This window comes from Gorilla gorilla, chromosome 2 (assembly GCF_029281585.2).
Source record: "Gorilla gorilla gorilla isolate KB3781 chromosome 2, NHGRI_mGorGor1-v2.1_pri, whole genome shotgun sequence".
Classification (NCBI taxonomy): domain Eukaryota; kingdom Metazoa; phylum Chordata; class Mammalia; order Primates; family Hominidae; genus Gorilla; species Gorilla gorilla.
In genome coordinates, this window is record NC_086017.1 from 80660706 (window position 1) to 80732794 (window position 72089).

The window sequence follows — 72089 nt, forward strand, 5'->3', positions numbered from 1 at the left end:
AACAGTATGATCAAAATTAATTTAGAATAATAAATAAACCTACCTTAAAAAAAGAAGTCCATACGGCCTTGTTGATCCATATTCTGATGCAAATATTGTATACAATCCATTAAATATCATCAATGTGAATTTATGAATTCTGAATTATAGGATATCTTTAGAAGAAATACTCTTTAGATACTCTATCTAAGGGCTTACACCATGGAATTAAACTAAGATATCTACCAGATGTTCTTCAGAATGCTACTTTGTTAGTTGGGATGGTTATAGATCACTAACTCTTATTGTCTCTGACAATGAGTCATCTGTCTTAGTAAATGGTGGAATTCTGTCTTAGGACCTCCAGTTACAGATTTCTGTGTCAAAAATTCAAGAGCCAGGAGCTAGAATGTCAAATGTGTAAGAGGCCTTGCTTTAGACAGAAACACCTGGTTGTAAGTTCCTGAATAAACTTTGCATAGAAGCCACAGGAAAGGATCTCTTATTTCTTCTAATAATCTACAGGTAAATAATTCTGTTTACCTAAGGTAAACTTCTGATTTGAAAACATGTCCATTCCTACCTTTGACTATTCATTAGGTGAATTCTTGCTTTTCCATCTTCATATCCAGTTGTTTTCTGGGACCCATCCTTGCAAAATGAATGCAAACACTAAGGTAATTTGTAATCAGGTTACTGAATTGTCAGCACGAAAATATATCCTACTTACTGGGCATAGTGGCTCATGCCTGTAATCCCACACTTTGGGAGGCCGAGGAAGGAAGATCGCTTGAGCCCAGGAGCTTGACACCAACCTAGGCAACATAGTGAGACCTCACCTCTACAAAAAATTTAAAAATTACCTGGGCGTGGTAGCATGCCTATAGTCCTAGCTACTCAGAGGAGGCTGAGGCAGGAGGATCACTTGAGCCTTTGAGGTTGAGGCTGTGGTGAACCATGATAACACTATCGCACTCCAGCCTGGGCAAGAGAGTGAGACCCTGTCTCAAAAATAAAAATATATCATACTCAAATGCTTTTACACAGATATTGGCAAAGTTTTTTGTAAAGGGCCAAGTAGTAAATATTTAGGCTTTGTAGAACAATCTCTGTCACAATTATTCAACTGCTGCTATAGTGCAAAAGTAGCCACAGACAATATATCAATGAAGGGACATCGTAGTGGTCCAATAAAACTTTATGTATGAACACTAAAATTTGAATTTCATGTAATTTTCACGTATCAGGAAATATTATTCTTTTGATTTTTGTCAACGATTTATCAATGTAAAGGCCATTCTTTAGCTTGTGTACTGTTTAACAACACAGCAGGCTAGATTCAGACTATAGGCAGTAGTTTGTCCACCACTGCTTTGAACATTTTCCTTGAGCAATTTAAGGATCTTTCTTGAAATTTCTCTTACCACATCATTAATTACTCTTGGAAATATTCTTAAGTAGAAAAAGAATAACAACTTAATGACCCCAATTGTCTCAAGTTGGGTAGAAGAGCCAGATTGAAGCATCTTACCATAGACTGATATGCCCGGGAGGGCATGTGTTATTTCTGTGTGGCACAAACTATCCTCACCAGTCTTCTTTCTTCTTCCTGGGAACATACTTTCAAGCCTCCTTTGTAGTTAGTTTAGAGCTGCTTGACTAGTTTTGGCTGGTAGGATGTGGTCCGGAATTCCGTACGCTACTTCTGCGTCCTGTGAGATTTCTGAGCCTCATCTCTTGTCAACTTGTAAAATGGCTGGATGCCAGAGATCCCATGGAATCCTTAATGGGGTCAGAGCCAACAGATGAAATAAGCCTGGATAACCGTATCAGCTCAGGGAGGGCTGCCCACAATATACCCAACTGGGCTGTGACACAAGCAAGAGAGAACTTTATTTTGTTAAGTCACTGAAATGTGGAGATTTGTTACCACAGCACAGCTTAGCCTCACCCGACTAATGCCATCTGTTTTGTCCATCTGAATGCTTAGTAGAGTGTGTAGCACATAATAGGTGCTGATTAGGCATTTGTTGATTGCTGATAAATAACTTTCCTAATAATTATACATTTCATAATGTCATGTTTTACATTATTAAAATCTGTATGTGATATGTGACCAGGCTTCACTAATTTTATACATGAATTAAAAAAAAAAAGAGATGAGACAGAAATCCTTCTCTAGTGTGATTAATGATCCGAACAGTCTACAGCATTGTGATTATTATGGTACAACGGCAAACATTTGCTGAGCTGCTACTATGTGCCAGAAACCAAGCCTGGGGATACAAATATAAGTCATTTGTGGCAAGTTTAAGGACAGTTTTCTGGGCCTCATAGTTCAACGTGAAGATGGGCAAACTAGAACTTACCCAAGGAAGAGAAATCAGAGTCACAAGGCTAGGGAAGGAAATTAAAAGCATGTTTAAAAAAAGAAGAAAAAGAAAATTTATTTTGTGCAGAAATCAATGTGAGTGATGAGAATACTGTAAGTCCTCACTTAATGTCATAGAGAGGTTCTTGGAAACTGTGTCTATTGTCATGCATTCATGTAATTATCATATACTTTACAAATTTTTATTTAACAATAATTCGTATTCCTTTGTTTTTCAACCCAGTTATTCCAGCTCAGGGTTGCTGGTGACTGGAGCCCATCCCAGCAGCTCAAGATATAAAGTGGGAACCAACCCTGGACATGGCATCCTCCCATCACATGGAACATTCACACACACACACACACTTACTCTGATTGGGACAGTTTAGCACACACACTTACTCTGATTGGGACAGTTTAGACATGCCAATTCACCTGAAGTTCACAGCTTTGGGATGTGGGAGGAAACCAGAGTACCTGGAGAAAACCCTCACAGACATAGAACATGCAAGCTCCACACAGACAGGAGACTCAGCCAGGGATCAATTTTATTATCATGAACTTTATAACAAGACATCATTGGACAAAAGGATGTTATTAGAGGACCTGCTGTACTCAAACAAATCAACCACTTTCCCACTCTTCAGGAGTTACAGTATATTGAGGCAGATGGACAAGGGGCAGAGTGCTCTGCCAGAGACATCTGCCCTAAAGCTCTGTGAGGACAGGGAAAAGAGGAAATCCCTCTTTCTGATGGGATCACAGAAGGCTCCAAAGAAGTGGCGTTTGAACTGAGTCTTGAAAAAATGATGTCACTTGGCAGATAAGGGGAAAGCAAGTGTTCCATGTACCTAGGGGGAAGGATATGGGGCAAGGTGTCTGATGTAATAGGCTGAGCTCATGGCCACAAAGAAATATCAGCAGGAGAAAAATAATCAGATAGGCCAGGTCATGGAGGTCTGAGATAATACTCCAAATGGCTTGGGCTTTTCCTACTGATAGCATGGAACCATTAACAATGTCGGAAAGGAGAATGTGACTGGGACATTTGTATTTTTTGAAAAAATAAATGAACAAGAAAATTTCAGATGTTGAAAATGCTAGAAAGACAACAAAATCATTGTCTATTTTTACAATGCCTTATTGTATATTACTGAAATATGGGTGTGATATGTGACCTGGGGCATGAATGGGGAATAAATGTGTTTAGATGATGACCAGAGCAAGCCTTGTTGAGGAGATGAGGTTGAGCTGCAACATGGAAGAAGTGGATCCAGTAAGGCTGCAAAGAGGAACAAGTGCATGAACCCTAATCTGGGACAGAGTTGGGCACACTGTGCGGTCAGAAAGATGGCCAGTGGGATTGGAGTACAGCGAGAGAAGTAGGAGTGGGAAAGTGTTGGTCAGAGTTCACTCTGGGCCATTAACATCTTTTACATCAGGGTAAGAAATATGGATTATTTTTTTCCTAAATGCAGTGGGAAGCCTTTTTTGAGGTTTTTAAAAAATATCACTCCAGCAACTGAAAGGAAAGGGGATTGCAAATAGGCTGGAGAGACAGCGGGGCTGTCTTGAGGAAACTTAATCAGCCTTGAGATGAGAAGTGTTTGCCGAGGAGTTGGGAAGAACTAGATTCCACCGGGATGTATTTGGAGGAAGAGCCCAGACAACTCGTGAATGGTTGGTTGTGAGGGCCGAGGCATAGGGAGGAGTCAAGTATTACTCCTCAGTTTTTACTTTATCAAGTAGAAGGAAGGTCCCAATTACTGAAATGGGAACAAGCAGGGTAGGAAGAAGTTCACAAAAGAACAGAGAGTCCTAATTACCCATGCTAAGTTTGAGTTTCCTGTCAACTGTCCAAAAAGAGATGTCAAGTAGACAGCTGAATATGAGAGTTTAGAGATGTCAGGGCTACAGATGTAAATTTGAGATATAAATTAATTACAATTAATGCCTTGGAACTTTATGTGATCATCTAGAAGGGAGTGAAGATAGAATAGAGTTGAACTCTAGGACTGAGCCATGGGGCATTTCAACAATCAGAGGATGAATAAACTGAAGGGGGGAACAAATGAAAGAATCTGACAAGAAGTCAGTACAGTGTATGGAAAATCAGGTGAATGCAGCTTTAAAAAAATAAAAAAGGAAGCACCCTTTCAAATGCTGCTTGAGAAGCCAAGTAAGAAGAGCACAGATCACTGACCATTGGATTTTTCCATGCAGAGGTCATGGTCACCTTGGCAAGAGCCCATTGTGAATATTTTTTTAAAAACAGAGTAAGAGAAAGGGTAACAAGTAATTCCTAAGAAGTTTTCCTTGAAGGAATCATAACAATAGAGTTGTACATGAAGGGAAATTTGGGGACAAGGACTGTGGATTAAGAAGATTAACAATGGAACAGGTTTGTTTGTTGGTGGGAAAGCATCAAAACCAAAAAGATGGAACAAATTAATGGTGTAGGAAAGAGCATAATTGCAGGACCAGCATCACTGAGAGGATGTGGGATCCACAGAACAAATAAACGGAGGAGTTTATCTTTTTTTAGACTGTACGCCCTAGAGTAGTTTCATCCAGAAAGGGTGTAAAGAGTGAGGTTACAGGTGCAAGTAAGTTGATTTAAGTAGGGCAGCTCAGTTTATATCCATTTTGTATATTGTTTTAAGATTGGGTGAGAACAATGAGATACCATCTCACACCAGTTAGAATGGCAATCATTAAAAAGTTAGGAAACAACAGGTGCTGGAGAGGATGTGGAGAAACAGGAACACTTTTACACTGTTGGTGGGACTGTAAACTAGTTCCACCATTGTGGAAGTCAGGGTGGCGATTCCTCAGGGATCTAGAACTAGAAATACCATTTGACCCAGCCATCCCATTACTGGGTATATACCCAAAGGACTATAAATCATGCTGCTATAAAGACACATACACACGTATGTTTATTGCGGCACTATTCACAATAGCAAAGACTTGGAACCAACTCAAATGTCCAACAATGATAGACTGGATTAAGAAAATGTGGCACATATACACCATGGAATATTATGCAGCCATAAAAAATGATGAGTTCATGTCCTTTGTAGGGACATGGATGAAATTGGAAATCATCATTCTCAGTAAACTATCACAAGGACAAAAAACCAAACACCGCATGTTCTCACTCATAGGTAGGAATTGAACAATGAGAAAACATGGACACAGGAAGGGGAACATCACACTCTGGGGACTGTTGTGGGGTGGGGGGAGGGGGGAGGGATAGCATTAGGAGATATACCTAATGCTAAATGACGAGTTAACGGGTTCAGCACCCCAGCATGGCACATGTATACATATGTAACTAACCTGCACATTGTGCACATGTACCCTAAAACTTAAAGTATAATAGAAAAAAATTGGGTGAGAAAACACTTAAAAACTATATTCTTAAATAGTAACAATTATTGGAAAGTTATCTTTTCCTTGCTTGAAATCAAAATTCACCTTCAACTTGCCGTTAACCTAAATTTGAACATACATCATAAAGCGTGCTCTGGATAGCAAGAGACTATTACATCCTTCAGTGTGGACAGTAATTCTATTAATTCAACCCAAGAGACCTTTAAATATATGTGAATTCACAACAAATTATTTGGGGCTTGTTTAATATGGGCCAGATAAAATTTCGGATTTTTTATATGAGCAAGTATCAATTTAAATGCCTTTATTTTGGGCTTAATTTATTGTGGGAGAAGATTATCTAAAGAAATTTACTTTTGTATCTGTTAATTTTTAGCTTGTAAATCTATTTTATCTCAATGGTTTTTTTCTAGCAGTAATGTAAAATTTTGTCTCATTTGTCCAAAATACTTTTAATTTTTTAATTTTTTAATTTGTGTCCTTTTAATTTTGTGTCACCCACAAATTGGATGACATCTGTCTTCTCAATCAGTGATCTCCAATCTATTAAGTCTCAAAAGAGGAAATGTTTGACTTATTTTTTTCTCTTAAGATATCTTTTATGGAACAATCCATTCAAAATTTTACTAATGATTAACATTGACTTTATTCTACACCTTCTTAAGCCTACTCATTATATTATTTCTAAATACTAGGACAGGTCTGCCCCTCTGTCCCTTGTTCCACACCCTTGTTCCACACCCACTCTTCCATATTACTAAAGTATTTTATTTATTGGACATATAGAATTTTTTTTAAAAAAATCTTGACTCCAAAATAAGTTTTCTCCATGGTAACACTGATTTGTTTAAATATCTCCCTCCTCTTTCAGTTTAATGTTTATGGAATCAGATTTACTTCTGAGGAGACACTCAGAAATCTTCAAGCATAGTCTCTTAGACTATGTCCAAAGGATCACGTTTGGTATGGTTTAGATCTGCGTCCCCACCCAAATCTCAGATTCAACTGTAATCCTCAGTGTTGGAGGTGGGGCCTAGTGGGAGATGATTGGATCATGGGGCTAGTTTCTAAAGGTTTAGCACCATCCTCTTCATGCTGTTCTTTGATGGTGAGTGAGTGAGTTATGAGATCTGGTTGTTTAAAAGTGTGTTGCACCTCCCTCCACCTTCTGCTCTGGGCCAGGTGAAGTGCCTGCTTTCCCTTTGCCATCCACCATGATTGTAAGTTTCCTGCAGCCTCCCTAGAAGCAGAAGCCACTCTGCTTCCGATACAGCCTACAGAACTATGAGCCAATTATTTCCTTATAAATTACCCAGTCTCAAGTATTTCTTTATAACAGTGTGAGAATGGACTAATACAACATTTATACTTCCTATTTCCTATACAATATAGTGGTGCATATATGAGATCAAGTATTGACTAGCTGCCTGAATAGCTTATTATTCTCTTATCTCACTATTGCTGATTTCAAAACATGTTGGCTCCTCCTTCTAAAGTTCCAGCTCAGCTTTTCATTCTTCCATGAGATCAGATTTAATTGTTTCTTCCATTATTTTATATCATCTGCTCCTGAGCAATGGAGTATCAGTTCACTTTGCGTTTCAGGGATATCAAGGCAATGCCACATACATTAGGGGTTTGATACTGTAGTACTTATTTGTAGGACTGCTTTCTGTATTGGTCATTTTAATCTAAATTGTGGTATGGCAGCAATTCTTGAAATCTCAGTGGCTTAACACAACAACAGCTTATTTCTTAAGAAAAGTCCACTGTGAGTTCAGCAGCTCTCCAGGGCATCTGTCTCCCATGCAGTAATTCATGAAATCCAACAGCTTCCATCTCATGACACCACCATGTCAACATATGACACCAGGATCACTGCAGAAGGATAGTGGCTGGAAAGTTACACATTAACTCTTAAATGCTCCAGACTGCAAATGATATACATCATTCATTCTCATAGCTTATTGGCCGGAACTACTAGGTATATGGCCCTATATAACGGCAAGGGTGCCTAGAAATGTGGGAGAGCACATGAGTATTTGCTGAGGAATAAATATCTCTACCAACCTTACCCATGAGGGAACCCTTAATCTGTTCTCCATTTCTATAATCTTTGTCATTTCAAGACTGTCATATAAGTAGAATTATACTGTATATGACCTTTCAAGATTGGCTTTTCTTACCCACCATAATTTTCTAAAGATTCATCCAGGTTGTTGCATGCATCAGGAGTTCATCCCTTTCCATTGCTGAGTGGCATTCCATGGTTTGGACGAAACAAAATTTGTTTAACCATTCACTCATTGAAGGATATATGGGTTGTTTCCAGTTTTTGTCTATTATGAATAAAACTGCTTTAAACATCTACATACAGGTTTTTGTGTGAACATATGTCTTTTTCTATAATAAATGCCTAAGAGTGCCATTACTGTGTCATATGGTAGTTAAATATTTCATTTTTAAAGAAATCACCAAGCTTTTTCCAGAGTGACTTTATCATTTTTAATTATTTATTTATTTTATGATTTTATTTATTTTTTTATTGATATAAAATAGATATATATATTTTTAGAGTACAGGAAATAATTTGATACATTCATGTAATCAAATCAGGATACTTGGGATATCCATCCTACTAGCAATGGATGAGTGATCCAGTTTCTTCACATCCTCACCAAGATGTGGTGGTGTCACTGTGCTTTAATTATGCCATTCTGATAGGTGTGTGGTGATATTTCATCATGGTTTTCAATTGCACTTTCCTAATGGCTAATGATGTTGAGCATTTCTTCATGTGCTTATGTGCCATCTACATACTCTTTGGTGAAATGTCTCTTATATCTTTTATCCATTTTCTAATTGGATTGTTTGAGGGTATTTTCTGTTGGGTTTTAAGAGTTTTTGATATACGTTAAGTGTCAGTCCTTTGTCAGATCTGTGATTTGCAAATATTTTCTCCTAGTCTGTAGGTTGTCTTTTCCTTCTCTTAATGGGGTCTTTTTCAGAGTTAATACTTTTTAGTTAGATAAGGTACAATTAATTCATCAAGGTTTTCTTTCTGTAAATCATACTTTTGCTATCAAGTATAACACTTTTTGCCTTGTCCTAGATCCCAAAGATTTTCTGTTTTTTTCTAAACGTTTTATAGTTTTATACTTAAGTCTGTGCTCCATTTTGAGTTAATTTTTTATAGATTGTAAATCTTAGATCGAGGTTTATTTTTTTCACTTATGGAAGTGCCTTTGCTCCAATACCATTTGTTGAAAAGGCTATCTTTCCTTCAGTGGATTGTTTTTGTACCTTTGTCAAAAATCAGTTGGTGGATTACCCAGACTAGAAGCTCCAATACTGTGCTGAACAGAAGTGAGGAGAGCAGATATCCCTGTCTTCTTTCTGGTCATAGGGCAAAGAGGTTAGTCTTTCACTATTATGATGTTAGCTCAAGGTATTTTATAGGTGCTCTTTATCAAGTTAAGATCTACTCTATTTCAGTTTTTTCTGAGGGTTTTTATCAGAAATGGATATTGAATTTTGTCAAATGCTTTTTCTGCATTGATTGATGTGATTATGTGAATTTTCTTCTTTAGCCTGTTAATCTGGTAGATTACATTGATTTTTCAAACATTAAATCAGTCCTGCAGCCCTGGAATAAACCTTAGTTGGTCACAGTATATAATTCTTTGATATATTGCTGAATTATGTTTACTAATATTTTGATTAAAATGTTTGCATTTATATTCATATTATTTTCTAGTTTTTGTTTTCTATTTTTTGAGGGTTGTGTGTGTGCTATCTTTGATTTTATTATCAAAATAATATCAGCTTCGTAAAATGAATAGGAAATTATTCCCTAGTCTTCTACTGTCTAGAAGAGATTGTGTACAACTGGGATTAATTCTTTTTTAAATATTTGTTAAAATTCTTCAGTGAAACCATCTGAAATTGGAGGGCATTTTATGGGGCGGTTTTTCAATTACAAATGCATTTTCCTTAATGATTATAGAGCCATTTTAATTATCTATTTCATATTGGGTAAGTTATAGTAGTTTGTGTTTTTCAAAGAATTGGTCCATTTCTTTTAAGTTGTCAAATTTACGTGTGTGGAGTTGTTTGCAGTATTCTCTTATTGCACTTTTTATATCTACAAGGTCTATATTGATATCCTCTGCTTCATTTTTTGTAAAAAATGAAGTAATTGTTGACATCTCCCTTCTTGTTTGTCTCTGTCTTGCTATAAGTTTGCCAGTGATCATTTCCATTAACCAGCTCATTGTTCTATTAATTTCTTCTGTTGTTCTTCTGTGTCAAAATAATTGATTTCTGCACTTATCTTCATTATTTCCCTCTTTCTCTTTGCCTTCAGTCTATTTTGCTTATCTAGGTTCTTGTAGTGGGAGTTTTGATTATTGATTTGAACTATTTCTCTCTCCTTTGATTTGAACTATTTCTGTCTCCTTTTTTAATGCTTCTTTTCTTAGATTATTGATTTGACATTTTTCCTCTTTTCTAGCATTTAGTGCTAGAAATTCCCCTTTTCTACCTGCTTTAGCTTCTCTGTATGATTTCAATTCTTTACATTTGTTGGGGCTTGTTTTATGGCCCAGGATATTATCCATTTTGGCATATCTTCCATATCCTCAGCCTTTGTTGATGCCAGGGGCACTTAAAAAGGATGTGTATGCTACCGTTGTTTGACTGAGGGCCTTACAAATATCAATAAGAATTTTTTGACAGATGGTATTGAGTTTTTTTTAATATATCCTTACTGTTTTCTCTGTAGTTTTTATCAATTGTTGAGAGTAGGGTATGGAGGTCTCCAGTTATAATTTGGGATTTCTCTATTTCTCCTTCTAGTTCTATCAATCTTTCCTTCACATATATTTTAGCTCTGTTGTTTGGTGCACATACCTTAGTGGACTAAGGCTTTTATCACCATGTAATGTCTCTATCTCTGGTGATATTCTTGGATCTGAGGTCTACTTTATCTGATATTAACATAGCCATTCCTGCTTTCTTTAATTAATGTTTGCATAACACATCTTTTTCTATCTTCTTACTTTCTACCTGCATACATCTTATTTGAAGTAAGTTTTACTTGAAGTAAGTTTATTTTTTAATCTATTTTGTCTTTTAATGTATATATTTAAACCATATACATTTAAATAATTATTGACATGTTAAGACTTATGTCTGTCATTTTAATTTTTGTTTTCTCTCTGCTTTTTATTCCTCTATTTTATTTTTCCTGCCTTCCTGTGGGTTACCTGAACATTTTTTAGATCCCATTTTTGTTCACATATAGTGTTTTTGAGGATATCTCTATGTTTAGCTTTTTACGTTGTTGCTCTAGATAGAGACCTTTACATTCCATTACTGTCCTCATTTATAATGTGGTTGTATTAAATATTTACTCTAATGCATTTAGAACCAAATCCGACAATGTTATGATTTTTACTTCAACTAACAAAAATAGCTTAGAAAATCGAAGAGAAGGAAAGCCTATTGTATTTACTCATATTTTTGCTAATCATGTTCTTTCTTACTCCTTGTTCCAAGTTTCCTTCTTTTATCTGTGTGTGTGTGTGTGTTTATCTGTGTGTGTGTGTGTGTGTGTATGTTTAGAGAACTTCCTTTAGCCATTCTTTTAAATGAGATCTGCTGGAAACAAATTCTTAGTTTTCCTTTATCTAAGATTGTTCTACAGGTCCCTGAGAGATGCTTTCAGATCTTTTCAGTCTATTTTCTCTCTGTTGTTCAGATTGGATAATTTCTATTGTTATTTTTTCACAATACATTGATTATGTTCTCTTTCCTCCATTCTGCTGTTGTGTCCACACACCAATCTTTTTATTTTGATTATCATATTTTTTTAGTTCTAAAATTTCTACCTGGGTCCAGGCCTGGTTGCTTACGCCTGTAATCATAGCACTTTGGGAGGCTGAGGTGGGCAGATTGCTTGAGCTCAGGAGTTTGAGACCAGCCTGGGCAACATGGTGAAACCCCATCTCTACAAAAAAAATACAAAAATCAGCCTGGCATGATGGCTTGTGCCTGCAGTCCCAGCTACTTGAAGGGTGAGGCGGAAAAGATGGTGTGAACCTGGGAGGTTGAGGCTGCAGTGAGCTGAGATCACGCCACTGTACTCCAGCCTGGGTGACACAGTGAGACCCTGGCTCAAAAAATAAAATTTCCACTCAGTTCTGTTTTATATCTCCCATTTCTTCATTGAGACTTCATTGAGATTTTTTTCATTAAGACTTTCTCTTTTTCCTTTGTTTCAAGCAGATTTGTAATTTTTTTATTCAGCATATTTAGCATGGCTGTTTTAAAATCTTCAATAATTCTAATGTCTCTGTCATCTTGGTGCTAGTATCTGTTGATTGTCTTCTTTCAGTCAGACTTAGATCTTACTGGTTCTTAGTATTATAGATGTTTTCAGTTGAAATCTAGACATTTTTGTATTATATTACGAGATTTTATTTAAACCTCTGTTTTAGCTGAATTTTTCTTTTTTTATTTGCAACTAAAGACACTACATTTTATTTCATCATCAGTGAAACTTATTTCATTGATTATGTCATAATTCTATTATAATCAATACCATTATATCATAATCAATGTTTTACTCTACAAGGAATTTATACGGAAAAGTGATAGGAAGTTCTGTTTGTATTTTTGTAATAATTATTTTGCATTGCAATAAAATCAATATCTTAAAAATTCATATAAATTACTTTTTGAACAGTCCTTGTAGAGTATATTTATGTTTAGAATCGTATGATGCTATACAACAGTATTCCACTTAGAGTTTTTTAAATGTGAGAATTGGTGTTGTCTATTTTGAGACTATAAATTAAATGACTATTGCTGACTTTAGAAGTGTTTCTCTCTTTATAGAAAAAAAATCTCTTCAATCATCAAAATATCCCTGATGCTTTTATGATTAATTAATTTGGTAGAGGAGGATAGCAAAGAAACATTAAGCTTAGTGGTCAATGAAGATTAGTGAGAAATTGATACAACACAGAAGAAACATTGACAACAATGGAAGAAAACAGACTTAATTGAACAACTTTATTCTATGCACAACTTTTCAGGAACACATCTATTCTATAAAGAGGAATACACTTGTTGCATAGGTGTTCATGAATGTTATTTTAAGTAAACTCTCAATGACATCACTTTGATTAAAATGTAACCTCCTGACTAAACACCTCACAGCAACATGGTTTCCAATGACAGTCAAGGGTATTTAAATGCTTCCACTTATACTCCACCTTGTCATAAGATGTCTGATATGGTTTGGCTCTGTGTCCCCACCCAAATCTCATCTTGTAGCCTCCCACATATTGTGGGAGGGACCCGGTGGGAGATGATTGAATCATGGGGGTGGGTCTATCCCATGCTGTTCTCGTGATAGTGAAAGAGTCTCACAAGGGCTATTGGTTTTTAAAAATGAGAATTTCTCTACACAAGCTCTTTTTCCCTGCCACCATCCACCTGAGATGTGACTTGCTTCTCCTTGCCTTCCACCATGATCGTGAGGCTTCCACAGCCACGTGAAACTATAAGTTCAATTAAACCTCTTTCTTTTGTAAATTGCCCAGTATCGGGTATGTTTTTATCAACAGCATGAAAATGTACTAATATAATGGCCCTTTCTTGGTTTTGCTTTTCCTTTAATATTGAATTACCTTATCTTCCTTCCTCTCATGCTCTACCCAAGGTGAATCAGTTCATGGGTCCCATCTGTCTTCAGAGGGCGCTTTTTGACTTTTGCAATTTATTTACCTGGTTACCCTGTAACCTAACCTCTCTGATGGGTTCCAGAAAAGTTAGAATTTTGTAGCTTATCCAGCTTTTTCTTTTTTTTTTTTTTATTCTACTTGAAGTTTTAGGGTACATGTGCACAACGTGAAGGTTTGTTACATATGTATACATGTGCCATGCTGGGGTGCTGCACCCCTTAACTCGTCATCTACATTAGGTATATCTCCTAATGCTATCCCTCCCCCCTCCCCCCTCCCCCCACCCCACAACAGGCCCCGGGGTGTGATGTTCCCCTTCCTGTGTCCAAGTGTTCTCATTGTTCAATTCCCACCTATGAGTGAGAACATGCGGTGTTTGGTTTTTTGTCCTTGCGATAGTTTGCTGAGAATGATGGTTTCCAGCTTCATCCATGTCCCTACAAAGGACATGAATTCATCCTTCTTTATGGCTGCATAGTATTCCATGGTGTATATGTGCCACGTTTCCTTAATCCAGTCTATCATTGTCAGACATTTGGGTTGGTTCCAAGTCTTTGCTATTGTGAATAGTGCCATAATAAACATACGTGTGCATGTGTCTTTATAGTAGCATGATTTATAATCCTTTGGGTATATACCCAGTAATGGGATGGCAGGGTCACATGGTATTTCTACTTCTAGATCCCTGAGGAATTGCCACCCTGACTTCCACAATGGTTGAACTAGTTTACAGTCCCACCAACAGTGTAAAACTGTTCCAATTTCTCCACATCCTCTCCAGCACCTGTTGTTTCCTGACTTTTTAATGATTGCCATTCTAACTGGTGTGAGATGGTATCTCATTGTGGTTTTGATTTGCATTTTTCTGATGGCCAGTGATGATGAGCATTTTTTCATGTGTCTTTTGGCTGCATAAATGTCTTCTTTTGAGGAGTGTCTATTCATATCCTTCACCCACTTTTTGATGGGGTTGTGTTTTTCTTGTAAATTTGTTTGAGTTCTTTATAGATTCTCGATATTAGCCCTTTGTCAGATGAGTAGATTGCAAAAGTTTTCTCCCATTCTGTATGTTGCCTGTTCACTCTGAGGGAAATTTCTTTTGCTGTGCAGAAGCTCTTTAGTTTAATTAGATCCCATTTGTCAATTTTGGCTTTTGTTGCCATTGCTTTTGGTGTTTTAGACATGAAGTCGTTGCCCATGCCTATGTCCTGAATGGTATTGCCTAGGTTTTCTTCTAGGGTTTTTATAGTTTTAGGTCTAACGTTTAAGTCTTTAATCCCTCTTGAATTAATTTTTGTATAAGGTGTAAGGAAGGGGTCTAGTTTCAGCTTTCTACATATGGCTAGCCAGTTTTCCCAGCACCATTTATTAAATAGGGAATCCCTTCCCCATATCTTGTTTTTGTCAGGCTTGTCAAAGATCAGATAGTTGTAGATGTGTGGTATTATTTCTGAGGGCTCTGTTCCATTTCACTGGTCTATATCTCTGTTTTGGTACCAGTACCATGCTGTTTTGGTTACTGTAGCCTTGTAGTATAGTTTGAAGTCAGGTATCGTGATGCCTCCAGCTTTGTTCTTTTGGCTTAGGATTGACTTGGCAATGCAGGCACTTTTCAGTTTCCATATGAACTTTAAAGTAGTTTTTTCCAATTCTGTGAAGAAAGTCATTGGTAGCTTGATGGGGATGGCATTGAATCTCTAAATTACCTTGGGCAGTATGGCCATTTTCACGATATTGATTCTTCCTATCCATGAGCATGGAATGTTCTTCCATTTGTTTGTATCCTTTTATTTCATTGAGCAGTGGTTTGTAGTTATCCTTGAAGAGGTCCTTCACATCCCTTGGAAGTTGGATTCCTAGGTATTTTATTCTCTTTGAAGCAATTGTGAATGGGAGTTCACTCATGATTTGTCTCTCTGTTTGTTTTTGGTGTATAAGAATGCTTGTGATTTTTGTACATTGATTTTGTATCCTGAGACTTTGCTGAAGTCACTCATCAGCATAAGGAGATTTTGGGCTGAGACGATGGGGTTTTCTAGATATATAATCATGTCATCTGCAAAAAGGGACAATTTGACTTCCTCTTTTCCTAATTGAATACCCTTTATTTCCTTCTCATGCCTGATTGCCCTGGCCAGAACTTCCAACACTATGTTGATTGGAGTGGTGAGAGAGGGCATCCCTGTCTTGTGCCAGTTTTCAAAGGGAATGCTTCCAGTTTTTGCCCATTCAGTATGATATTGGCTGTGAGTTTGTCATAAATAGCTCTTATTATTCTGAGATACGTCCCATCAATACCTAATTTATTGAGAGTTTTTATCATGAAGGGCTGTTGAATTTTGTCAAAGGCCTTTTCTGCATCTATTGAGATAATCATGTGGTTTTTGTCATTGGTTTTGTTTATATGCTGGATTACATTTATTGATTTGCATATGTTGAACCAGCCTTGCATCCCAGGGATGAAGCCCACTTGATCATGGTGGATAAGCTTTTTGATGTGCTGCTGGATTTAGTTTGCCAGTATTTTATTGAGGATTTTTGCTTCGATGTTCATCAGAGATATTGGTCTAAAATTCTCTTTTTTTGTTGTGTCTCTGCCAGGCTTTGGTATCAGGATGATGCTGGACTCATAAAATGAGTTAGGGAGGATTCCCTTTTTTTGTATTGATTGGAATAGTTTCAAAAGGAATGGTACCAGCTCCTCCTTGTACCTCTGGTAGAATTCGGCTGTGAATCCATCTGGTCCTGGACTTTTTTTGGTTGGTAAGCTATTAATTATTGCCTCAATTTCAGATCCTGTTATTGGTCTATTCAGAGATTCAACTTCTTCCTGGTTTAGTCTTGAGAGGATGTATGTGTCCAGGAATTTATCCATTTCTTCTAGATTTTCTAATTTATTTGCGTAGAGGTGTTTATAGTATTCTCTGATGGTAGTTCATATTTCTGTGGGATCGGTGGTGATATCCCCTTTGTCATTTTTTATTGTGTCTATTTGATTCTTATCTCTTTTCTTCTTTATTAGTCTTGCTAGCAGTCTATCAATTTTGTTGATCTTTTCAAAAAACCAGATCCTGGATTCATTGATTTTTTGAAGGGTTTTTTGTGTCTCTATTTCCTTCAGTTCTGCTCTATTTCCTTCAGTTCTGCTCTGATCTTAGTTATTTCTTGCCTTCTGCTAGCTTTTGAATGTGTAGTTGCTCTTGCTTCTCTAGTTCTTTTAATTGTGATGTTAGGGTGTCAATTTTAGATCTTTCCTGCTTTCTCTTGTGGGCATTTAGTGCTATAAATTTCCCTCTGCACACTGCTTTAAATGTGTTCCAGAGATTCTGGTATCTTGTGTCTTTGTTCTCGTTGGTTTCAAAGAACATCTTCATTTCTGCCTTCATTTCGTTATGTACCCAGTAGTCATTCAGGAGCAGGTTGTTCAGTTTCCATGTAGTTGAGCGGTTTTGAGTGAGTTTCTTAATCCTGAGTTCTAGTTTGATTGCACTGTGGTCTGAGAGACAGTTTGTTATAATTTCTGTTCTTTTACATTTGCTGAGGAGAGCTTTACTTCCAACTATGTGGTCAATTTTGGAATAAGTGCAGTGTGGTGCTGAGAAGAATGTATATTCTGTTGATTTGGGGTGGAGAGTTCTGTAGTTGTCTATTAGGTCTGCTTTGTGCAGAGCTGAGTTCAATTTCTGGATATCCTTGTTAACTTTCTGTCTCGTGGATCTGTCTGATGTTCACAGTGGGGTGTTAAAGTCTCCTCTTATTATTGAGTGGGAGTGTAAGTCTCTTTGTAGGTCTCTAAGGGCTTGCTTTATGAATCTGGGTGTTTCTGTATTGGGTGCACATATATTTAGGATAGTTAGCTCTTCTTGTTGAATTGATCCCTTTACCATTATGTAATGGCCTTCTTTGTCTCTTTTGATCTTTGTTGGTTTCAAGTCTGCTTTATCAGAGACTAGGATTGAAACCCCTGCCTTTTTTTGTTTTTCATTTGCTTGGTAGATCTTCCTCCATCCTTTTATTTTGAGCCTATGTGTGTCACAGCACATGAGATGGCTTCCTGAATACAGCACACTGATGGGTCTTGACTCTTTATCCAATTTGCCAGTCTGTGTCTTTTAATTGGAGCATTTAGCCCATTTACATTTAAGGTTAATATTGTTATGTGTGAATTTGATCCTGTCATTGCGATGTTAGCTGGTTATTTTGCTCGTTACTTGATGCAGTTTCTTCCTAGCCTCGATGGTCTTTACAATTTGGCATGTTTTTGCAGTGGCTGGTATGGGTTTTTCCTTTCCATGTTTAGTGCTTCCTTGAGGAGCTCTTTTAGGGCAGGCCTGGTGGTGACAAAATCTCTCAGCATTTGCTTGTCTGTAAAGGATTTTATTTCTTCCTCACTTATGAAGCTTAGTTTGGCTGGATATGAAATTCTAGGTTGAAAATTCTTTTCTTTAAGAATGTTGAATATTGGCCCCCACTCTCTTCTGGCTTGTAGAGTTTCTGCTGAGAGATCAGCTGTTAGTCTGATGGGCTTCCCTTTGTGGGTAACCCGACCTTTCTCTCTGGCTGCCCTTAACATTTTTTCCTTCGTTTCAACTTTGGTGAATCTGACAATTCTTTGTCTTGGAGTTGCTCTTCTTGAGGAGTATCTTTGTGGTGTTCTCTGTATTTCCTGAATTTGAATGTTGGCCTGCCTTTCTAGATTGGGGAAGTTCTCCTGGAGAATATCCTGCAGAGTGTTTTCCAACTGGGTTCCATTCTCCCCATCACTTTCAGGTACACCAATCAGACGTAGATTTGGTCTTTTCACATAGTCCCATATTTCTTGGACGCTTTATTCGTTCCTTTTTATTCTTTTTTCTCTAAACTTCTCTTCTCACTTCATTTCATTCATTTGATCTTCCATCACTGATACCCTTTCTTCCAGTTGATTGAATCGGCTACTGAGGCTTGTGCATTTGTCACGCAGTTCTTGTGCCATGTTTTTCAGCTCCGTCAGGTACTTTAAGGACTTCTCTGCATTGGTTATTCTAGTTAGTCATTCGTCTAATCTTTTTTCAAAGTTTTTAACTTCTTTGCCATGGGTTCGAACTTCCTCCTTTAGCTCGGAGAAGTTTGATCGTCTGAAGTCTTTTTCTCTCAACTCGTCAAAGTCACTCTCCATCCATCTTTGTTCTGTTGCTGGTGAGGAGTTGGGTTCCTTTGGAGGAGGAGAGGCACTCTGATTTTTAGAATTTTCCCTTTTTCTGCTCTGTTTTTTCCCCATCTTTGTGGTTTTATCCACCTTTGGTCTTTGATGATGGTGACGTACAGATGGGGTTTTGGTGTGGATGTCCTTTCTGTTAGTTTTCCTTCTAACGGCCAGGACCCTCAGCTGCAGGTCTGTTGGAGTTCACCTGAGGTCCACTCCAGACCCTGTTTGCCTGGGAATCAGCAGCGGAGGCTGCAGAACAGCGAATATTGGTGAACAGCAAACGGTGCCTCCTGATCGTTCCTCTGGAAGTTTTGTCTCAGAGGGGTACCCAGCCATGTGATGAGTCAGTGTGCCCCTACTGGGGGATGCCTCCCAGTTAGGCTACTTGGGGGTCAGGGACCCACTTGAGGAGGCAGTCTGTCCATTCTCAGATCTCAAGCTGCATGCTGGGAGAACCACTACTGTCTTCCAATCTTAGTTGGAAATACAGAAATCATCCGTCTTCTGCGTCGCTCACTCTGGGAGCTGTAGACTGGAGCTGTTCCTAATTGGCCATCTTGGAATGGCCCCTTAGCTGAAGTTTTCCATCACCACTTCAGCAGGGAAGGCAGAAGCAATGTTTTGTCACTGCCAAATGAGGTAGCAGTCCATGTTCTTAACTTGGCCTTTGTTGATGCTAGAGGTGATGGTAGGCTCCACATTATTGCTGGGTAGGGATGGAAGTCTCAGCTTCCCATGTAATGTCCAGCAACACAGTGGGGATGAGGGTTGAGGTGTCTCATGACTACTCAGTAAGGATAAAAATCTGGGCTCTCTACTCAGCCTTCTCTGACACTAGCCTAGTGGTAGTGTTGGGGAGCCTCATTACAGTCTCACAAAAGTGGTCATCTAGGCTCCCCACTTTATCTTTGCTGGTGTGGGTCAGGTGAGACCACATTTTTGTAAATGGTGTTTGGCTGGAATAGAATGGTTATTTTCTACAAGTTTTCTGGTAAACTGCCATCTCCTAATCCTTTGACAAGATAGTAGACGTTTGTTTGGGATTGCTTTTCTTTTTCCTGGGCCCATTGGCAGTGCCGGATTGCTGGCTTCTTCAGCTCCAAGTCTGGGATATATGACACAAAAATGAAGCCCTGGAAATTCACTTCCATCTTATTCCTTAAATCCTAAAGTCCCTACCTGGTCTACCTACTTTACTCCACTTTTCAGGGGTCTATGGAATAGAGAAAACCACATCTGCCTGTCTTCCCAGAAGTAAAAGTTCATGGATCTTTAATAGGTAGATGAAGACCTCAGAGAAAGATCCTATTTTTGAGGATCTGGCCCCCTATGTTTTATTTTAGCTAGTAATTAAATAATCCTACTAACAGTACTCAGAACTATCGGTAACTAATAAGTAAATAACTCAAGTCTACTCACACAGGGCACCCATCATAATCTCCTACTTACTTACCCCAGGCCCTCAACAACGGTCTATGTCTTTGACACTGTCCATTTAACTAAGATACCCTTCTCTAATAAAAGAGAACATATCCCTGGTCTATATCCCTGATTAAACCTCCAGTATTCTTGGAGGATATTATTTAGCCCTGGTTATATACATACTGTTAATTTGTTAATCAGACTACAACATCCAATATTTGCCACTTTTATCCAAATGATTCCAAACTCTGCTTCAGAAGTCAATTTGGAGGAAACACTCAGAATAGCTCAATCCACTTTCAAGTCTTTAATTACTATTTACAGAAATCACCCAAATGATGGCTCCAGCTTAGAGTTCTCTTTTGTTTTCCAGCACTATCTATCTACCTGGCCACCTGAACTTGAAGTCTGTTTCTTCAATCTCACTATCGCCCAACCTAACTAATGACACTCTCTTCCCTATCCCTACCCAACAAACCTAGTTATTATCTAATGTTTCCCCTATACGGGAATGAGGAGCACCATTCAGGCAGTTAAGAAGACAGAAACTGGCAGCCATCTTTGGCTATTTCTTTTCTCTTGACCCATATTCTCAGTAGTATACTGTTTAACAACAAGTTATCTTAAAAAATAATAATAGTGTATACATACATATTTAGATTTATCATAGATAGTATTGATATAAAACTGTAGCACACAGTTTATGAATAATAATAAAATATACAATACCCTTTATTGTAAATTTCATATAGCATATTGATTCTCACAGAATACTTTCATTGTTTTTTGCCAAACTCTTAGATCCATAGCCAACTTATTGTTGCAACTAACGGACAAGAGTATTTCTGACACATGTGTTGGTTGATCATTTCCTTTACATTAAAGAGTAAGATAAGGGTGAAACAATAAAAACATAGGCTGAAATTTTACTGTTTTGTCCATAATGTGAAAGACTTCTTTGATGGATCAAATGATTGTTTTTACACACTGGAAGAATATTTTCTCAATTTCATGTGATTTAACAATGAGACATCTACAGACATGACACACTTAAATTTAATCTGAATCATTGACACTTTCTCCATCACTTGCTTAAGTCTAGAAAATCAACAGTACAATAAATCAAGCCCTTAGTTATAGTACTTGACAATTACCAGGAACAAATCCTCCCACCATAGCTGATTTCAAGCTACCAATATGACATAACTGAATGTGAATTGGAAAGATTTGTGCGGTAATACACCAACATATAGCATTTCACCAAAAAACACCACAGATATAAATAATCTCAAGAGTTAGCTAATAGCAAAATGTAGTGAAATAATTAGGAATGAATGGCTTTTGAGTACTTATTACCCTTGTTTTGATATAATTTATTATAAGTTTATATAATTTAATTTTTAATATCTGTGCTTACAACCAACTCACAGAATTTCTGAAAATTTAAAGTCAACTCTTGCAAATCAGTGTGAGCCAGGTTTAGCTGTAAGTATCCAATCTAGAGCCTGATGATTCTATCTAAAAAAAAAAAAAATACCTTAAAACCAGTTTACTTTTCTTCATTTCTGCCATCATCTCCCTAGTCTGTGTTTTCGTTGTTTTTTTATTGGACCCTCAAAATAGCCTCTTGTTTTTCTAAATCTACATTTAACCCTTCCCAACTTGTTCTTCAAGTTTCAGCCAGTGTAATGTTCTTAAAATGCCAATATGATTTTGTTGACCAATGCATTTATTAATTGGTTTATTTAGCAAATGATTATTGAGTTTTATGTCCTAGGCACTGTTTTAGTGGATTAGGATAAATGTGTGAACAAAGTATAACAATTGCTTCCCTCATGTAGAGTACATATGACTTGCAGAGGAGGGCCAGGGTATAGACAATGTGCAAAACATAATAAATAAATTGTACTGAAAATCAGAAGGTAATGAGTGCTATGGGGAGAAAAAATGCAAAGCAAGGTAAAAGTAGATATGGTAGGGAAGTTACAGTATTAAGTCTGGTGCTCAGGATATGCCTGATAGACAAGATGACATTTGAGAAAGGACTTGAATAAGATAAGGATTAGCCATTTGGATTTCAGGGGGAAATAGCCAGTGGGCACAGAGACCAGTGTAGCTAGAGCACCATGAGCAGTGGATAGGGGTGAAAAAAAGTTAAGTTGGAGAGCTATAGAGAAAATAACATGGAGGTTCCTGCAGGTGATTGTAAAGACTTCAGCTTTTACCCTGATTGAAATAGGGAATCATCACAGGGTTTTGAACAGAAGAGTGTCAAACTTTTGAAGCAGATCACTCTTGCTTAAAATCCTTCAGTGTCTTCCCATTGTTCTTTAGGTAAAATCTAGCATTCTTCACATAGCCCTTCAAGCCCAACAGAATGTGGTCTTTGTGTCATCTCACCATACTGATCTCTTGCTTCTCTCTTCCTCCCTCCTGTTTCTTCCAGTCCTTGAATGGGGTGCTACTCTCTACATCAGACAGAGCTTCCATCAGACACTCATAGCTACCTGAACTTGTCCTTCATAATAATACTTTCATACTAAATGGTTGATTGTGATTTCATAATCAGTTGTTAATTGTATATGTTGCCTACCTGCACTGCTCTTCCCTGCTGGAAAGGAAGCTAGATTTAAGCAGCGATATTGTATCTTTTGTTCACTGATGTATCTCAAAGAATTAAACCAGTGCTTGGGACATAGTAGACAAATATCAATTGAATGAATGTCTTATATATTAATATATTCCCAGTGTTTAACCCGGGGTCTATTCCATGATAGACATTCTGTAATTTTTTTGTAGAATGAATAGATAATCAAATGGATGGATGAATGAATAGATGATTGAATGAGTGAAAATAATGAATAAGTGAATGATGTATATTTCTATTATATTCCCAGTACTGAACTCAAAAGTCTGGCTCATGGTAGCACATCTGCATTTTTTTTTTTTCTTTTTTTTTTGCTGTTGAGTAAATAGATAACTGAATAGATGGATGAATAGATGCTTGAATGTGTGAAAACATGGAAGGACTGAATAAACAAATGAATAAATGAATCATTTTTAGTCAAGTCAGAAGAGTTTCCGTCTTCCAAGAAGAATATCTCTTCTGCCCAGAGTGGGTCACTTGATCGGCCCATTAGTTCTCTATTTGGTTTCCTGCCATGGATATATTTTGAAGAACATTTTTATTAGTTTTGGAGTCACTTGCAAGGTACTCTTGAATTCTCTTTTGGCTTGCCTGCATTCTTGTTCACACCTGACCTGCCATAGTTTGTGGATCTCCCTGGTTTCCTTACTTGGGCCACATTTCCAAGTGTCCCTTTGATCTCTGGCACATACTTTTGCTAGGCTTCCAATAAGGTGTTTTTAAACAGTCTCCAGATTTCCTGTGGCTTATTGACTTTTTAAATTATTCCTTTCATTTGTTTTTCCTAACCAGTGCCTACACTTGTTCTTAGGTTCCTTTTATAAAATTGAGTAACCACATGATATATAAATGTTCTCTCCCAGCCCAGAATGGTCACAGTGTTGTGATCACTCAGAGATACTTTTTCTTCCAGGTCCTGCCCACCACTCAAAGCCAAGTCTAAAATATTTTTCTTCCTTAATAATTCTAAAAGGCATTTTTCTAAGAGGAGATCATTTATCTTATCCAATAATATATTTGTAATCTATATGTGAACCCTGAATAAATTAGTCTCCAAGAAAGTACAGAGCATGCTGCGTATATGTGCTGTAGAATAAGTGTGTGTGTGTGTGTGTGTGTGTGTGTGTGTGTGTGTGTGTGTGTGTGTGTGTATACCGCATAAAGTAAAGGTACTTTAAAAACGATCTCATTTCTAAGTTGGAAAGTCTCTAATCATGATAACTCCTTTACAGAAACTAAAATCTATTCAAATAGGAGTCAGAAAACGTTTTTGGTTCCCATCTACACAGATCAAGTGCTAGTTTGTCTCTTTGTTGTCCTATTTTCTCCTACCAAAGCCTATTTGAAGAAAGGAGTTCAGCAACCTAAGAGAAATAGAAATCATTTAACATAACGAAAAATTCGCTTTCACTTTTTTTAACCGAACATTTCATCAGTCAGGATTTTTCCTACCAAAGATGTTTATTTTCAGCCATTTGCTTTATTTGGCTAAAAGGTACGTTCTTTGCTACATTTAATAGGCATGTGTATGCTACTCAAACTGGAGATCACAGAGTTTTCTTCTGCAAATTTTTACCAGACTAAAGTGAACCAAAGAATATGTTAGAAATTTGAGCCTATAGTGCGTATATACTTCTCGCAAATATTTTAGCAGACTGTCTGTTTCTCAAAAATTGTATATGATAAAACACATCATCAGTGTTTACTCAGATTCTAGGTTGTGGTGCAAATGTAATAGATTTTGTCTTAAATAGTGAAAACTGGAAATACACCTTTTTCCACTTCAAACTTTTGAATTCGTCAAGTTATAATGAAGAAGCTTTAAAGATTTGGTGATATGTTTTCCACCCATGATATTGACATATGCACATAATTACCTTTTTTTTTCTTTTTGATACAATTTCATTATTTGTCATGCTGGCTGTGGCGTACCAATAAAGCCAAAATATCATATTAGAATTCATGACAGTTTTCACATTGTATTATCAATATGTGGAAATAATTGTCTGCTCTGAGATTAAATTACATTATTGTGTATCTTTTTCATGCCTAATAAATAATGATGGATGGCTTTTATTTTCATCACCACCTGCAACCATTTAGTCACCCCTTGATTGTTGAAGATAAAATAATAAAAGGCAAGTGTTATGTTGCAAGCAGAAGAATGTAGTCAAAACAGTTGTATGTTCCTTGTTTCCATTTGCATTATTTGAGTCCCTAAAGAGCAATGCATGGTGGTCTATAAAAGATAGCAACCTGGGAGAAACATGGCAAACAGTTCACGTAAATGAGGGGAGAAAGTGGGAAAATATTTTTTTCTAGTAGAACAATAATTATTTCTTGGTGCACGATTCTTAATCTGAAAATGAGTTTTTTGTTCTGCTGTGCAAATCAGTTACGTGCAATTAGAATGCAAAGCAGAGGCACATCTTACTGTTTAGCCTTTTTAAATAGAAATGAAAACAGCCCAGAAATTGTAGCAAAGTTGAAAATGCATGCTAGGTAATTTTGAAATCCAAAGACATAAAACCATGCATAATAAAAAGGCCACTCTAAACTCATTACATTTTTTGAAATTGGCAATTGGAAGGCTTAATTTTAAAATTAGAACTTGCATGTTTGGAAACTTATTAACTGTATTTTGAATGGTCAAGTCCATTGCCAATGTTAAAGTGTGTTTTGTTTACAATTCCACTGCCTCATAATTTGGTTTTATCTATGTCAGACCTGCTCAGATGCTTTTTTTTAATTGTTCAACATTATGCTTAAGCAAAATTGATTCACCTTTTCTGGTGAAACTTTCGAATTAAAATTATAATCAGCAAATGCTGTGAGTCTTAAGGGGAACAGAATTGCCTTGGAGGTTTATGATACTATTATATTTCATCTCGGAAGAATGTCAAGCTTTTTTACAAAATAAATATATGGTGTTTATAATGGAAACTAGTCATTTGATCATTTCAGTTATAACAGTGAGGTAAGAAAGCAAACTGTAGACAAAATCTTTTTTGATATTTGGTTATGAGTCACAGGTTGACTCTTTACAGAACAGTTTCACATGTTTGGCTCTATTATCTTTAAATCAAAAGATGACAATCTCAGGCATAGCAGAGCCTCAGACCAAAATCCAAAGGTAATCCTATCAAATGTCAAGTTACTGCAGAGAAATGGCTTGAAAAATAGGCCAGTGGTCCATTATTTGATGAACCCCAAGTGAATGCATAAGCTTGCGAGTCTGTCTTTCGCCGGGTGTTCTATTAATGTTCTTCCCAATTGTTTTAGAGCATTCATTTAAAAACAGAGGGGCCTTTCCCTTGTTTATGGCTGTTTTGCTATCTGACTACCCGTCTCCCTCTATAATTAAATGCCACGAATAAAATAATAATAAACATAATTTTATTTGTACCATTACTCACTGCAGAAATTACATCTTTACATTTCCTATGAGAATCAAAGCGCAGTCATGCCTCCTTCCTTCACATTTGAGAGAGCTGTGTAGAAGTCGCAGGCTTTTCTAGATTCTCTGAGCCTGGGGGGGGAGTTTTGTGGGTTAGCAACCTTTGAGACAAATTATTTTGCAGTGTATACATATATACCTATCTTCCCTTGATGATCAAGATTTTACCTGGCCCATGTAAACACCTTGGAAGACTAATTCTATAAAACAGACTTGCATAAAAATCACCCACAACTTGAAACTGGGACATCTATCTGTGGGCATAACGCCATACACTCTAAAGAAAGTAAGCTTTAGCACATGCTGCAAAACTCTTCTAATTAGAAGCCCCTGCTAGTCTTTTGTCCCTCAGTGCTCAGTGGAAGTTCCAAGAATCCAAAGCTTTACCCAGATGTACCTTGCCCCAAGCATCCTGATCTCACTCCCTGGTAACAGGAAGTTCCAGAATGACATCCTCATGGAATTGTTTTATTTTTCTCTTGCATTATCTCTCGTCTGTTGTGATTTTCTTCAGCCAAAGTCTCCCTGACATGACCTACCAAAAAAGAAAACATGTTGAATAACTGCACCATAAATACACAAAATGGAAACGCTGAACTAGCTCCATTAAAATAAATCATTCTTAGTACTGTAAACTTTTTTGTTTTAATTTCACACTTTCTATCATCCTAGTGGTTTGCTAGTTCTAATAGTGTTTCTGGAGTCTGTGCTACATATATGAAGACATTCAGGAGTTTTTAACAAACACCAAAATTACTAACTTTCTTGCCTTACATATTTGCAAGAAGGGGATGTATGAACAAAATAACTTATATCCAAGCATGCAGCTGAAATATTGGAACGTGAAAACTCCCCTGCCATTAACAGTTAATAGTTCAGTGCTCTGGGGTAACAGCAGTTGCTCTGCACTTCTCAGAAAAACATTTGGGAAAAAATACTTTGGACTAATAAAATTAATGTTAGAATGACAACAAATTTCAACATCTGTGAAGCTTTTGGGGAACTTTCAACTCTTACAAATAATATATGCAATTTTATAATTTTTAGGCAATGTACCTATTTATAAAGGCAATTTTTAACATCAAAGGAAAAATTGCTTTATCTAAAATATATAGTCAATATTCAAAGCATTACCACAAGATAAGTAATTTTGGACAAAGATTCTTAAAACTACTAACTGAGCAGTAAATATTTGTTCAATTGGACATTCTAAATGTTGAAATGTGTTAGTCATTTTGGTTGAACTAATACAGTACAATGAGATTGCTTTCACTTTTCCAGCAGCCTTATTAAGTCATGTTAGTGTTTAAAAACTAGTCCTGGGCTCCAGAAAACACTGTGTTAGGGAAGGAAAAACAGACTCTTTGGCTAGAGTTATGGAAGGAGGGTGGAACCTTATGAGTTACATGACTACATAAGATGTAGGCAATTTTATTTTGGCAACAAATTCAGGCTTTTGCATTGGGTTTTTTCTTAGACTGTTAATTCAAATACACATGCACGAATCTCCTACGAAAGGAAAGATTCTTACTCATCTGCAGAGCATAGATAACGATTAATTGTTCCATTTCATCTTTCAGGCTACAGTACTATGAGTTTAGGAACTCTGCAAACTGCGAAATGATCTGCCCCAGGGGAAGTGACTAGGATCACAATGTAATTACTCAAAAAAATGGACTCAGATCATATCCCAAATCTACATGAAGAGAGGTATATGCTTGATAAATAGTAAAGATGATGTCAAAGATCAGCTTTCTCCCTTTGGTGGAATGTTCAGCACTCTCAGTTGTCTTCATAATGTTATATATAAAGCACCTAGAACATAGAACCTTATGTGATGATCATTTCTCAGGTGAAATAGTGCACTGGACTATCCAACTATTTCATTGGCTAGATGTTTATTTGGAAACTCAAAACAAAAACACAGAATGACTGGTGACATTTATGATATTTGCCACTGGGCCAGTGGACCTTCCTTCACGATGAAATAGGATCTCAGTCTCTAATCTGCATGTCCAGACCAAAGACAATTTGATGTAACTCCATTATAGCATATTTTAAACTTTTCTTGAAGTTCAGGAATATATCTTTCAGAATCCGTCAGTACTTCAGAAGCGTGGCTCGCCAAACCAATCAATCTAGTACAAAGTTTGTTTTTAGAATTCAAGTTCCTTGTTACTGCTTTGCAAGCAGATGTCTTCAAAGATATAATATGGTGAAGAGATTATGTGATTTTTGGGTGTAGCAATTCTGCCAGTTATAATTAAAAGGGCCAACATCCAAGTTTTGTTTTCTTTATAAACACTGCAGAGTGTGTCAGTGGCCAATCTAAAATTACCCACAGAGGAGTGTGTGCTCTCTTCTTTAGCACAAGATAATGAAGATGGTGTGTGAACGCACTATGGTTATAATAAGCTGATGGACTTGCGGTCCTACGCACAAACTTGTCCAAATGTAATTATAAGAGTTTTGAGAGAATTGTTGCTTCCTAAACTGACTAGTCAAGTGACTCAAAAGTTAATATCATCAAATTAACAGTCTGACTTTGAAGGTCTACAATTGTACCTTAGAAAATAAATACTTGCAATCAGTCATTCTTTCTTAAAGGGAAAAAGATATCTTTGAGAAGTGTCTCAATGCAGGGTAGTCTATTCAGCATTCTCTCTATGTATTGCTTCTGGAGAGGTGAATTGAGTCTAAAAATAAAAAGTAACAAAGGGCTGAGCGTCCAGCTCTTTCCCTCGTATGTGGAGGAGAGAAGGCCAGTCTGAACCTGCACTGGTGTTGATGTGGTTGAGAGGGTGCGTTTGTCAGGCTCTGCAGCCTGGATCACAAGGGTGAGAAATACAATTGGGGCCCAGAGAAGGAAAAGGAATATCTCAAGGTGATTACTGAATCATAAGCCTCCATAGCAGCAGTTCTCATATACAGAGAGAAAGAAAACAAGTCTATATAAAAGATTCAAGATATCAACATCTCATTCTCTTGGGAACTGGAAAACAATCTGCAACAGAGGGACATGGGTGTCAGAAATCTGGGTAGATCAGAGAGGGAAGCCAAGCAGGTCTTTCTCCTTTGTGCTTTGGGCACAGTCCTTCATAAATTTTGTGGACAAACTGTGGTGTCTCATTATCTTCCAAGTAATGAGTGTCAAAGCATCCCAGTGTCTTTTGTGGGGAGTCCTCTTGCTTGGTTGCTGTGGATGAGTGACTTGTAGGTTTCCACAGGGGATTGGATGCTAGGGCAACTGATAACAAAAATCTCACTCAAACCAGCCTCGTAGTTCACTGCAATCTCATTTGCTTTGGATGTTCACACTGGCCTAAGACCAATGTCTCCTGTCTCAAACTTGCCATATTGAACTACTGATCTATAATGGTTAAAAAAAAAAAAAAGACACAAAGGTGAAAGTAGCTAGTTTACCAAAACACCAATCATCCAATCCCAAAAACTTTTCCTTTGCTCAACTGTTTTTATATTTCCTTTTTCTTTCCTAAGCTATCTCTCTCTCGCTGTCTCTCTCTCTCTTTTTTTTTTTTTTCTTTTTTTTGAGACGGTGTCTCACTCTGTCACCCAGGCTGGAGTGCAGTGGCACAATCTCAGCTCAGTGAAACCTCTGCCTTCTGGGCTCAGGTGATTCTACCACCTAAGGCTCCCAAGTAGCTGGGACTACAGGTACATGCCACCAGGCTTGGCCAATTTTTTTGTATTTTTTTTGTAGAGACAAGGTTTCACCCTGTTACTTAGGCTGGTCTCGAACTCCTGGACTCAAGTGATCCACCCATCTTGTCCTCCCAAAATACTGGTATTACAGGCATGAGCCACCACACCCAGCCAGGTACATGTATCTTGACAGGTGAGTCTCATATTACCACATACTCCCTTCATATAAATATAGGTACATGTTCATGTCCAATCCATTCCCCAAAATGTAGCCAGAGCAGTGTTTTTCAAAGGGCAAAGGGCAAATGTCATTCTTTAGTGTCTAAGTGAAGAGTAAAATACTTCCTCTAACCTGTACTCTTATCTAGGCTCACCTGACCCATTTCCCTTCACTCTGCCTGCTCCACCCACTCTGACCCTCTTTCATTTTGTCTCCTGCCATCTGACTTTCATGTGGTAACCACACATCTGCCCCTCTCAGCATGGAATCCTTCCTCATGGATGCCTCCCCAATGAAGTCAAATATTTCTATTTTTATGTCTGATAGCATCATGATTCTGTATGTCATAGAAAGGAGCATGGTTATAATTTTACATTTATATGTGTATCCATTGGTCAACATCTACTTCCTGGACTATAAGCTCTGTGGACTATAACCACGCCTATTTGGCTTTTTATGGTATCCCCCGAACTTGTCCAATGCTTGGAAAATAACACTCAAAAATATTTCAGAGTGCTCAGTTCAAAGCACATATACTAAAATTGGAACAGTACGGAGATTAGCATGGCCTCTGCACAAGGATGACACGCAAATTTGTGGAACATTCCATATTTTTCTGTCACATGTTCTCAAATGTAGGAGCTAAAAAAAAGTTGACCTTATAGAAATAGAGAGTAGAATGACCATTACCAGAGAGGCCAGGGAGGGTACTGAGGAGGTGGTGGGGATGAAGATTGGTTAGTCAGTGGATCCACACTTGAGTTAGATAGAAGGAATAACATCTAATGTTCAGTAACATAATACAGCAAGTACAATTAAAAATAATTTATTGTATATTTTAAAATAACTATAGAAGTAGAATTGGAATGTTCCTAACACAAAGAAATAATAAGTGTTTGAGGTGATGGATATTCTAATTACCCTAATTTGATCATTACCCACTCTCTGCTTGTATCAAATTATTGCATATACCCCACAAATATGTACTACTATGTATTCATGAAAATTAAAATTTAAAATATTAAAATTTAAAAAAAATTTCTGAGATGAGGGAATAAGTGTCCAGATACATTTCAATTAAGTTGTCATATGTTACAAAGGCCATATTTCTATATTATATACTATATAATATCTGGTGGAACTCCTAAAGAATATAGTTGGGGTTTTCTCTAACTATTACACTATCATTATTAATCAGGTTAAGTAACCCTAGTTGTTGAAACACACAGTCCCAGCATTTCAGCAGATTAACATAACAGAGGGTGATGTTTCACCCTTGGCACAGTCAAATTTGGGTTGAGAGTGTGGGGTCACTCTGCTCCACAGAGTCATACATGGACCCAGGCTCCTTACTTCTACTGTTCAGACCTCCCTTAAGTCTCAGAATCCTCCCTAGATTCTTGAGATCTATCATCCAACAAGCGAAGAAAGAGAAGAGTGAGACCTGGAAGTGGCTATATCACTCTGTCCACATTCTATTGGCCAAAACATCATTGTACGATCCCATCTGGTTGCAAGGTAGGTTGGGAAATGTGGCCTTCCTAGTGCTACCCATCATTTTGGTTTAGCTCCAGTTAGGTAAGATGACTAAAATTTGCCAGCAGTTACTAGATACTCCAAAAACTATATTATCATCAAGGAAGGGAGAACAGTACTCAAAACCAAACTCTCAAGTAAGGAAAGTGCCAACATTAAATGGACTGATTTAGTGGTATTGTGTCTGTCTAGGAATGTGCTACATGGTTTGGTAAATACAGTTTTCCTACAGCAGAGAATCTCAAAACAAGTACATTTTAAAAATGAACTTTGAAGAATCAGCTGGAGGGTATACAGATTTTCATATTCACTTTAGGATTTTTCATTTTCATATTGTACTAGTTAATGTGCCAAAATGAAAATAGCTTTCCACAAAATGGAAGTTACACTATAAAGTTGGAATTGGTATTATCTGCTGCTGAATTGCAATGGAATCTCAAAAGGAGTGATGTAACTATGGAAGCAGGATCTTCTCCTTGAATGTTTCGCTAAGATTCTGTCAAACAGATCAGGAAAACGGAATATATGCAAGATTGACTTTTCAATCAACAAGCACAAAAAGGCCCTGGTAGATAAATCAGTTGAAAGAGAACATATACAATGACTGACTGGCAGTATTGTAAGACACCATTTGAGGTTTGACATTGAAGATATTCTTGAAGAATAATTTATCTGAGAAAAGATCAACTTGCTCTATAGAACTGCCAAATTTAGAGTTATCCTACTTAATGCATCAACATCAACCTTAATATTTGGGAAGGTTTTTCTCTTTTAAGTTGTTCCTTCAAGAAAATATGTAGCATGGACCTATTTTTGCTCTTTGATGTACAAAGCAGACATTAAATTGGATTTCAGATTCAGTGACAGAGGCGGACTAAGATTAAACACCAAGGTCGTCTATGAAATTGATTGAATCATTTGTTTAATCATGGCATACCTCGCCATAGAGAAGTGCTTACCAACTTTATGCTTTTATCTTTACTAGTCAGCAATTCATTGAATACCTTTTATTATCATTGCTTTCTTCTATTCTCAGGGCAGGAGAGGGCAGTAGGTAGCATCGTTCTTGGTCACTATTACCATCTGTCTCTCTCATTCTCTTTTTACCTCACTTCTTAGATGACAGAAGGTGACGTCTTAACTAACTCCCATATTTCATTGACTCTAAGATACTGTAAATTGTAAGGCACACTATTTTTTTTTTACTTACCACTAAGAAAGAAAAATATGGCTGCTTAAACTACAACGTAATGCTTTCTTATCACCTAGAATTTTTATTCTATACTTATCAAAATAACAGTTTTAAACTTTGTCACATATTTGTATCATATTTCACGCTTGTGAAAACACAAAAAAATAAGTAAAATAAATTGGTTAAAATACCTAAAATTTCTGCATATTTATAGTTTAACCCATCCAAATTCATTTTTTACACAGTTGTTGATATTTGTGTTTTTCAATATATTCTTAAGTTCTGCACTATTTGAATATTAGCATCCTTAAATTATTATCTCCAAGACTTTCTTCCAAACTGCTGACACTCACTGCTGCAGTGAGCGTTCCTGGGCAAGCACAGGTGATAACTCTCTCACAACCACTGCCTGGTCAGCAGCAATGTTAAAGTGCTTTAAAAAAAAAAAAAAAAAAAAGTACATCAAGAATTTGTTAAATACAATCTGTGGTTTAAGATGCATCTGAAAATATAACCCAACAGCTTACCTCTGTTCCTTAATTGGTCTGGTGTTTTCTGAATATAAAATATAACTACCATTACATGTCTTTAGCTTTTTATGTTAATATAGGTGTTTGTTTACTTGTAAAGGACACTCCTTCCTTCTTGGTATAAACTCTTTGAATTATGATTTCAACAAATGTTTCATTCACCATCTTAATTGTAATTCACAAATTATTTTTGTGGAAACAACAAACTTCCCATGAAATTCATGTAGGTAACATATATTAAAATCTTTATGTTTTTATTTTTAGTTAAACTTTGCAAGTTCAAATGTTAACTTCATCTAGCCACTCAAAGACAATGGCAGTTGAACACAGGCATTCCTCAGGTAATGTGTTATTGCATTCCTGAAGAACTGTGATTAAATCAAACATTCATAAATAGAATCATGTTTTCCTACTGTCTTAGATTTTTATATCAGAGCTGGCTTTTTTCAGCTTCTGCTAGATCTTAAACATTCTATCCTTTCTCGAAACTGGCCTTTACCTTGATCTCCTTTTCTCCTGCCCACATCTCTCTTTAAGATAAAGTTATGCAAACTTGAGCTTAATTTACTTGGGAGTGCTCAACGTTTGAAATAAGCTCCCCACAAATACTCTTGTGATGTCTTAAAATTAACGTGTCTTGCGATTAATAAACCCAATGATTTGGATTTGTTTTATTTTACAGGCTGGCTTACACTGGGGACATTTTGGTTTCCATTTATGGGGTAACACCCCTAAACATGTTCTGCTGAACATCGTAACCCATCCTAACAACTTTGCCATAAAAGCAAAGAATTTTTTTATCAACTCCATTATTTTTTATTTGTGTTTTAATTGTTTTTTCCTATGTGTTTGTTTTAAAATGCATTTTCCATGGTAGTAGCTATGCAAGCCTTAGAAATGCAACTAGACAGATGTACTGACCACGGTTACCAAGGGAGCAGTTTCCTTGGCAATGGCCAACAGTCATCAAAGCAGTTCACGTTCTCTTTCCTTCCCTTGTGACTTGCTCTCACATGTTGCAAAACTTGGGTAGTGGAAACAGCTCTTTGTAAATCATGAGCCTCTATCCACTCAAAACACCACCAATTTTCATGAAGCCAGCAATTGAGAGAGGGTGATAAATTGTTTGTGATGTTCTTTGAGAAGTTTTAAAAGGGCCCCAAGCCACAATTCACCATGAAGGATTTCTGATCTCTCTTTCAATTTTGAGCCAGAATTTATCCCAGTCATTTGAAGATGATCCAAAAATGTACCAGCCAATGCCCAAAGGTCAAAGCTGCAAGAGATCCAATAACAAGGGAGAGTTCTTTTATAGAGTAAATATTTTCTAGTGGTTCGAGAGAGAGGGATAAAGAATAAGGTATTTTCTCAACCGTGACTTGCAGTCATACTACTGTCTATATTTCTACAAGTCATGAATGAGAATATTAATACTTATTTGTAGAGTACCTTTTGATCCTCTTAGTAAAGTCTATGATTAAGATTGATTTTTTTCATCTTAAGAAAGGTTAGAAAAAAAATTTAGTTATATCCCCAAACCATGAAAAATCTAAAGTGACATGCAAAAACTACAGTGAACAATTTTTTTCCCAAATAGAGTATACAATATAGTTGGCATGTGAAGATTGGCTGAAAGTGAGGCCTACGTGTTAAATGTCTTATGTGGCCAGGTGCAGTGGTTCATGCATGTAATCCCAACACTTTGGGAGGCCAAGATGGGCAGATCACCTGAAGTCAGAAGTTTGAGACCAGCCTGGCCAACATGGTGAAACCCCATCTTTACTAAAAATATGAAAATTAGCCGGGAGTGTGATGGGCGCCTGTAATTCTAGCTACTCAGGAGGCTGAGGCAGAAGAATTGCTGGAACCTGGGAGGCAGAGGTTGCAGTGAGCCAAGGTCATGCCACTGCACTCCATCCTGGGTGGCAGAGAGAGACTCTGTCTCTAAATGAATGAATGAATGAATGAAAGAATGAATGTCTTATGTGCACTATGTCATTTTCTCCTCACAATAAATCTGGCTGGCTACTTCTACTATTTTCATTTTACACACAAAAAAACTGAGACTTTGGGAAAGATAATTGTTTGTCAAATTTCTACAACTAGGAATTAGTGTAAGGATTTGAACTCCAGGCCAGCTGACTACAGATTTCATATCCAACCCCACTACCCAAAAGTTCTCCTTCTTTATGTGTGCAGACTTTCTTATGTGTCAAATTAACACACATTGATCGCTGTCCTTTTTTCCTATTCTCCCTCCTGCATATATTAGCATGATTGCACCATGTATAAAATCCAAGAATTTGATGTATCAGCTTAGAGTTTTAAAAACATAGAAAAAGAATTTGTAATAAATTTCCACAAGTTTTCATCTAACCACAAATTTTGGAAACCAGAAAATACCAGTGGAGATATTCATGTCCCCAAAGGTATTAAGAAATATTGTTGCAATACAAAAAGTTGACCAGTCACGGTAAACTTAATCAGATGGTTCATCTACAGCATTCATTTTCTTGCAGCAGCATTTCAGCAGAATTTTGTGAAAGACTTTCAGGTTGAGGCTCCACGTATAAATATGTGGGAGGGGAACAGAAAAGAGTAACAAAATTTACTAATATTAGGAATCAAATCTGAATAAACAAAGGCAGATAAAGCAATATGTATCACACCACACTTTAGGTATTCTTTGTAGACCGAACTGGGTCAATAACATATTCCCTTTAACAAGGATTTGAGGACCACCTATACCCCCTTCAACCTGAGCAGTTTTGATCTGTTTTATATATTAAAATTGTAATTGAAGAGAGAGTTCTTGGGCTAAAACAGTTTGAGAACAATTGTTTTAGAGAAGCAAAAACAAAGGAGCAATTTTTATATCTCAAAAAATATGTAACATGGTAGATGCTATTCCATTTCTTCTAGGGGCAAGAAAAGAGAAAACAGTGATAAATAACAATGGAAGGAAAGACAGGAGGAAATGCTCCTCGTTTCTGAGAGCATTGACATCTTATAGAAATTTACTTAATGGGTCAAAGTAACAGATCTTCCTTGGAAACATTATGGGCAGTATCAAAACCTTCAGAATAATTTTATATTCCCATTTTTCATCTATATCTTACTCCAAGCAGACCATTATTTAATACAACCTAGTTTCTACATGGGAATGTTTCTACTTGTCCCATAAACTAAGAACTGTGTTCAAGTTAGAAAGAAGTGAATCGTGTTTTCAAAATGGCTCCAATCAATTCGAGTTTGTAAGTTTGTCGCATATATGGTTTAAAATATTTGTAGGTGAAACAAATATATCACATGTTAAAAAAATAAATATGAAACTGTTCTCTAAACCTGCCTTTCAGATAAAGTTTAAAAGCCTTTCTTAATTTGGCAAATGGGCACAAAATATGAAGTATTTGCAGTATCTTTTTCTTTTTAAAAATAGACACTTCTTAACTATGGCCCATTACAACTGCATCTTTAACAGTCACATTGTGGTTTGGGGATTGTTGTTTTTTAAGCGACACAACATGATTGATGTAATCTGGCATGATTCATTACGATGTCAAGCATCAGCAGAACATTTTGGAAAAAATATTCATCAAAATCTATTACTGTAGAAATTGCCACTTGCAAATTCTTTTTCTGGTTAATTTCCTGCGTGGTGAAACAACACCTTGTTGACGTCAGAGCGCATGTTTTTAGGAAGTGTGGTTATTAAAATAGGTGTTCCTCAAGTCCCAGCATTACCTTCAGGCTTATCATTAAGCATCCAAGGAATATCAAGCAAAATCTCAAAGAAGTTTCTTCCACTATCCACTAACTTTGACTAAAAGGAATATAGTGTTGTGACTTGTGCTCCTGCCTGGTCCCGCTTTTTATCTAGCAGGGATGAAGGTTGGTATGTTTAGCTTGGCTGCAGCTTAATTAGACAATGACAAAGAGAAGCAGAGCTAGATTCCCAATTGTCCCACTGCCTGTTGCTTACATGAATGTAGAAATATTTGCTACATAAAGTTCAGGGTCATAAGGCAAGAGACTAACACCTCTTTTTTATTATTATTATTTTCTCTCCAGCAGACAGACATTCACAGACAGGCTTCATTGTCCATGTTGCAACTGACAGTGACCCTGATAGAGGCCAGCCACCACCCTGTTTACGAACACTCTGAAGCCAGATCAGTCTGACAGTCATGAGATACTGAAGGCGCCATTCCTTACCTGGCTTGCGTCTCAGTGTCCATAGGAACAAGACGGAAGAAGGACTATAAGTCAAGAAATATTCTGAGCAAATATATATCACAACAATATTATTAAATTAAACAATCCTCTAGTTTCAATATTATGTTTCTTTTGCATATTAAACCTTTAAAAAAAAAGAAATCCATCTCTCCAAAGCTAATATTCACTATATCTGCTTAAGCAGACTCAGTAATTACTATATGAAGCCTCAGCCAGTACTCAAATGTCTTTTCAACTGGTTTTTAAAATATTTGGTGTTCAACTAACTCCTTAGATTGTAATCCTTTCAATCAGGAATTGTTTCTTCCTTTATACTTGGCATAGAGTGAATTATTGAAATGTCACAATTGTTAAAAGATTCGAGCAAAGGTACTGGTTTAGAGACATATGTTAAAACTTATGGGAATTTTTTTTGAAGAAAGGTTCTGTGCAGTAGCTTCACAATTTATTTTCAAAAATTACTTTACCACAAAAATTCTCCTCTGCCTCAGTTTTATCTGGGCTACTAAAATACACATCATGTTTGCCATGACTCTGTCTTTTTAGGTGCCCCCAACCTTTTTATATTCTATGTTGTGTGTGTGGCATACAACAAAATTATTCATGCAAAAAATGTTTGAGCATGTACTGGATGCCAGTCACTGCACTAAGCCCCGGGACACACAGTATACAAAAAAAATATACGCCCCACCCATCTTTTATAATGCTTCTATCGGGAAGACAGGAAGTAACCAAATGTATAAGTAAATATACAATGTGTCATATTTGATGAATGCTAGGGAGAAAAAAAAGTGAAGTGAAGGTATAGGGTGAAGTGGGGACACTCTAATTCATTTGTTCATTTATTACAAATATACGTATTAAACACAATGAACTTATGTGTTAGGCACTGTGCCAGGCTACAATGAAGTAGAAGGAAAGATATACCCAAGCCCTGGCTTATTATACCTGATAACAAAAGAAGAAACTTCATTTTTTAACCAGTGTATTAAGCATTCCAAACCCTGATGAGGTTGTACTATCCTGAAGCAGCACAACCATTACTTTCAAGTGTTTCCTTTCCTATCCATGTTTCCTTTCCTATCCCTTAATGATACAGTGAAGCTCATGTCTGAGTTCTCCAGAAAGCCCTGCAGGCTTCTTCTTCACTCAGAATTCTCCAATGTGGCTTAAGCTCTTCTGATACCCCAGTCTCCCTCCAGATGCCACTCCCAGTCTCCAACCCAAGTCTCTTGGCAGGCAGCCCTTTAGAGTGGAGAGCTGGCAATACAGTACAAGCCTAGTCCACTTAATCCTCACAGAATTCGTATGTTCTTGTTGCAAAGAGTAATGCAATATAGGCTGGTTCACTGTTGCCCTCTCTTCACCTAGTTGTCTCTTCTCAGTTCTTTTTCTCGTGTTTGAAAGGGCACACAGACTGATCTTCAAGAGTGTACATCAAGCGCCCAACTAGGGAGTAGAATTTCAGGCTTCCTTCCTGCAGATACCCACTGTCTCTACAAGCGGATGTCTTGAAGCCCTACACTTGGTTAGAGGAATGGACTGTTCTATTCTCATTCTCCACAAGGAGGAATGGAGAAAAGCCACAGCTTTTTTCTCAGAATCTTTCATCTTTTAGACTCCTTACATTTTATGTAGTCAAGTAGGAAATAAAAAATTACAAGATATGAGAAGCAAGAAAAGGTGATACATAATCAATAGAAAACATAGACAATAAAAACAGACCATAGACGACCCAATTATTGAACTTAGCAAAGGTTTTAAATAATTATAATTATATAAATTATAAATACATTTAATGTTTTATAGGAAAAGATAGATATAATGGAGATATTTCAGGCAAGATATGGAAACTTTCCAAAGAACCAAATGGAAATTCTAGCACCAAAATATACAATATCTGTTATTTTTTTTAATTCACAAGAGAGGCTTGGTTGCAGATTGGACACCAAAGAATAAAGAATTAATACAGGCAGTTCAATGTAAGGTATTCAAACTGAAATGCAGAAGAAGGAGAGGATGAAAGACTTAAATACATAGAGCATCAGTGAACTGTGAGATAATCTGAAAAGATCTAATTGTACAATTGAGACCTGTAAGGAAAATAGAGAATGGGGCAGAAAAACATTTGAAGAAATGATGTTAAATTTTTTTCCAAATGTAGTTAAAAAAAAAAAAGAAAGAAAAGAAAAAAGTTTGACCCATACATCCAAGAAGCTCAACAAACCTCAGCTAGTATAAATACCAAATAAATACTTGGGATAAAATAGCAAAATATTAGGTGAATATTAGGCTAGACCCAAGTTCGATAGGTTTCTTTTTTGGAGCACTTTCTAGAGTCTTTAATATATGCATTACAAAATTCCTACAAGGGAATATACAATAGACATATTTCACAATTTTCTTCATTAACCTTTTAAGAGAGACTTTCTAGGGCTGCTATTCTCAGGCACATGTTTCGAGAATTTCTGGGATAGTGGTAGAGAGAGATATACAAATAGGCTAAAAACTGGGAATTTCATTATAGTAATATGGAGAACATGTTTTATAAATACAACTAGTAGAAAAAGTAGCTTTACCTGAGATTAGAACAAATATGCAGGTGAGTAAAAGGATAAGAGTATTCTAGGTGAATTAAAAGGCTCCCGTAAAAGTAAAATACCAAAATGATATGTACCTGTGCTAACCCTGGTACCTGGTAATCTGACCTTATTTGGTATTAGGGTCTTTGGAAATGTAATCAAGTTAAGATGAAGTCATGTGGATTAAGGAGGGCACTAAATCCAATGACTGCTGTCCTTATAAGGAGAGAGATAGGCACATGGAAACACACAGAGAAACACTATGTTAAAGATGGAAGCAGGGATTGGAGTGATGCAGCTACAAACCAAGAAACACCAAGGATTGCTGGCAACCACCAGAACCTAGGAGGAGGCAAGGAAGTGTTCGTCCCTGGAGCCGTCAGAGGGATCATGGCCTTGTACAGAGGTCCCCAGCCCCAGGGTCACAGACTGCCACCAGTCCACAGCCTGTTAGGAACCTGGCCACATGCCCAGCAGGAGGTGAGCTGCAAGTGAGTGAGCATTACCACCTGAGCTCCACCCCCCATCAGATCAGCACCTGCATTAAATTCTCACAGGAATGCGAACCCTATTGTGAACTGCACGTGTGAGGGAACTAGGTTGCCCACTCCTTAGGATAATCCAATGCCTGATGACCCGAGATGGAACAGTTTCATTCTGAAACCACTCCCCACATCCAGCGGCCCAAGTCTGTGGAAAAATTGTCTTCCATAAAACTCATCGCTGGTGCCAAAACGGTTGGGGACCAACCGCTGCCCTTGCAGACATCTTGATTTTTGGACTGCTAGTCTCCAGAAGTGAGAGAATGAATTGCTAACTTAAGCCACTTTGTAACAGCAGCCATAGGAATCAAATACATATACATATCAGTTCAAACCATAAAACATTGCTCTTTTTCTCCATCTGGATGAATGTCAAGCCATTTCATACAATTCAGCTTATTACTTTTTAGATGATAAGCTAAGTTACAGAAATGTACATTCACATACCCAAGGTCACATGCCTAGAAAGTAGTAAAGCCGGGATTTTAATTCAAAATTTGGGTCCAGACCTATGCTTTTGATTACTTCACACAACAAATGGTGCAGAACCCAATGTATAAGTGAGTAATTAGTTTAGCTCCGCTTTGCTTTTTCTTGTAATAAGATCATTTAGTAGCCGGGACTTATTTTCACCTAGACCAAATGAAACAGATGTTGCTGGACATCTGAGAAAAGATGGGAAGATGATGTGATAGACTTGGCCTCCACGTCTATGGCATTACAACAATTTGGGGTCTTGTTCCGGTTTTATTCTCTGCATACAGAACTTTGGGCCAAGCCCCTTTTCTAAGTGCATTTGAAGTTGAGACTATACATTTCTCCAGGTACAACATGGGCCATAAATTCCTGTTTCTTTCTGCAGATCCTTTGGTGTGGCCTTGTGTCAGGGGAAAGATTACATATCATGTAATATACACACATAGAAGCAGCAAACTCTGAAACAAATATTTAGGCTTTAAAAAAAAAACACCACTTAATGCATTCCTATACAGCCCCAATTTACCTTCTTTATCTCCCAAGACAACCAATTCCAGTTTAAAGATTATAGAAACCAAACATGTGAAACTGCTTTGCAGGTTTCTTCAGTGAACCGCTATGTGTTCTCTTGAATATTTGAGCTCAAGCATGAACCGTAAAATCGACACTTATTAGGCAAGTGATTTCATACAAAAACTCTTCTTTTAGTGACCCCTTTCTGTTGATCTTCTAGAATTCCTGACAGTAGTTAGAAAGGTTCTGAAACTTTCTTGAGATGGGGAACATTTGACTCCCCTGAAAAATGCACATAACATATACAACACAAATGTTGTTTGAGATTTCAGGGCTTGGTTAATCCTGGATCTCCAAATGAAGAATCCACCTTAAGGATTCTTCTATTGAGCTTCAGGATCCAAATGGGTAAAATAACATGACTATGGGATATACAAAGTAAGGTTGTATCACAGGATTTTTTCACTTGCAAGTGAAAAAACCCTGGCTTAGGTGGGAAGAGAAAAAAAAAGGGTAGTGAAGGTAAACGAAGGAGAGAATGGTTTGCATAAATCCTGGCGTAGTGCTGACTTCAGGCATGAAGTCACAGATCACAGATGATTTGACCAAGATCCTCCGCTTCCTCTGGGTTAGCTCTTTGCTTAAAAGATGAAGTCGAGGCCGGGTGCGGTGGCTTATGTCTGTAATCCCAGCACTTTGGGAGGCTGAGGCGGGCAGATCACTTGAGGTCAGGAGTTCAAGACAGCCTGGCCAACATTGTGAAACCCCGTCTCTACTAAAAACACAAAAATTAGCTGGGCGTGCTGGTGAGTGCCTGTAATCCCAGCTACCAGGGAGGCTCAGGCAGGAGAATCGCTTGAACCTGGGAGGTGGAGGGTGCAGTGAGCAGAGATCATGCCATTGCCTTCCAGCGTGGGTGACAGAGACTCCGTCTCAAAAAAAAAAAAAAGTCAAAAATGTCTGCCAGCAATCCCTGGAGCTTTTTCCCTTGTTACCCATTCAGCAGAAAAGAAAACATCTCTTTCTTCAACTGTGAATAAATATTCTTGGCATCAGGAATTGGAGCATCTAATGGTTAAGATGCCCATCTTTAAACCAATCACTATAGCCAAGAAGTGTGGGTTCAACTTGGCCTTCTCACTCCTGAGCTGGGAGAGTAGTCAGCTTCCTCCAGAGTAAATGGGCAAGAAGAACAACCCAAATAGGAAATCAGACAAAGAATAATAGACCCTGAGAGGCCAAAAACAGCAAATATCTACCACAGGATAGAAATTAAGGTTTCCACTTAAAATGTATACATGAGATGTGGTTGAAAAAATTACTCATTGCTTCCTGGATCTGGATAGCCATAATCAAGTCATGTCCCTTGAGTCCTAACAGTGTGTACCTTAATGGGCCAATGTTAATTGGTCACCAGTGAGGAGCCTGTGGCCTTCCCTTGCACCAGCATTTTAAAAAGGTCCCACTGAAGTCATTTATATATTTTAGAGTAGCTAATGTGCCCCACTGGGCCTGCAGCAAAAGATGCATTTTGAAATATCTAATGAGTAAATGGGGCATTTAGTAAGACACAGTCTAATTACTTTGGGTCTTTGTAAAATATTAATTTAAGGCAACTGCAGCATTAAGGAATAAGTTTGCCAAGCGGTGCTCAGTGATTTAGCTCCACGACTGCCATTAATATCAATAGAAGTCTTACAGCTTGCTTGCTGCCCATTGCTTTGGAAGTGTACCCCTAAGGTATAGAAATCAGCTACTGTAAATTTTGTTTTCAATTAAAGTTCCAGGAGTTAGTGTGGCATTTCGTTTTTCTACATAGGTATATCACCTGCATTGATAGGGCTGTGGTCTTGGGGGGCTGATGTCCATGAACTCAGATTTGCATTCCATGTTGTGACATCACTGGTGTTGAATTTCTGGAGTGAATGATATTTCAGATTCTAGAAGAACACCTGTAAGAATAAAGCCAATTATCACACAGGAGAACATGATTTGCCTTGGAATTAAAATACTTTTCTAAGAAACTGTGTATTGTGTATACACCAGTCAGATTTATTAATGCATTTTCCTAAAGATGCCAGATGTCAGTTTTAATATGCATTGAAATGAACCCTGAATAATTCTGAATTGAAACTTACAAAAGAGTACCGCTGAACAACCCTGAAGTTATCTTGCATAGGGCTGTCTTGTATAGGACAACTCCTCAGTAGTGGACTTGGCTGGTTTGGCACCCATGAAAGGGAATGAACTGGGAGTTTTTTGTGCTATTGTAAAATGCCTGACTCTATTTAGAGGAGCTAGTTAGACATATTCCAGTGGCTTATTTGCCTGACGTCACCTTATTTGCCTCATTAATGACTTCTCCAAATGTGGTGAGGAAGATATTCTGGGAAATAAGTAGTCATCCTTTACTCCCTACCATTGCATGATCACAATTCTCAGTGTTGGACAAGAGGAGTGGTTTCGACGTCATGGTGTGCAATGAGAAGTGTTGGGATGGGGAGGGCTGCGGAAATGTAAAGATGGACAGCTCTCTCATGGCTCCAGGGGAGAATTACTGATGTGGAGATGGCTGTGGAATAAAAAGTTTAGTTAATTAGATGGGCCCTAAACCTTGCAAGATGCAAAGTGGCTCTCCTGCTGGTGTTAGTGGTTAAAAGTTTAAGAAACAGTGGCCATTGGTTCTTTAGCATGGAAACAACATATATCATGTGAGGGAACATGCAGCATAGGCATAGTTTTTAAAACCATTCAGGAAGGTTCAGTATCATTCACAGGTTTATTTATGGCCATGCCACACACCTTTGTGTTCAACTGCATCCAATCCCTTTTCCTAGAAAGTCCCCTGTATCTTTTGTTTCTGGATCCCTTTGCAAGTTGCAAGAGCTAATTTAATTTGGGGGTGGGCAGGCTAAATCCCCATGCTCCCTTTCTACTCCAGCAAATATTTCATTGTTTGTAATGCCTCTTAATATGCTAAACAATATTTATGTTGCACTGTACAACATTTTATAACTTTCTTCTAATTGCCTTAGCAGTCTTTAAAACCAGAGCTTAGCACTTCGATAATAAGCGTATTAATTTGTCTAACGTTTAAGTTCTTACAAAGGAAGAGACAAGCATTAATTTTGTTTAGTTAAAACAAGCTTTGCTTTTGAACAGCAGGTGGTAATTGAAACAAAACAAGGACTCATTAGAGGAGCGTCTGGTGGCTCATGATACAAACAGAGCACACTAGAAAACCCAAACACAAGAGCCCTGAAATAAAGTGGTCATCATCTAATTAACAGAACATGTTTTAATTACCGAGTAAACCATGCAGCGCCGTGTGTCAATTTAACTGATGTGCTAAGTGCCAGTTTACAATATCAGAAACAGACAAATAATTGGAATCTAATTACATGCAGGTCTATTGCACACCAGCGCCTCCAGCCCATCTTAATAAACAAGTTTTTACATCAAACCATGAATAGCAAATACAGCCGTGCTGTTAATTGCTACATTGTGATATTGGGACTTTGCCAGCTCTGACTATTAAAATAAGCTCTTGTGTGGATTGCAGTTTCTCTGCTACGCTTTAATTAGAATCAAATGAGAGGCAGAGATCGGGCTGTATTACTGCAATTCAATATATGTAAATAAGATAACTGGCTAATCTTTTTATTTTATTTCTGAGCCTCCATGCAATAGGCGGTTTAGTTATGGTAATAGGTTATCACTTTGCAAATGAAGTAGACTTGCGCTGTGAGATGAATCAAGAAACATGTAATCTTTGCTAGAGAGTCTAAATATTCCCCAATCATTGCACGTGGGATCCAGAGAACTTTCTTGCCCAAGATATATGGTGCTATATTTTTAATGCCCATATTGGCCTAGTTTTTCAGTGATAGCTTTTGATGTTGTATTTCACTTGTCTAAATAAACGCGTGATCCATAACATGCTATTTACAATGCTCAGACAGATATTTCAAGATAAACTCTTTTAATGGAGAATCATTTGTTTGAGCACTTGAAAGGTTGCAGGGAAGGTCTACATAAATACTGTATAATGCAAATTTTAAATTAAGACCAAGGCACAGATAACGCTCATATTTCATACTGTATATAAATGTGCTGCTTGTCAGAGAACTAATCAGGGATTCAGAAATACCGAGTATGAAAATGAAATCTATGGTAGAGACGTTGATGGGCCATTTTTCTATATTTTCCAAATAGGGAAGTAGATGGTATAGCTATTGTTGAAAAATTACCAAGTAATGATCTCCTGGGAAGATCTCCTTATGTTTCATTAGAATTGTAATTAGAAGTGGCCGTGACCTTGGGAAACCTGCTTCAGGAGCAAGCTCTCCTCTCTTTTGTTTAAGAAAAACCTCTAAGTTTCCTCTACTCATGGGCCCGAGGCAATGTTAACTGAACTCCATAGAAAGAACATAATCAAGCATTTAAAATGTACTTTTCTGTTGCAATAAATGGAAATAAGCAAATACAGAATGGGTTATCATCCACTCAATTTTGGTTGTAGTTTGTCATTATAAATTAAAACCATCTGGAGGACCTATTTCCCTCTGGAGGGGTATTTTTGCCATTTCCTAGGTCAAACCAGTCCTTAGAACTACCTTCTAATGAAGATTGGGATGCTTATTGAATACCTGGAAACTCCTAGAACTTTAAAGACAACCCTGAACCATTTTCAACTTCTGCCTTCAAGTATGAAAGCCAAGCCACTCATTGGCTTGAACTAAAGTCAGCCTAAAACAATACTCTGCAAACTTGGCGCAGGTCCTTGCCTATTTAAATTTCCATCACACCATTGTCGGAGTCTCATGCCTTTCACATGGTTAGCCTGGTGGATGTGTTCCAACTCCCAGAAGGGAGCAAGTGCACCACAAAAACACTGGAAGGGCTCACATGTTTCCAACACCTCATCGGATGCTTCAGTGCAGGGGTAAAAACATTCCTGGTACTCATGTTGTTGGAGAAATCACAAAGGATTTCAGGCTGGTACCTCATCCATCTCAGTTAAAAAATGAAATGGAGCCTCCTGGTCAATTGTCAAAAAAAAACACACACACACACACACAAAACTCCACATATCCCCTGGTTTTTCCCCATCTTCCTTGCCTCCTGCAAAGCCATGCCAGCCTCAGTAACAATATAATCAAAATGTTTAAAATGCAAAGTAAGTGTGTATAAAAAATGCACAGGGGCTGGAAAAGGAATGTAATAAGGTTAAATTTTACAAGCATAATTCCATATGTTGAAAGCATCTTGTAGTTATGTCAAATACAGATGAAGCTATAAATTACCCCAGAATCAAAAGTGTCAAGTTTCAGGCTAATGCTGAATATATATATATATATACCCACAGCTTCAGAATTCTTATTAAAATATGAAAACATGCTAAACATAGAAAAGCTAACAACTGTACCAAAAGTAAGACAAAGTGTTACTAATGTCTGCCAACTGGTATTACTCACCAGGGCAATCAATCACACATGAGCAAACCTCTGTGGCAGGCAACCAGGAAAGCTGAAACCCACCTCTCCTTCGTGGTTGTCTTATTTGTGGTTACTTTTGCAAGGATTCCACACTATTCCATTTGCTTGTTCTTAACCCTGAGAGGGCATGGTTAGCAAGAGGAAAACGTTTATTCAATTTTAATGTCTTTATTTCTGCTTAAAACACATACAAAACTGTCAGCAATAGACAAATTAGTACTTTGGGCCAAAGCATGTGCTCCGTTTATTCTGTATTTGAATTCTAATAAATTATATCCACATTATTACAAAAATTACAACTGACATGCTGTCAGAGCTATACATGTATATGCCTAGAAATATACATAATGCTTTGAAAGCTGTCACATTTAGTCCTGTTGTAAACATCACCCTCATTTGCTAAACAGTGTTGTTGTGTCTTTGGTCCACCGTAATTTTTCCCTTACTTCTAAGCCTACGATTCTGAATATATCTTAACACTGAAGAAAAATAATGTCTCCTTTAAGGGTTGTAATGCTCTATCACAAGATTCAGCATAGCATATGGAAATAGTTTCTTTCAAAAGCATCCTAGGCCAAGTAATAAGATAGGGCTATTTGGTGAAGTAGCCCCCTTTCCAATCTACATGACAACAATGTGTTGACAATGTTTTGGATACCTTGAAAGGGATTTTCTTCAATATCTGGTGAAGTTGCATCTATTTTTGTTAATGTGGGCTCTTCACTAGAAGTTAACATAACTATCACAAAGGTAAAAATGTGACTTCTGCTGAATGGTAGTGAAAACTGAATATTTGTGTTTCTCCAAAATTTATATGTTTTAGATGCTACAGACTGAATATTTGTGTTTCTCCAAAATTTATATGTCAAAATCATAACCCCCAAGTGATAGTATTAGGAGGTGGGGCCTTTGGAAGGTGATTAGCTCATAAAGGTACATCCCTCATAAATGTGATTAGTGCTCTTATGAAAGAGACAACAGAGAGATGCCTTGCCCCTTCTGCCATGGAAGGGTGCAATGAAAAGACAGTGATCTGTAAACAAGGTAGTGGGCCCTCACCAGACACCAAATCTGCTGGGGCCTTGGTCTTGGACTTCCCAGCCTCCAGAACTGTGAAAAACAAATATTTCCTATTTATAAGCCACCTGGTTTATAGTATTTTCTTACAGCAGCTGGAATAGACTGAGACACAGCGAAAAAATGTTTTTCATAATCATGCATTTCTCTCCCTTTCATCTCTTGGGTGCCTGGTATGTGTCCAAAATAGCACCAGATGCTTCTGGCAGAGGCCCTACCTACATAAAGGGTATCATCCAGGGAAGAAGTCAGACAGCAAAAACTAAGTGCAATTAATATGACCAAATGGGAGGTTCTGGGTTCCAGGACCATAGAGCTAGAAGCTGATATTCAGAGTTTTAAGCAGAAAAAGAAAGACTGGATAAGAAATTGTTTTGAAGACCCCTAAAGGATTATAAACATTTAAGGAATTGGCAATGCTTAGGGAGGATACCTTGGTTTGGGGTGGGGTTTTTGTTTGTTTGTTTTTTGTTTGTTTGTTTGTTTTTTCCATTTAGAGCACATGGTTGCAAGCAACAGAAACCAATTCTGTTACGTTAAGTTAAAGAGAATTCACTCGAAGGAAACTGAAATCGATAACTCACAGAATTTACGGGCTGCGAAGAAACCTGGGCTTAAAATTGGGCAGGAAGAGAGGACTGGGCAGTAGGAACTAGAGTGTAGTAGTAGGAGTGGTCTAGTGAGCTGGCTGCTGATTTCTGGCTGGTCTTTTCATTCTCATAGTATCTGCTCAGGACCCAAAGTTCTGGGAAATGATTTTTTGCTGGTTGAGCTTAGGTCTTGCACCTATTCGTGGGCTCTCTTGAGGTTGGGGGAAGGAGAAGGTGAATCCTCACTTGCTGCAGCGTAAAGCCAATACAAGGAATTGTACTTCCACCAAGAATATTTGCCAGGTGAAGAGCTAATTCCTCAAAAGAAAATTGAGATAATCAAAAACGAATAATAGATGCAAGGCAACAAATCACCACAAAATTTGCTTAACCACTTCTCATTTATTAGTTCAGAATCTTGGAAAAGAAATGTCTGTTTTTTTAATTAATCAAATATTAGTAGTTTCAGCTGGGCACGGTGGCGTACGCTTGTAATCCCAGCACTTTGGGAGGCCGAGGCACACAGACTGCCTGAACTCAGAAGTTCGAGACCAGCCTGGGCAACGTGGTGGAACCCTGTCTCTACCGAAAATACGAAAAAGTTGCCTCATGTGGTGGCACACACCTATGGTCCCAGCTACTTGGGAGACTGAGACTGAAGTGGGAGGATTGCTTGAGCCTGAGAGATGGAGGTTGCAGTGAGCCAAAATTGCACTACTGCACTCCAGCCTGAGCAACACAGTGAGACTCCTGTCTCAAAAATATATGTATACACACACACACACACACACACACACACACATATACATATACATATGTAGTTTGCTTATAGTATTATATTGAACTTCCTGACTGGATCTACATAGGTTTCGAAGCTAGCTATATTGCACTCTTTAAAGGGGTCACTTTTTAATGTCTGAATGTAAAGTGCTTTAATTAGTAAAGATATTTAGGCAAAAATATCCCCAATATAATTTTTAAATTTGCGCATTCATAAGTAAAAAGTAGAAATAAGAAAATTACAGCAGTTGACATCAGAGATTCTGCCACTGAGAATCTTAATTACTTTTCAATAACTGGTGTTTAATTTGTATGAAGGCAATGTAGCCTAAAGTACATATATGTGTGTATTCAAAAGAATTGTACTAAATGCATTATAGATCTTCTATTGGATCCTGGACTAGAATAAAAGAAACAACAGTGAAAATCAATACAATCCAAATAAAGCCTGTACTTTCATTAGTAATACTGTTCCAAGGTCTATATCTCAATTTTAACAAATATTCCATAGTTATGTAAAATGTTAACATAAGGAGAAGCTGGATAAAGAACATATAGGCATCCTAGACTATCTGTGCAACTCTTTCATAAGTCTAAAATTATTTCAAGATAAGAAGTTTTTATTGCAAAACGCCATGCACATAGTAGGTGTTCAATTAGTTAATTGCATCTTACTTTGCCCTCTCTTGATCTTGAAATACTTATGTTCATCAGTCTCCTCGGACAATTTCTTATCATTCCTTCCTTCATTAATCTCTCTCTAGAAGCCAAAAACAAAACGGGGAGAGGGAGAAAACAAAATTAAAGAAAAGCCCCAATATAATTTTGCTCTGTTTTGTTATGAGATGCAGTTATTCTTTAAGAAATGTCTAGACATGTTTCACCCAGGGGCATCCTAACATTGGCTCCACAGACTCAGTGCTAACAATGACAACGTATTTGCCTAACAGTTACCATTAGGCAGCTAGTTATTCTTTTTCTCTGCTTTCACTTTACTTATAGACAAAACTAACTCTGTCAGACATCTTGAGAATGCTATAGTTCATCTTCAACAGATAGAATTTTGTTCTTATTTTGTTAAATGTTACATTTACATAATTGTGTATGTCATTGGTGTTTATGAGGATACACCAAAAAAGTAAAAGTTTTCCTATCAGAGTATAGAGGATGATTACTCTAAAACCAATACAGGTGTCCCACTCTGTGATAACTCACACTCTCTGAATTCAGGAACCAAATAGATTTCAGATAATGAGGGCTAGTTTTCTTACTCTGCTCTAAGATAAGTCACTTATTCTTTGCACAGAAGTTACACTGGAGTTAGAGATGATCTTTTTTTTTTTTTAATCACAGAGTATATAGCTTTAGAAATTCCTCACAGTAGGCCAGATGACATTGCTAATCTTTGTTTTCATTTTGTGAAGTCAGATGCCCTTAAAATGTTATGTCTTGGGTAGGTTATTCAATTTCAGTTAAAATCACAAAGCAACTCTTGTGAAATAACACCTGGTGATTGAATAGTTAACTATAGAACTTACTGTTGTGGAAATATTCTTATCTCCAGACACAAAGATATTTATATGAAAACTGCATTCTTTGTGACAAACCAGAATCTTATTTTGCTGAGGCCAAATGCAATGGACATCTGTTGTTTTTGCCTGCCCAGCACATATTCCTCCCTTTACCATTAGAAGAGGCTGGATTTGGCCATGGGGGTGGGAGGGGTGGCTGCAGGGAATCCACCCCTCTCCTCCTCTCAGTTCGAATGGTTTTGGGAGGACCCTCATCCTCACCCGCAAACTTCCAACCTCTCTCTTGAAGGGTGGACCTATGACTCAGACCCAGCCAGACATCACAGCCTTTCCTGTTGGCCAGAGTTTGGCTCCAAATGAGCATGCGATTCCAGGCAGACCAGAGAGATGCAATTCAAAGAATCATACTGGAATGACTGGAATAAAGAAGCTCTTTTTTCCTGGAAATGAATCTAAGAGGATGTCAGTCTGGAGCTACTGGGGGGATTCTTATGACAAACCCCACCAACTAAAGAAAGATATCGACCAAAGCTAGTGATGTATTTGAACAGTACCTGGATCCAGCCACCCTGAAGATGAGAACTTCAACTATTCGAGAAATAATGTTCATTTTTTCCCCCTTAAACTTGTTTGAATCAGGTTTATAGGTTTATGTCTCTTGCAACTAACATAATTTTAAATAATTCATAAAATTTCCATGCATATTCTTCTTACTTCATGAATCTAAGTCAGGTGAAACTTGTATTTCCATTCATTTAATATATATGTACTCAGTGAATATTGTACAATGCAATGAAAGGGACAAAAAGATTCATTAGATATAATTTGTACCCTCAAAGGAAAATGTGAAGAAAAATCTGTAGAAATTAATTGACCTTTTAGAGACAGAGAGAAAGTGAAATTTCTGTTTTCTTTTCTATAAATGATGTATTATGATTTTTTTTTTTAAGGAAGGCAATTAGTTAAGAAATCCCTAGGACACAGTATTTAGGAGCATAGGTGGTTTTTTTGTGTTTTGTTGTTGTTTGTTTGCTTGTTTGTTTGTTTGAGACAGGGTCTCTGTTGCCCAGGCTGGAGTGCAGTGGCACTATCATGGTTCACTGCAGCCTCCACTTTCTCAGGCTCAAGTGATCCTCCCTGCTCAACCTCCCAGGTAGCTGGAAGGACAGGTGTGCGTCACCACGCCTAGCTAAAGGAGCAGGGGTTTTACATCAGACAACCTGGTTTAAGCCTGTTTCTGTCTCCTACTACATGATCTACAAGTTACTTCACTTCTCTTAGTATTCATTTTCCTGTCTACAAAGTTAGTACAAATATACCTGGGTCAAATAATTTTTTGAAGATTGAGAAAATATATACAAATTATATATTATGCCAGATACATAGCATTAAGTGGTGGTTTTTAAGAGAAAATACTTAATACATGATTCAATATAGTTCTTCACCAATTTTAGAATTTTTGGTTTGGTATCCAACACACAAAAAAGGCTATTTTAATTTGTATCTCCAGCCCAGTTTTATTTCTATGCATCAGACTCCATGCAGATGTACAACTGCATACTGGTTATAGCCACTAGAATTTCTCACAGGCACATGGACTCCACCATGTCCAAAACCAAATTTAGTATTTCTCCCTGACCCCAAACCCACGTCTGTTTCTGCAGTCTCCGTTTCAGTAAATGGTACCATCATGCACCAGAATCCCAGCTCACTCCCACACGCCCTCACTCCCCACATTAAATCAGTGGCCACAGTAGCCCACCAGCCTTCTAACTGGTCTCTCTGCCTCTATCCTTTTATCCCCTGGTCTGCATTCTGCACAGGAGTCAACTGATCTCCTCAATTCGCACACTTCCTGAAAACCAACAATGGCTTATCACTGGCCTTAGGATAAAGACAAACTCCTTAGCATGGACTACCTTTCTTCATGTTCCAATGTCTTCACTGCTGCAGTCTGGGCTCATAACCCTTCCAAACCACACCCACCTCACCACCCCATGGTCCAGCCCTAGAAACTTCTCTCATCCCTCTTATACCTGCTCTATTTTGTTTCATGGAGTTTGCATATATAGTTTCTTTTGCCTGAAAGAGTACTTACTTCTCTCTCCTTACACCTCTCGCTTCATTTGATCTTATTTTTTATGTCCTAACCTACCTGTTATTTCTTCCAAATATCTCAGCCTTCCCTTACCAACACCTGAAGTAGGGATTATAATAGCATCTGTATGTTTCTGTGACAAAACCTACCACATATTTTATTTCTATATAAATATGTAGATATAGACATAGTGTAGTATAATTATCAAATTCAGTGTCTATTCCAATGCCAGGAATAATTAACCTGGCTTGACAAACCCCCACAGATAGATATTCAGGAGGTGGGCTATAAACTTAATTGGGAAAAAGATTGCATCATTTTTTTCACTAACCTCAAACTGAAATTTATTCTTTCTAGTATGAATAGAGGCAACAAAACACAGTAGCATTAACAGTAGCTGTGATTTTGTCAACAATACATCATAGACATTTTATATCACATTACAGATATTGCTGATTCCTTGAAATAACATTTATGCTCATAATTTCTAAATTATGGTACTTTCTAGACATGCTGCAAAAAATTATTCAATGTGCATTAGTAGTCTGGGTGCGGTGGTTCACGCCTGTAATCTCAGCACTTTGGGAGGCTGAGGCAGGTAGATTGCTTCAGGTCAGGAGTTTGAAACTAGCCTGGCCAACATGGTGAAACCTCATCTCTACTAAAATACAAAAATTAGCCGGGCGTGGTGGTAGGCATCTGTAATCCCAGCTACTAGGGAGGCTGAGGCAGGAGAATCACTTGAACCCAGGAGGCAGAGGTTGCAGTGAGCCAAGATCACACCACTGCACTCCAGACTGGGCAGTGAAGTGAGACTTAGCCTCAAAACAAAACAAAACAAAAAATGTGCATTAGTAAAGAAGCACATATACATTATAACACAGTATTTATATCTTTAACAATTTCATTATCATTAGTTTACTTTATAAACCTATGTATTTACTATATTTAAAAATAGTATTCTGAGAAGGGGCTCATGGGCTTCACCAAACTTCAAAAGAGCTCTATAGCACAGAAGAGGTAAGAACTCCAGCACTTGGGTAAAAGCTCCATGAGGCCAGGCCACATGGGGCTGTTTCACTGCTATTTCTGCAGGGCCTTGCACAAGGTCTGTCAGAGTGCACGTCTCAGTAAATATGTGTTGAACTGATGAAAGCTTATTTTAATCAGGCATTATGTAGTAGTAAGCTCTCCACGAATCCAGACGATTCACTTGTCCCTGAGGGAGATGGTGGACCCAGCGGTAATGAATGGTTTATGTCCCAATCTGACGTATGTCAGGCTGATGTCCTGTACAGTAAAATGGGATGAGAACTTGCTGAGAATATGGCATTAACATTTTAAAAGATATCATAGGAAACAGTAGCCAATTCTTTCCCTATATCAAAAGCAGCTGGCAACACTGACCTTGGTGATGCAAAGACCAGTGAATAACTGTCACTGAACAAGTGTGATCTATTTTATAAAGCCCTATTTTTAACTTGACTTGGAGCCAGTTTTTTGACTGGACAACTCTCATGCAAACATCTGCTGCCAGCTTTTTCCTTTTATGCATAGTGGGCAGCTTGTGCAAGAAAGGAAGTTGTCAGACAGTGGCTGGGCCCCTGAGTCAGTGGACAGCTGAGCTCTTCCCAGTTTTCCGTAGCAGAAAAGCCCCCTGATCGAGTCACTCCAAGCACATTCCAACTGACAGTATTTGACTTTGGAGTGGGCTCCTGAGATCTTTATAAATTCTTTTTCCAACAGTTATTTAAAGACCTGATACAGATGAAAGACCTCAAAGAACCTCAGATATATCCCAGGAGGCCTCTTGGACCTCTTTCCTGAAGTAAAACTGGATTCCTGTGGTCAGCCATTCCACAGGGTTTTGAGAGCCTGTTATGTGTCAGGAATTTATTAAGTTTGGGGTTTTTGTTGTTGTTGTTTTGTTGTTTTTGGCAGTAGAGAGGTCAATGAGTAAATCAGTGGCGGGAAAATTAGGACAAACCTTTCATCTGGTGCCAGCTTTCAGGTCTGAGCCAAATGTGTAGGAACAGTGGGGACTGGAAAGAGATGCCTCTGTACCATGTATGTCATCCCCAGAGCCACCAAAAATGAAAGTCTCCCTCCAAAGAGGAACTGGAGCATCCCAGAGGTAGTGTTCTTAAAAGTATAGATGTGGGCTACCTGTGTCAGAATTACCTGAGCCCCACCTGAGACCTAACTGAGGTTATGGGGCTGGAGCCCCAGGTGTTTCTAATGCATACTAATTTTGAGAACTATTGTTCTGGGCAATTTAAGGAAGCTGGGAGGAAATCATCTCATTCAGTGTGGGGGATTTGGTCTTTAACATCTCAAAGACCTGCCTTTCAGGAAGCTGACATCCCCAAATGGAGAATCATAAAAAGCAGAAGACTGAGAATGTGCCTGAGCAATTCATTATTTCCCACTCACTCGTAGAACTGGCCTTCAACATTCACCAGTGGTGGTAAATAGGTTCATGTAGCTTGTCACGGTAGATTGGAATGGACTCTTTGAGGCACTGTGTTGTGGATTTTGAGTTCATAGTTTGGCTAATTGACTACAAAACTCTTTCCTATGGAGCCAAACCGCAGACTTTTGATAGGGGAAGAGCAAACCCCTTACAATTTTGCCTGTCACTGCCTTACCTCATCCTCTATCACTTTCAAGAAGGAAACAAACGCATGCATGGAAATGTCCAACTCTCTGTTCTCATTCTGAAGAGGATGCAAAGTTGGACGGGAAGTAAGTAGCTTTTTAAATCATACAATTGCAAGTTTGCCCACTCTGTGGGAATCTATACACTTCTGCATCTCTCTCCTGTAGTGTAGATCCCAGGAAAGCCTGACCCAAGAGAGCAAAATAAAAATAGAATTTGTTTGGAAATAAAAGAAAATAGATCTACAACCTTCCATGACCTGTTCTCCCTTTCGTTAAGTTGAGGGTCAGTAGAAAGTAATTATACCCTTACTGCTCTAAATAAAATGCCACTTACTTTAGAGATGAGCTCTCTAATGTGGCCAGGGCATTTGTTTTATTATAGCTGACTTCCTTAATCAAGGAAATTTGTGTACTAAGGTGGTGGAAAAGAAAATGATGAAGCTGGAAATTGGAATCATTCACTGTTAGAGAAAATTTGTAAGAAACACAGCTTTTTAAAAAAATTTTGGTTTTTTGTTTTGTTTGTTTTTATATTCTTTGATCAAAGAATAGTTGCGATGCCTATTGCCTAAATTGCCCAATATTTTTAATTTTTATTATACAAAATGTTATACCCACAACATATCTCTAACACATATACAAGGTATAAAGATAACAATTATCCATGGAACTGCCACCCACTTTTAGAAATAAGCCCCATAGCACTAGAGCCCCCGAGTGCACCTACCTGATTGGATGCCCCTGTCTCTCTACCTGACCCTTCCAGAGACAACCAATATTTAACCACCTTGAAAATATTTCATTACTTAAGGGAAGTGATCTTACTAACTCCTTACTAGGTATACACTTGAAGCCTTTTCATTGAAAATGCTCCAGACTGGCTAGCCATGATTGATTGATTAATCGATTGATTTTTTTGAGACAGGATCTCTCACCCAGGCTGGAGTGCAGTGGCGCAATCACAGCTCACTGCAGCCTCAACTTACCAGGCTCAAGTGATCCTCCCACCTCAGCCTCTCCGGTAGCTGGGATTATAGGCATGCACCACCACACCCAGCTAATTTTGTTTTGTTTTGTTTGGTAGAGATGGGATTTCACTATGTTGCCCAGGCTGGTTTTAAACTCCTGGGCTCAAGCGATCTACCCGCCTTACCTTCCCAAAGCGCTTAGATTACAGGCAGGAGCCACTGTGCATAGCTCACGATTTAACCCTTACTTGTTCCAATTTATGTTCCTCCCAAATGGCTAATGTAGAAAAACCTTGGGGTTTTACCATAAAATAACAGGTTGCTTTAATGTGGGAGTTGGGAAAATGTTCTTGCCATTAAGTTTCCAAATGTGACAGAAACATTGAGGAAACCCATGAATGGCAGACTTTCCTGGAAGGGAGAATTTGGAGAACAGAGACGGATAGGTACATATAGTAGGACCTAAAGTTAAAGCCAAGTTTCCCGGCAATTGTACAAAGAAAGGATTTCAATCTCATCTACAGGGATTTTCATTTTTTTTAAGTACAGATGGCAGGGTCCCATCTCAGACCTTCTTAATCTGAATGTTTGAAGATAGGGCCTAGGTGTGTATGTGAGTTTCTTTCTTTCTTTTTATGTATTTATTTATTTTTGAGATGGGGATCTCACTGTGTCACCCAGGCTACAGTGCAGTGGTGTAATCTCGGCTCACTGCAACCTCCACCTCCCAGGCTCAAGCAATCCTTCTAACTCAGCCTCCCGAATAGCTGGGACTCCAGTCACACACCACCATGCCCAGCTAATTTTTGTATTTTCTGGTAGAAACGGAGTTTTGCTATGTTGGCCAGGCTGGTCCCGAACTCCCGAGCTCAAGCAATCTGCCCACCTCAGCCTCTCAAAGTGCTGGGATTACAGTCGTGAACCACTACGCTCATCTGTGAGTTTATTTCTATACATATTTACACACATGGTGGATCTGTTATGCAATCTTAGTTAAGAATCATTGGTATAAAAGAAGCCTTTGATTTCTTGCATCCCTTTCACCACCTAAAAGTACTTTGGTATTTCCTAGGTCTTCAGCCTTTAGTTTGGCACCGTAGAGAGCTTGTAGGTGAAGAAAGTTTTGTTCCTGCCCTTGGGAAACTTACAGATGATTACTCTGCAAATGAGGTGAAAGCTGAATGTGAAGCTGAGTGTTTCAAGGTAGCGTACAGTACAAGCAACAGAAAGCTCAGCCAACCATGGTTTCTAAACCTACGAAGAAATCTGGAAATAGGCAACCCAGAATTGTTACTGCTACTCAACACTGCCAGGCTCTTTCTGGCTTCCACACCATCTGATATGGTTTGGCTGTGTCCCCACCCAAATCTCATCTTGAATTGTACCTCCCATAATTTGCTCATGTTGTGAGAGGGACCCAATGGGAGATAATTTAGTGTGGTTTCCCCTATACTGTTCTTATGGTAGTGAATACATCTCACCTCACAAGATCTGATGATTTTATAAGAGGAAACCCCTTTCACTTGATGCTGATTCTCTCTTGCCGCTGCCATGTAAGAAGTGCCTTTTGCCTTCCCCTGTGATTGTGAGGTCTCCCCAGCCACATGGAACTGTGAGTCCATTAAACCTATTTTACTTTATAAATTACCCAGTGTTGGGTACATCTTTATCAGCAGCATGAAAACGGACTAATACACCATCATTAGTGAGATTTTGTCCTTGTCCTGTATGTCTCATGTTGTTAATATGCCTGCTCCACCTCCAGGCTTCACATCCATGTTTCTGGCACAAAGAAGAGCAGTAAAACAAAGTGTGATATGCTTAAAAAAATAGTTTAAAGATATGCCAATCCAGCCTTTTTCAATTAAGAAAGCAAAAGCTTTCCAGGAAGCCCTATCCAAAGGATTTCCGCTTATTTCTTATTAACCAGAAGTGTGTCACATGGCCAAACCTAGCAGCAAGAGAACCTGAAAGCTGGGCTCATCTAGGCACGTGATCATCCCAAACAAAATCAGGGTTCTAGGAACAGAAAAGAAGAGCAAAACTTGGGTGGGCAACTAAGGCAATAGCAATGTCTGTCATGATAGAGGGGAGTATGGACGATGAGAGCAAAGGGTCTGGAGAAAGATAAGCATGCTTCACTCTTTCCAGAATTCACAACTTATCACTCAGTTGGAGGAAATGCTTCCTCTGCCCATTTGACTTGTTATTTGGGTTAATGCTGTTGAAAATGCTCATCTTCCAACTATTTGTTGATTTTCTGACTCCCAGAGAGCACTCATCTCCAGGTTTTTATGCTGCACTCCACTGATGCTCATCAACACCAACAGCAGTCGTCGTGTCCTCAACCAGTGCCCAGTTTAAATTATGGGATATTTTTCATTGATAATTCATTCAGATATTATCCAGAGTTTCTACATACAATTGCCTCATTAAGTCATATTATCCTGTTTGCTGGCTCTAACATGTTTTCTAAAACAACTGTAAGTAATGGTGTTCACAATTGTATGAATTTCATGCCTGGTACAATCTGATTTTGGAGAAGGAGAGTCTTGAGGAGGAAGATGTGAATGCTCTCAGGTCATATATTAGCTCTGATTTTGTCCTCCAATCTATGAAAAATATATGCATGTATATTCTTACTGCATTTATTATGTTTTCTTAAATTTAATCATAAGCCTATTCCAAAATTACCCTTCCTTCTATAACCAAATTTCCTGGGTTTAATTACTTCTTAAGGACCAATTAATTTGGATTTTTTTTCTTTTGCCCTGTCAACATCCTAACCCTCTATCCCTCAAGAGATTAATTTAAAATTCTGGAGAAGGTTTTGGTTTTGACAACTGTGCAAAGCTATCCTTTGGAATGAACTGGTCTGGAATCACTCAAGATTTTAAACCCTCTTAAAACTGGTAAGAAAAGAAGATGTTGAGCATCAGAAACACACTCATTGAGTACACCTACCTGTGCCCCATAACTAAGGCTGCCTGCTGGAGTTATACGAAATTAGGTTTTGTTATTGGTATTCAACATGAGCTATTATATTTCTCTAATAATAACTTCAATAATAATATAACCTTTGTTTAACTTGGGCACCTGGTTAGCTAAATGAGACCCCAGCTGTCAGTGAAATACCTACCCCAATATAGGAGTTAAAAGTTAATAAATTCACAATATGAGTAAAGAAAATAATAATAATGCTTTGCTTCCCTCCAAGGAATTCAAAGCACTGTGTGGGTACCATTTCATAAATCTCCATATAAATCTTAGGTGCATGATGGAAAAAAGTGTTTTAAACCTTAGAATAAACTGACTATGAAATTATAGTCTGTTTTGACTCTAAAATCAATCCCAAATCCATCCACTTCTCTCCATCTGCATGGCATCCACGTGGTCCAAGCTGCCATCATCTTGCCTGAAATACTAGATAGCCTTCACAAATCTCCCTGCACTCATTCTTACCTCTCTTTAATCAGTCCCTCATGAGCACTCAGGATGTATTTTTTAAATTAAAATCAGATATCACTCTTAAGCTAAAACCATTTGAGTGGATCCTCACCACTCTCTCTTCTTACTCACTCTAGCTACTTCATCATGCTTGACTTCCTTTCTGTTCCTCCTATAAGCCTAGTGCTTGGCTGTCTCAGGGCCTTTAAACTTGCTGACCTGCTCTTGAGCAAACTCAGGTTTTAACATCACTGGTTCACTGTCTTCTTCCAGCTTTTATCTCTTAGCCACCTTAGCATAAATTCTCCCTTAGCTTAGAGTAGTTCCCTCCCCCAAGTTACTCTCCATCCTACACATATCTATTTTCTTTATAGCATTTATTTTCCTTAGTCCACAATTCTTTTGCTTATTTGCCCATATTTATTGCTTGATGCTCCTTGCCCTTGAACCAGCCACAGCCTGAGACTAAGCTCCTGAGAGCAGGCAAGTTACCTGAGATATTCCACTGGTGCATCTCCATGGCTTAGCATGGTGCCTGGAGCACAGTAAGTGTTCATAAATATTTTTTAAATGAATAAACGAATGTTGACATAGTTGCTGTCTGTATCCTGCAGCACTCCTCTTATTCTCGTTTTCCATAGTCACATCTAAATTCAAAATGTGTGTGCATTTGTGCACAAGTGTGGACACATACTGGCTGAGCCTTTATTTTCCACCCAGGCTGTCTGCTGTACCTTATGGAAACCTCTCACTCAGTAATGCCCAGTTCTCCCTCTCTGCAAGTAATACCCAATATCCAATCTCCGTTCCTACAGAGAGCCTTGCTGCCTGCATTCAAGTCTCTTGTTTCCTCCTAGCAAAGCTTTGGTTCATGTTGAGTTGTCCTGTGATAAAGAAATCCCTTCTTTTAATCCAGGGCCTACATTATTATAGAGTGAATTTTCCTAAGACAAGGGGTATGAATGAGTTAGTGCAAAAATGCAGGGGACAATATCCAAAAACAAGCAGGTAGAAAAAAAAATTCCATCTGGAAAGTTTCCTCCTATTAATGCTACGGATTCTGTTACATTAATGAATCTCATCAAAGGTCCCTTTCGACTGTTTTGAGTTTATCAAATTCCTGATGATAGATCATAAATCTAATTGTCTCTTTACAGACCTTTTTTTTTTTTCCAAAGCAAATTTCTTCCAGGTGCTTGAGTATGAATCAAGCCCTGACTTTAATTCACTGATAGGAATTAGCCTCCTTAATAAACTTAGTCAGAAGCCGAGGCCACTGCGGCATCACCACACTCAGATACTTAGCTGCTAATCAAATTCTCCTCACTTCCTTCACAGAGGGCCAGGAATCCTTTGGGGGCTAAAGAATCAGACTCATTTCTGTGCATGGGTAACCTCCATGGGGAGTCCATTCTTTATTAGACTTTCAGATCAGCCATTTCCAATCTTATTCATTGGTGAGAACAGCTGTTTGTGCTTCCTGTTGTTTGGTCTTGCTGCAACGAGCAATGAGCAGTGGTGAGGCCAGGACAGCAGAGACCCCTGGAGCCACACCAGTCCATTTCACCAGCTTGTCATAATTCACTACTTCATCCCTTTTTTTTTTAATCGAGAAATAGACTTGGACATATCTGTTGTATATGTCAAAGCCTCTCATTTGTCAAAGTGTTAGTGGTCCAGTGTCAACATAAATACATCTGTCCATAAATCTTGACAGGTATAATGATTTGTTGCATTTGAAAGGCATGACTCTAACATTAGACCCCTTTTTGATTCCTAACATGATTATCTTTAAAGTCAGGCATTTCAGATGCCTTCTGAATTGACTTCTGTCAAGTGATTGAGTAGCTCCCGCTGACTTATCTACTCTTATGAAGTTAATACCAACATGGCTCCTGCTGTCTGTCCCCTGCATCGAAGGCCACCTGGACTGGGGCAGAAATTACCTTCTTGATGTGCTCATTATTCTTTGCTGTAGAAATGCCTCCATTGTCTGGCTTTTGTTTTGGTTTTGAGTAGGACACTGTTGTGTTTTTTTGTTACTTGTTTTGCAGCAGGGAAATGGGTTTGGCACATTGGTCAAATGAAGCATTTCCTAGCACTCAGCCAGGAAACTCATAAAGCTAAAAACGTGAAAGTAGGCCTCTGCTGTGAGATAGCAAATAGCTTTGTAATCATTTCACAGTGGAATCTGCAAATCCAAAAGGAAGGAAATCTCATCTGGTGGTTAGACAAAAAGAGCTCTTTTTTGTATGATTTAGCATTTATTGAGTGTTTATTAGGTGCCAAACCCTATGCTAAGAGCTTCCCATGCAGTATCTCATTTAATCTTCCCAACAACTTACAGATACTATTAAACCCACTGCCCAAGAGCAGTCTCCTAATTCGCCTAAGGCAAATAGCTGGTACTGGATGGAGCCGATATTTGACACCCAGCTGTCTGACTCAGTAGTGGTCTGATTCCTTACCCAAAAGGTTTAACCACAAAAGCAAAAGGCTTCAACCTTCTTGCCTTTGTTTCACTTTCTAAGGCACCAGGGCTTTCTTGCTGCTTGAATTGACACTGCTCTAAAATGTGCACAGTGTCCCTGGGAAAGCTTCCGATCATGCATGTGTGTGCTAACAGGTGTCTGAGATGACTCTGAGTTTGGCCATTTACTTTGTGATTTGGAAATCTTCCTAGTTCTCAGAGAATTATGTAAATTTTCAAACAGGTAGATTAGAAATATTTTAACTTTAAATAATTTTTTCAACTATGACTATTGCACTTTTAGAAAATACTGAATCCTCTAACAGTTTTTTTTAATCCATTCAATTTGCAATCTCTTCTTCTACCTTTCTTGGTTTTCTTCCTTCTTTTCCCCTTCTTCTTTCTTTCCATTTATGAAATTACTAATACTGAGAAATCTACTCTGCTGATGCCTTTTGCAAACCCTTTAATCCCAAATAGGTTTCTTCCTGTTCTGAGATTCCTCTTAACCCTACCTCTGTTGTTTGTTTAGATACACCAAACAGGAAGTGTGGCCCACAAGGAAAAATGAATTAGATGCTAAATCTGCTGCAAACAATTTCCTTAGGGTACTCACTTAAAAGCATATTTTCCTATTTGAGTTTGACATGCATTTATTAAATACCTACTATGTGGACTCAGGGGAAAAAAAATTAAAACCTGAACCTGATCCGAATCTTAAAAGTACCTGCGAAGGAAAAGGATATATGGGTAAACATTACTGTTTTTTTGAGACTGAGTTTCGCTCTGGTACCCAGACTAGAGTGCAGTGGTGCGATCTCCGCTCACTGCAACCTCCACCTTCCAGGTTCAAGTGATTCTCCTGCATCAGCCTCCTGAGTAGCTGGGATTACAGGTACACACCACCACACCCAGCTAATTTTTTTTTTTTTTTTTTTTTTTTTTGCATTTTTAGTAGAGATGGGATTTCCCCATGTTGGCCAGGCTGGTCTCAAACTCCTGACCTCAGGGATGCACTTCCTCGACCTCCCAAAGTGCTGGGATTACAGGTGTGAGCCACTGCACCCGGCCCACATTTCTTACCACCTAAGGGAATAATTTTAAAGCAATGTATAACAGGTATAATGAGGACAATATATAGATGTGCTAATATATTTTAGATTAGGAAAAATTGTGGAAATGTATGAAGGCTTTGTGAAAGAAGCATAATTAATGTGACTAATACAGTGACACAGTAAGTAATAGATAGGTAGCTTCAAACTGGGCATGAGGAAAAGAAGCACACACAGGCAGGATGGATGCATAAGCAAAGCCGTGAGATGGAAGTAAAAATACTATTTGGATAGAAAGGATGACCCATGGAGGAATGTAGACTAAATCTCACGGTGATATAGACTCTGTGGCAGGAGCCATATTCATTTCTGGAACACCAGTGTTCCAGAATACATGAATGAATGAATGCTTTAGGTATAATAACTTGTCACCTGTGTGAAGGATAGTTTGAAATGGAGAAGTGGATAGGGAGGCAGAAAACCGCTGCTCCTGGTCTTTGAAAAGCTGATGTCTTCTTGGCCTTCACACTCCACTTAGTCATCACCTCTTCATTGAGAGCTTCTCTGATTCCCAGTTGACAGTTGTTAATCCATCATGTTCTATCACATCACCCAGGGAAGACAAGCTTTCTACTTCCAACAATGTAAAAAAGAATATGTTCCTTTCCCCTAACTGAGCAGTCCCATCTATGGAGAACGAAGTCTTACCTGATACGAGTTTTGTAAAACCTAGCTTTCTTTTCACCTCCAGCTACCCTTAATCCCTATGGAGCAGAAGATGGAGGCCTATAGGCCAGGAAGGGTGATAAATCATAGAGATCTCCACTCTAGGTAGGTTATAAAGAAGTGGTCCTCAAACTTCAGCTTGCACAGGGAGAACTTGATAAAACACAGAATGCTGGACACCATTCCCAGAGTTTCTGATTCAGTTGGGTCTACGGAGTGGTCCAAGAATTTGTAATTCTAACAAGTACCCAGGTGATGCTGATACTGCTAGTCTGGGGCCTATACTTTGAGAATCACTCATAGAGAGCATAATGAGGGTACAGGAAAGTGGGTGTCATCTAGCATCTAGCTTGACTGCAAGTTGCCACAAGACCCCCATCAGTCGGAGAAGAAACTGCAATTCAGAAAGGCAACTCCAGCCCCTGGAACTCCAGCATGAACTGTGAATGTCCTAATTACAACAGGCTGCCCCATCAGGAAACCAGGATACTCCTCATAATAAGGCATTATGAACTAGTCACATGCATACAGAAATCCACCAAATGTATCACACAAGCAGTATCTGTTGCACTAGCACTACTGCCCCATATCTCTCTGCATCTGGTTTATAACTTAGAGTGCACATGCCTCCAATACCATTCTTCACTAAGTCTAAGTCACATACCTTTCCATATTTTACCTTCCCTGAAATCAGGATGCATCTTATAATCACTATCCTCAGGCAGTGGTGATGAGTCTTTGGGTGGGAGAAGGGTGATGGTGGGTGATTGTGAGAAGTAGCAGAGAGGAATAGACAGGGAGAGAGGGGAAGAAGTCGTGCTGGGGGTATGGTTAGAGGAAGGGAAATATGGGGCATCAGAGCAAAGACTTGCAGATCAAAAACTTGGAAAGGGGGTGAGAAACAAGGGAGAGAATAAAAGAAGCCATGGAAAAGGGGCAGGAAATCAAATGTCACACATGGGACTTCTTTCTGGGCTTACCCACAGTGAGGTTTCTCTCCTTATTTGCTCCTAAGCTCACTACTTTTCTGTGTGTGTACAATAACGATGTCAGATAAAAATCCATTTAAATGAGTTTGAAAGAGCTCTTTCAATAAGGGTAAAGTAGAAGTTCTATGCGGTGAGAAAGGCTTGTGCTACATTTTAACTAAAGCATTTTTTTTCTTCTGTAGTAGTATAACAATAATGATGCCCCTTATAATTGGTGGAGTCTTAGAGCCAGTGAAATTTAGTGATTCAAGGAATAGTGTAATGACAGAAGAAAGAAATACTTATAACAGGGTTGCATTTTCTTGGGAAATTTTCCAGGTGGCTGTTTCCAACATATTCTGTTTTAATATGCTGCATAGCACTTAGAATAACAAGTAGTCACTCTTCGAATAATATTGCAATTGTTTGTCTGCCTGTCTTTTTCTTCTAAAACAGGGATGGGCAAACACTTTCTGTTAAAGCGCTCGATAATAAATATTTTATGCTTTGTGGGCCATGAAGTCTCTGTCAAAACTACTCAACTTTGGTGTTTTAGTGAGAAAGTCTTCATAAGACAACACAAAAACAAATGAGTATGACTGCATCCCAGTATAACTTTACTTACACATAACAGGCTCCGAGGCAATGGGCCTGATCTGGTCTATAGGCCACCGTTTCTTCATGCCTGGTATAGAGTGAGAGAAAATATAAATGTGTATTGTGATCCACCATCTTGAACCAGAAAACACATATTTTTCATAACGCTTTTGAGTTATCATTTATGTACCACAAAATTCGCGCAGTTAAAGTGTACAGTTCTATAGTTTCTAATATACTCAAGGATGTGTGCAGTCAATTTTATAACATTTTCATCACCTCAAAAAGAAACCCTGTACTCTTTATCTTCCACTCCTCTATCCCCACCTCCAGCTTCCACCAGCCCTTAGCAACAAGGATCTCCCTTCTGTCTCCATAGATTTACCTATTCTGGACGTTTCATATAAATATATGTGGTCTTCTGTGACTGGCTTCTTTCATTCAGTATAATGTTTTCAAGGTTCATCCATATTGCAGCATGTGTATCCATACTTCCTTTTTGTGGCCAAATAATATTCCATCATGATATACTACGTTTTGCTTATTCATAGTTGATGGACATCTGGATTGTTCAGAAAACATTTTTGAGTCTTTTAACCTCTTTGTGTCACCAAAAACTCTAGAACTCAAAAGTGTACCTGGACATACACAAACATTGGTGATATAGTTTGGGTATTTGTCCCTGCCCAAATCTCATGTTGAATTGTAATTCCCAGTACTGGAGGTGGGACCTGGTGGAAGGTACTTGGGTCATAGGAGTGGATCAAGCCATGAGTGGCTTGGTGCTGTCTTCATAATAGCGAGTCCTTGTGAGATCTGGCCATTTAAAAGTGTGTGGCATCTCCCCCAACCCACTTTCTCTTGCTCCTGCTTTCGCCATGTGACATGCCAACTCCGCCTTTGCCTTCTGCCATGATTGTAAGCTTCTTGAGCCTTTATCAGAAGCCAAGCAGATACAGAGCACCATGTTTTAGTACAGCCTGTAGAGCTGTAAGCCAAATAAATCTTTTTCCTTTACAAATTACCCAGTTTCAGGTATTCATAGCAATGTAAGAATGGCCTAATTACAGTTGGGAACCTCTTAAGTAGAAAGTTTCCATAAGGTGAGAGTGATTAATCCTGAATTACATTCTTTAAAAAATAGTAGAGAGTTTACTATGGTCAGAAAATTGATAAGTACCACTTTAGCAAAGCACTGTATTCCTAGCCATACCCTACAGTTTCACATAATAATATTAATGATGGAAAATATTTGCAATAGGATTATTTCCTGCTTGGAGTTGAAAACAAGCATTTCATTTAGGACATAGCGTGTGCCAGGCATCTTCTAGGCACTGAGCAGGATAGATGTCTCTCTTCCCATGGTGCAGACCCTCTAGTATGGGGAGACATTTAACAAGCAAGCAGACACTTTCAGATGTTGATAATTGCCAAGACAAATGAGAATAATGACGTAGAGGGTGCTTCAAGGTGGGAGGAAATGTTGCTATTTGTGATCACCAAAGGCCTTTCTGAGAGGAAACATTTGGGCTGAGACTTAAATAGTGAGAAGCTAGCCATGGGAATATCTAGGAGAAGAGTTTTCCATATTGAGGAATGCTCTAGGGTGGGAATGGGCTTGACATGGTCACGGAGGAGATGAAAGTCACCATGGCTGGAAACTGATGAGCCTAAATGAACCACATGTTTAGACTTTTTTATATTTTGGAGGTTATGGACTTAGACCTGGTCACTGAGACACAAAATTTCCACTCTCTTTTCTAAAGCTAATGCATACCTCATGCAAATTTCAGCAAATATAAAAGGTATGCCTACAAATAATATTAAAAAATGCAGGAATTCAGACGAATTGTCTGCACTTTTCAACAGGTAACTGAACAAAGTCATAATTGCAAATCTCCTGGTTTTACTTGTCACTAATAATGTCTCTTACTTGACCAGTATGAAGCCAACATTAAAGTTCCACATGCTATGAGAACTCTAATTTTCAGTGAGAAGGGACTACTTTCTAAGCCCCAGTTTTTATGCAAATTGGAAAAATGGTTTTCTTTCTCCCTTCCGTTTTTTCTTTTTTTTTTTTTTCAAGACAGGGTCCCACTCTGTCAACCAGGCTGCAGTGTAGTGGTGCAGTTATAGCTCACTGCAGCCTCGACTTCCTTGGCTCAAACGATCCTCCCACCTTAGCCTCCAGAGTAGCTGGGGACTCTAGGCACATGCCACCAAGCCCAGCTAATTTTTTCTTTTTAAAAAAATGTTATTTAATTTTTTTACTTTAAGCTCTGGGATACATGTGCAGAACGTGCAGGTTTGTTACATAAGTATACATGTGCCACGGTGGTTTGCTGTACCTACCAACCTGTCATCTAGGTTTCAAGCCCTGCATGCATTAGGTACTTGTCCTAATGCTATCCCTCCCTTTGCTCCCCACCCCCCAGCCGGCCCCTCCCTGTGTCCATGTGTTCTCATTGTTTAACTCCTACTTATGAGTGAGAACATGCAGTGTTTGGTTTTCTGTTTCTGTGTTAGTTTGCTGAGAATGATGGTTTCCAGCTTCATCTATGTCCCTCCAAAGGACACGAATTCATCCATTTTTATGGCTGCATAGTATTCCATGGTATATATGTGCCACATTTTCTTTATCCAGTCTATCATTGATGGGTATTTGCGTTGGTTCCAAATCTTTGCTATTGTAAATAGTGCTGCAATAAACATACGTGTGCATGTGTCTTTATGGTAGAATGACTTATAATCCTTTAGGTATATACCCAGTAATGGGATTGCTGGGTCAAATGTTATGTATGCTTCTAGATCCTTGAGGAATTGCCACACTGTTTTCCACAATGGTTGAACTAATTTACACTCCCACCAACAGTGTAAAAGCTTTCCTATTTCTCCACATCCTCTCCAGCATCTGTTGTTTCCTGATTTTTTAATGATCACCATTCTAACTGGCGAGAGATGGTATCTCATTGTGGTTTTGATTTTTGTTTCTCTAATGACCAGTAATGATGAGCTTTTTTTCATATGTTTGTTGGCCACATAAATGTCTTCTTCTGAGAAGTGTCTGTTCATCTCCTTTGCCCACTTTTTGATGGGGTAGTTTGTTTTTTTCTTGTAAATTTGTTTAAGTTTCTTGAAGATTCTGGATATTAGCCCTTTGTCAGATGGATAGATTGCAAAATTTTTCTCCCATTCTGTAAGTTGCCTGTTCACTCTGATGATAGTTTCTTTTGCTGTGCAGAAGCTCTTTAGTTTTATTAGATCTCGTTTCTCAATTTTGGCTTTTGTTGCCATTGCTTTTGGTGTTTTAGTCATGAAGTCTTTGCCCATGCCTATGTCCTGAATGGTATTGCCTAGGTTTTCTTCTAGGATTTTTATGGTTTTAGGTTTTACATTCAAGTCTTTAATCCATCTCAAGTTAGTTTTTGTATAAGGTGTAAGGAAGGGGTCCAGTTTCTGTTTTCTGCATATGGCTATCCAGTTTTCCCAGTACCATTTATTAAATAGAGAATCATTTCCCCATTTCTTGTTTTTGTCAGGTTTGTCAAAGATCAGATGGTTGTAGATGTGTGGCATTAATTCTGAGGTCTCTGTTCTGTTCCATTGGTCTATATATCAGTTTTGGTACCAGTAGCATGCTGTTTTGGTTACTGTAGCCTTGTAGTATAGTTTGAAGTCAAGAAGCATGATGCTGCCAGCTGTGTTCTTCTTCCTTAGCATTGTCTTGGCTATACTGGCTCTTTTTTGATTCCATATGAAATTTAAAGTAGTTTTTTTCTAATTCTGTGAAGAAAGTCAATGATGGTTTGATGGAAATAGTGTTTAATCTAAAAATTACTTTGCGCAGTATGGCCATTTTCTCAATATTGATTCTTCCTATCCATGAGCATGGAATGTTTCTGCATTTGTTTATGTTCTCTCTTATTTCCTTGAGCAGTGGTTTGTAGTTCTCCTTGAAGAGGTCCTTCACATACCTTGTAAATTGTATTCCTAGGTATTTTATTCTCTTTGTAGCAATTGTGAATGGGAGTTCACTCATGATTTGGCTCTCTGCTTGTCTATTATCAGTGTATAGGAATGCTTGTGATATTTGCAAATTGATTTTGTATCCTGAGACTTTGCTGAAGTTGCTTATCAGCTTAAGGAGTGTTGGGGTTGTGACGCTGGAGTTTTCTAAATATAGAATCATGTCATCTGCAAACAGAGATAATTTGACTTCCTCTTTTCCTATTTGAATACCCCTTATTCCTTTCTTTTGCCTGATTGTCCTGGCCAGAACTTCCAATACTATATTGAACAGGAGTGGTGACAGAGGGCATCCTTGTTTTGTGCCAGTCTTAAAAGGGAATGCTTCCAGCTTTTGCCCATTCACTATGATATTGGCTGTGGGTTTGGCATAAATAGCTCTTATTATTTTGAGATACATTCCATCAATACCTAGTTTATTGAGAGTTTTTAGCATGAAGGGATATTGAATTTTATCAAAGGCCTTTTCTGCATCTATTGAGATAATCACATGGTTTTTGTCATTGGTTCTGTTTATGTAATGGATTACATTTATTGATTTGCATATGTTGAACCAGCCTTGCATCCCAGGGATAAAGCCAACTTGATCGTGGTGGATAAGCTTTTTGATGTGCTGCTGGATTTGGTTTGCCAGTATTTTATTGAGGATTTTCCCATTGATGTCCATTAGGGATATTGGCCTGAAATTTTCTTTTTTTGTTGTGTCTCTGCCAGGTTTTTGTATCAGGATGTGCTGGACTCATAAAATAACTTAGGGAGGAGACCTTCTTTTTCAATTGTTTGGGATAGTTTCAGAAGGAATGGTACCAGCTCCTCTTTGTACCCCTGGTAGAATTCAGCTGTGAATCTGTCTGGTCCTGGGCTTTTTTTGGTTGGTAGGCTATTAATTACTGCCTCAATGTCAGACCTGTAGTTGGTCTATTCAGGGATTTGACTTCTTCCTGGTTTAGTGTTGGGAGGGTGTATGCATCCAGGAATTTATCCATTTATTCTAGACTTTCTAGTTTATTTCCATAGAGGTGTTTACAGTATTCTCTGATGGTAGTTTGTATTTCTGTGGGATCAGTGGTGATATCCCCTTTATCATTTTTTATTGTGTCTATTTGATTCTTCTCTCTTTTCTTCTTTATTAGTCTGACTAGTAGTCTATCTATTTTGTTAATCTTTTCAAAAAAACAGCGTGGTGGCGGGCACCTGTAATCCCAGCTACTTGGGAACCTGAGGCAGGAGAATTGCTTGAATCCGGGGGGTGGAGGTTGCAGAGAGCCGAGATCACACCACTGCACTCCAGCCCGGGCCACAGAGCAAAACTCCATCTCAAAAAAACAAAATAAAACACACACAAAAAAACTTTATTTTACAAGAGGAAGTGGTGATATGCTTAGAAAGTATAGAAAGTATAGAAAAACTGAAATCCCTTAATTGGGATTTCAAGTTGTACTTTAATTAAAAAAAAGACCAAAGTGACCTTCCAGTGAAAAACTCTACGAAATACAGTATGAAAGAAAATGAGAGGAATCCGACATACCTTTCTTCATCTCTCATCAGCTTGACCCTCAAATTACCCAAACAAAATGTTCCAAAACTGAAATTCAAAAGTATTCCAATTCCTTCTTTGCTTGCTTTCTAGAGGCAATATTTATTTATTTAATATTCATATATATATATATATTTCTTTTTTTTTTTTTTACAGAAAACCCTATCTGGCAAACAAAAAAGCATGCAAATTAATTAAGCAGAAGAACCTTTCTTATGAAAGGTACACAGAAGGCCCAAAAACACGTTAGACATTTCTAAAGATCACAAATTAGCAAACACTGAAAGCGAGCTGTCAAAAAAAAAGAAAGAAAAAAAGAAAAAGAAGCCTCCTCTGAACATAAGGTTCTTAAAAGACATT

The 72089-nt window shown here is 38.1% G+C and overlaps 1 non-coding gene across 1 annotated transcript; it reads left to right on the plus strand.

Annotated features, from left to right (window-relative positions):
- Positions 1-30607: 30607 nt before the first annotated feature.
- LOC115934095 (U6 spliceosomal RNA) lies at positions 30608-30710 on the plus strand. Its single transcript, XR_004069943.1, has one exon. It is a non-coding gene; the product is annotated as a U6 spliceosomal RNA (small nuclear RNA).
- Positions 30711-72089: the final 41379 nt, after the last annotated feature.